Here is a 72,089-nt window from a genome sequence, read left to right on the forward strand (position 1 = left end):
CCACTTCGCCGCTTCGGGCGCACAAACGGGGATCGACCTGCCCGGTCAGGTCGAGGGGGCAGCACCCCCCGTGGGGGCCCGGGGGCAACGCCCCCGAAAGAGAATTTTGATTTCTCTGCATGTATTGAAGGGTATATTTGGCATTTCGAAAACTAATATCGGATGAATGAGAAATTACGAAAAAAGACGAAAATCAGGTCAAAATATTTGACCGTGCGACCGCATGGTTGGTAAACCGCACCGTTGTTCGGTGAATAGACACCTTTTCATAAAGGTGCATTGTTTGGAAAGGGTGCATGGTTTGGCCTCAACCATTTCGTCCACACCCTTTCATGGTCTATAAATAGGACCCTTTGGGTGTCCTATTCCTCACAATTTGATATGCAAAACATCTCTCATCCTCTCTTCTATCCAAAATCAAAATCATTTCATTTATTTTGATTTTCCTTCATTTCATCCTTGGAGTACATAAGCCTAAATTTGGTTCGTTGTATTTGTGTTTTGGAGTGCTACAAATACAAGTGTAGCCGTTGTATCTTGAGAGTCGATTGTCGAAATCTGTAGGCGCCGTTGCGGGGCAAATTCGACTTAAGGACAAAGAGTCCAACTCTTGCCTCGACTTTGTCCCTACTTTCTTCTTCTTGTTTGTGTTTTTTTTATCGTTACTCTGTCCAATTTTCGGCACGGATTTACAAACCATCATTATACTTATTTTGGCGTCACTATTCACAAAATTCCTCCAACATAATTTGTGTATTCACTTTTACGTCATTAATTTGTATATTCACTCAACTAGTTATTTGTTTGTATTTTACATTTGTAAAAAGAAAAAATATTGTAAGATTCATCAACTCTAAAATGTATATATTAATTGATATATATTAGCATAATTTTTCTTTTTAATTTTATAGAATAATCAAATCAATAGAAAAAGTTACAAAACAATTTCTCAAAATTACAAACCAAATGTGATTTTCAGTTTTCTATTTTGAGAAACAATTTTTCAAAATTTCAAATCAAACATATTTTCAATAATCTTAAAACAAACCGTCAAAACAAAAGTTGAATGTAAACTCGAAATTGTAAATTGAAATACAAATAAGATGCTTTCATTTATTTTCTCCATAAATTAACTTATGTCCGGGTCTCTTAACTACATTAATAACATAATTTTTATTTGATCACAAATCTTATATTGTAGTCTCTTCTATCAAGCTTCATTGGAGGGGGAAAAAAAAATCGACAGCGAAAATCCAAGAAATTTATGCACGCTTTTTTGAAAATTTTGAAACTCGAAATACAACATAAATTCATAAGAAATTATTTTGGAACTTGTTATGGTGACTATCTACAGTGTCTTCGGATTAGCTTAAATGACTTCCTTTGTTTTCACTCATATTACTTTCTAGGTTTTTTGGGCTTGTACGTCCACTCATGGTTTTCTGTATCTGATTCTCGCTGACACGATATTTTTACCTCTGAAATCCGATCGACCAGACTCTCAAGAGTTAACTTTCATGTCTACATAAATGTTGCTTGCTTGGAGATTGTTGGAATACACGGGCCATCATTTCAATGAAAGGTATGACAATCGTTTGCATTTAGATGATAAAGTGATTGCAATGAAAGTATAATTTGAGTGTGGAAGAATCGACTAGGGATCGAACGGAGCATACATTTTATTTATATAAATCAAATAACAAACTATCATGTATATGTAATGTAGGATGACTAACAATAATATTCAGTATGAATAACATTACTTAAAAGATAAAGTCAATGGACACGTGTTTACCTTCATTGATTCAGCCATTATTACATACTAATACTGTTTACTTTTAACATTTATTAATTTATACACATGGCAGTGGTCTCCTCACCACGTGGCAACAGGAATTTTCGAATGTTTTTTGTTCCCTTCAAACAAGGCATACTATGCGGCAGGATATACGGAGTCACATAATTCTTATCTATTTGGGAAGATCATGTTGATCCCTACTTTTATTGTCATATATGGGGTAGAGAGAGAAGTTAAAAAGAGAATTTTCTTCAAGTCAAACAGTTTCTCCATTTACTTCAATCTTCGGGTCGAAAATGGTTCAAGCTCATCCATTATCACCTAGCCTGGAGAGGGAACCAATTGTCGACTCCTCTACAATAGATGATACTAATGAGGCTTCATACGCTTAGCATATCAGTCCTAGCTCAAGTTAGATGTTCAAGCACCTTGATGAGGCTACTTGATTCTAGGAACACACTTGTGTTGACTTGCATATGGCACCATGCGTGGCAAAATAAAAACTGATCTTACACTAGTCTGAATGACACTAAATGATATGTTCAGTAAGAAATAAAATTATGTGAGTTATTTAGTTGTACCTCTCATTTAATGTTAGCATCATCTAAATTGATATTATTACTCTAGAAATTATGAGAACCAATTACATAATTTTACATAGACATATTCATTGTTTCAATAGTATAATATTCTGGGTTTTTAGATGTTTAATCATTATTATATCTAATTAATATGGATTAAAATAACTTAAGTTTACATCAAATTGTGTTCGAATTCTTTAGGTCGAAGTTCATCAGCAACCAACAACATTTGACAGAAAAAGGATTTTGTTCACCTTATTAGGTTTACCTATTTTCTAATTCACTTTGTCAATTTCGACTTTTTCTTAGCTTAGCCACGAACAATTAGGTGTACATTCTATAGTGCTAAATGACGTAATGTTACTAATATCACTGTCCCTGCATCCACAACTTATGCCAACCACTTCTGCTTGTGGTCGTGCTTGTGCTCTTACAACATACAACAAAATTAATTTTTTTTTTTTTTTTTTCAAGATTCATGTAAACGGAACATAAAAAGAAAGAAATATATGACACGAATGTACTCAACAAATGTAAACTGATCACTTAACTGTCAGGATAGAGCAATTCATCTTCCCAGTAATGCAACCCGATCCTTTTGTACTTCCCGTGCCAAATTCACGTCAAACAGTTCACAACTAATTGGCATCTCCATCTCATAGAAAAGGTTCTTTAAAACATAATCAGTGTATAACTCGTATATGTGTTTCAGGAGAGCCTCCATATGAAGTGTTCCAGGCTCACACACCACAAAGAATTTGGTGCCTATAAAAAAGGAACGAATAACTTCAGATGTTAGATTTATGTTACGATGTGAGTATTTATATCTATTAACAAATATTGCAAGTTCACTAAACTTGGATCCTCCCGAAGCTAAAGAGAACTATCCAATTCAATACCTGTTTGACAACCATTATTTTCAAACTCTATTTTTTACATACTTATTTTCAATCATACATTCATCCAATAAAATATCCTACACGTAAACTCAATATTTTTCCCATTTTCTGAACACACATTCTCTTAAAAATCACTATTCAAAATTCTGTTTTGTCCTAATAATGGTTGTCAAACATGCAATAGAAATATCATGCAGTACTATTTCAGTTCCAAAAAATGTAATAATTCTATACACTACACAAAAAATGATCATTTAAAACACATAAAAGGCAAATTCGGTAGTTAAGTGTTGCTAAATGGATTTATTGCAACATTTTAATAAGCGAATGTTGCAATTAGTTAATGTAATTAAATTTTGGCTTTTGGCAATGTTTATTTAATAAATGTTGCAAATGTTACTTTTCGCAACTTTTTTGAACATTGCAAAAAGTTTTATTTTTTTGCAACGTTCAAAAAATGTTGCAGAAAGCCATATTTTTGCAACGTTCAAAAGCTCTATTTTGCAGTGTGCCGCGTCCTCCATCTTCCTCTTTGTAATGTGCGGTCTTTCAACGCATAACAAATTAATTCTGCAAATTGGAAGCAAAATTGGTTACATCTTCTCCGCTCACCCCACTTTCCACTAAACTATTTTCTTCCTCTTTTCAGCCTCAACCTTTCTTCACATAAAAAATGAGGAAAATTCAGTTCGAAATTTCTGCAAATATAGGTTTGTAATAGACTTTATTGCATAAATAATATATCTTAATGTTGTTATGTTGTACTGGGTACTATTGGAAATATTTGCATCAACCGAGGAAAATGGAGAAGAAAATTTCAGAAAATATGATCAAGAAGATGAAACAAAGAAGATGAAGAACACAACGAACATGAAGGCTCGAACGCGTAATCACTGTCCTCAAACTATATTTGCCTCCTCTCGGGATTGTTTGAGTTGCTTAAGGATTTTGACAAACGGTTTGTAGGATTATATCAAGTTTTGTAAAGAATCTAGCACTAAAGCATAAAAATGATCCTCCAAAACTTTAAGAACACAAGGAAGAATTGAATATGAATGAGAAATCAAGTTTTGATTTAATGTGGAATAATGTTTGGCTTGCAAGATGTTTTTCTCATGTTTGTAATGGTTTTTCACACCCTTGAAATGATCACAAATCACCTATATATAGCCATGAAACAAGGCTATGCGAAGTGGTGCCAATTCATAATTGAAAAGCCGTCAATTTCAAACCACAACCGCCTCCAACGGTCACTCCGGAACTACCATGCGACCGCATGGTATAACTTCATTCGGTCGCATGGAGTACTCGAAACTGGGCCTCCGTTCTCGGGTGATGGACATGCAACCGCATGGCCAAAGTGCCTTGCGGTCACATGGCACATGTAATGGGCCTCCGGTTGGTTTTCCATTTCGCTTTTGTTCCACTTCCATTCCACTTCGTTTTTCCATTGAATTTTCGAACAACAATTTCAGCAATCCCCCACTTGTTCAAAATTCAATTAAAAAAAAACCTCATATTCAAATCATACGATACTCATGTACAAGGACTAGATATCTTTCGATTTGAATCTAGCCATAGTGTAATCCAAACAAAGTATAGTCGGAATCAAAGGTAGCTGTAGCTTTGAACCAGTTATTCCATGTGATAATACCGGTTTAAACACACACACACACACGAGTACCACGTGTTCTCAAGTTCTTCATAACTCGCTTAGCGCTGTTATGGCCTTGTGCTCATCCTACTCAACAAACTTTTAAGAGAGAAACTCGAACTCTCACTTGAGGCGGCACCACCTCGAAATTTGTTTAGGCGAAGTTCTTCCAATACCTTTGTTACTTTTAGAGGTACTTGTGTTTTAGTACTGAACTTCATTAAGAGCTTTAATGCTCAACCCTCACTTCAGTAACAACTAACATTATTTTACTTAGGATATGGTCAATGCGGATTTCAATAATGCTGAAACCATCCCACATATCGAATGACTTATTTTTTACCCTTTGAGTCCGTAGATTACCTTTTGAGTAATGACAGGTAGGGTTGCCGTCATTGGTGGACCTTTATAGATTAGGAGTTTTAACCCCATCCTACTCGAAGTAGATACCACTAAAGTTTTATTTAGTGGTCTAGTTAAAGGATCCGCTAAATTCTCTTCGAAAATTATTCCACCTTTGATAATTTCCATGTGACGTCACCTTTAAGACTTATATGTTTTTACTTCTCATTTCATGTGATTTAGTATCTTATCAAAATATAGCTAGCCAATGATCGATTCATTTGATAGATACAACTTGTCACCACCAAGAAGCCACATGCTTCTCAATCGCTTTATATAAAAAGCCTTATTGATTTTTAAAACACCGTTGGATGACTTCCATTAATTCATTACACTAGTCAATCACTTCTATTTGTGGATTTTCATACTTGGGTGTTCACATATCATCATTGAATCATTACAATGATCTTCAATGAATATTTTTTAAATATTCCATTAGTTTTGCAAGCGCCACAATCGGTCTTTGCCCATTTAATCCACCTTAGACTTAGTGTGTTTCATCCTTACAAAGTCTTCTCTACCTTTTTCATCATAGATGTATTTCTATGATTAAAAGGTAAAGGATATGGCAACTTTTTAAACTAAGTTACCCCGCAAATTCCTAAAAATAGGAATTCTTCTGCAATCTTGTTATGTTGCATCCATATATCTTTGAACTTCTCATATAAGTTCATAAGATTGATGTTTACCCCCACATTTCGGGTTATACTCGAACTTAGAGTTCCTCACTATGTCAACCCCCACATTTGGGATTGTACTTGAACTTTGAGTATATTAACTCTTTCATAGTTCATTCACTTATCACTTTGATAATACCCGTGAAAGTTTTAAGTATTTCAGATAGTGATTGTTAAGTCACAATGTACTTTTAATTCACTATCTTTAATTTTGATCACACCATTTGATTAAGGTCATCTCATAGACCATTAATGCCTTTTCAAGCATAAATCAACTCAATTAGTTCCACATTTGAAGTCAAATTCAATTAATAAATAAGACCGTGCTTCTTGTTTCATAAGAATTGCACTTTGCCACTTTCACAAGACAAAATTATATCATCTCGAATAATAAGGCATCTATTTACCTTATTCACATTTGGACAAAATCACATTTTGTCATATTTGTATACAAACACGATTTTACATAAGATTCTCTCACTTAATTTTGGCTATCAACATTTCAATAGAACATGAAATCAATCATCAAGTTTATCAAGTGATTCTCATATTCCAATAGAACAAGTAGTCATGAAATTTCATGTACTTCCAACAAATGGTAGGCATCCTTACACATCCTTTAGACCTATTAAAGATTAATAGGCTGGTCTCAAAGCATAAATATGGATGTGCTTTACTTGCACTTCGAAGTCCATAAACCAACATAATGGCAAATACACCGTGCAACAAATGATGCCCTACAGAAACATGTGGGCTACTCAAGTCGGTTCGTGTATTATTCAAGCAAATGTGACAGCCCATATATTGAAATTAATCACCGCCTAACAACCATGATCAAATAGATCTTTAGCCACCACAATTGGTTTAAATTGTATTCTTTAAAATGTCGTGCATAAGCCACTCCCAATTGTCACAGCAAAGTGAGAATAATCAATTAATCAAAATTGATTTCCACAATATCCTTTATACATGAAGGTTAATTAGAGCATATTATAAATTTTGTCATACTAGTATGCAAACACAATTTATGCTCTACAAAATATTTCCATTTCTCAATAAATGTACAAGCATCTTCTGCTTTAAAATAAATTAGGACAAATCACAATTTGTCATGCTTTTATGCAAATATAATTGACATATAATCATCTCACTTAATTCCATAGGATTAAATGAGGCTATCGATTTAACCCAAGTTAATATGAGTTCAACAAGACATGAAATCAATCAAACAAATTTATCATGTCATTTTTAATTTTCTAGTAGAGAAATGGTCATGGAAGTTCACATACTTTTTTTCATAAAATTCTAACACTGTAGAATTTTCTCCTATGTAACATATACAATAAAATGATGAATTTCATTGCAATAATATAGTATGCAATCAAAAACTTCAACCATTTAACCATATGACTGAACGCCATAACATGCATCATTAAGTAAGCAAGTGCTAGTAATATACTCAAATATTCTCCAAAGGAAAGAACACACTTTTTCCTTTATGCACGTACACAAGCACTTGCACACATCAATTAGTGAAATGCTACTCATTATATCAATTTCCAATTTCATGATAAGGTGAAAATAACATATTCATTTCATATTCCATTAAAAGAAATAATGATCAGATTTATCCAATCTAATTCAAACATTTCCTACCAGAGGAACACACCTCTTCCTTCATTGCACCGTTTCAATACCATATGTTAGAAACCAGAATTCAACAATCTTAAATGAAAAGTCATTAATCACTAAAACTGTCATATGCTCTTGTATAAACTATCACGTGCCGTTTCATACACTAGGATAGATAATTCATGCTCATCATTCCAGAAATTAATAAACAGCTTTTGACTTGGAAAGATACATCTCTTCATACAGTATGCATGTTTAAGTTCCATTTCTCTTACTAATACAACATTTTCAAACAGATTATATCAATCAATGTTGTGTAACGCAAGCATACAAATTCAGACTAAAGTTGACTATAACGAAAAGGCACCAAAGGAACCTAATCAAAAAATATGGTCGTTTTTTTGCCTTTCCCCAGATTTCTCACATGCAACCAGTATGCTTAATTTAATTCTCATGCGAAAATTCTAGAAATATGTAATCAGGTTGCAGAGACACCATTCAATTCATGCACGTTTCAAGTTCATAGTAATTTAATTCTTCCAAAACTAAAACCATGTACGATTCCAGATTATAACGCACAACGAACACAAAAAAATTCATCTTAGGGATATAACGCCGATGTTGTGTATATTTTATATTCACATACCGCATGTATGCATAAAATCAAAACGCAATTTGACTTATCGAATTTGGAGAGCAATTTCGACTAAACACAAAATCTGGATTCAAGTTCTTCTACAAGTTGGGCCATTCCATGAAATTAGTGCCATCAACTTGATCGTTGTCGAAGTAATTTTTTTCTCCATCGCCAAAATATAGTTTGAGATTGTTGGAAATATTTCCATCAACCGAGGAAAATGGAGAAGAAAATTCCAGAAAATATAATCAAGAAGATAAAACAAAGAAGATGAAGAACACAACGAACATGAAGGCTCAAACGCATAATCGCTGTCCTCAAACTATATTTGCCTCCTCTCAGGATTGTTTGAGTTGTTTAAGGATTTTGGCAAACGGTTTGTAGGACTATATCAAGCCTTGTAAAGAATCTAGCACTAAAGCATAAGCGCGATCCTCCAAAACTTTAAGAACACAAGGAAGAATTGAATATGAATGAGAAATCAAGTGTTTGATTTAATGTGGAATAATGTTTGGATCACAAGATGTTTTTCTCATGTTTGTAATGGTTTTTCACACCCTTGAAATGATCACAAATCACCTATATATAGCTATGAAACAAGGCTATGCAAAGTGGTGCCAATTCATAATTGAAAAGCCGTCAATTTCAAACCACAACCGCCTCCAACGATCACTCCGGAACTACCATGCGACCGCATGGTATAACTCCATGCGGTCGTATGGAGCACTCGAAATTGGGCTTCCATTCTCGGGTGATGGACATGTGACTGCATGGCCAAAGTGCCTTGCGGTCGCATGGCACATGTAATGGGCCTCCGATTGGTTTTCTATTTCGGTTTTGTTCCACTTCCATTCCACTTCGTTTTTCCATTGAATTTTTGAACAACAATTTCAACAGGTACAACATATAGTATGTACTGAAACACATAATTGCTTTAGGGAGATGGTTTTGGTATTGGTAGGGGAAGGAGAGAATGAGGTCAAGAAAGGAGGGAAGAAGAAATTTATCACCAAAGAAGAGGAACTGGAACAGTTAAGTCCTTTTTTACACTCGTTTTGGTTCATAATTTTTTAGTTTTGAAAGTGAAATAGATTTTTTTTTTAAATTCTTTAACAAAAGTTTAGTTGTTGAAACAAATGTTGTCCTATTATTACTTGGCGTTATTTGAAATATGAAATGCATTACTATCTTTACTATCTGAAAGTTGCTCTTTTTGAACCCATTTTTCTGAAGGAAGAAATCCATTTTCAGCCGGATTTGTTGTCATTCACGAAGGAAAATAAAGAAAGAGTGACTCTTGAAGATTTCTCTTTATTGGTTTGCACAAAAAAGCTGTGCAGTTATTGGTAAATTTAGGGGAAAAAAGGGAGAAAGGAGGCTCTTGAGTTGCCTAATTTTTTTGGTTCTGAATATTGTATGTGAAGTCAAAGGTTAAGTTGAGCAAATATATCATTTAATATTAGTTCTATAGGAAAATGTTCTCTCCAGAGTAATTTTTCAAAATTGTGGAAGTTAAATTAGAACATTGTCGGTGGGCAGTTTATAATTGTACATTTATCCGTGCTTGCTTTTCTACCTTCCAAAAGTTCTATTAAGAATAACCTTGTTTTTTTTTTCCTTTCCCCTTTTCTAACCTGAACAATTGAATAGGATATTTGAGCTTTGTGGAACCCCTGATGAGATTAATTGGCTTGGTGTTTCCAAGATCCCCTAGTAGAGAAAATTTAAATAAGAAAATTTTTCATATTTTTAACAATTTAAGACTAGACGAAAAACTTATCCATATATCATAGCAAACAATGTTATTAAGATTAATCTCAATGTCATTTTCTTTTGTCATTTTGGGAATTTACTTAAACATGCGCAGCGAAAATAAAAACAATTTAATTTCCCACTAGGATTCATCTTTGTACTTAGATAGGAACTGTGATAAAAGTTATACATTTTCTTAAATCTGCAAACTCCTTTGAGTTATCTTTGTTCCAACAACTTGGATCTATCTCTCACAGCTGTCCAATTGTCCAGGTTCCAATGAATTCCACAGAGAACAGTTTTCAGCTGTCAGGGTTTTCTCCTCTTGTGATAGCAAGAAATTATGAGATTCTCTACAAATTGAAAACTCTAATCATATATTTATATAAGTCCAAACGGGCTTGGTTTGATCCGGTCTAATATTTAATTAATCCACTTAATTAAATCCCATTCGTGAATTAATTGATCCAATTAATTAATTTGGACCTATAAATAACGAACCCAATTAATTAATTTATCCAACGATTGTTAAATTAATTAATTGATAAATTGCAATCTTCCAATTCTCTTTTGTGTGCGACCCATTAGGTTCCCGACCACGATACCTAACGACGTTAAATATTATTTTGATCTAATCAAAATTGATAAATTAAAACACCCTCTAGTTTATCACCTATTCACACTCGTCGTCCCAGATTGACATCTAGCAATGTATCAAGGCAATACATGTGACGGAAAATATCACGTGGTATAACAAAACCAAACTTGTTTGTTTACCATGAAACTATAATCCCTTCATCGATATGATCCGATCAATTACGAGATATGGAAGTGTGTCAATCTTGATTATCGATCATATCTTTCATTCTACTATTAAATCAACGTGAGTCGAAACCTCATTTTCAATTTATGAGTATACCTTCGCGAATGATTTCGTTATTGACTTAATTGAAAGAAATACAGATCACAATCTCTTACTATCTAAGATTGACGAATCCTCTATTGGTCATTTACAACCTTCACATGGTTCTTGACATACCCGAATGATACCGTATTAGCAGCCCTTGGCAGTGCAACATCCAACACTGTCAAATTATGACTGTCCTCATACAAGGCACTATGATGACCTCAAGTCAAAAAATCAATTTCACTACCGAACGTTAGAGATTAACCACTGACACTCAGATAGTTATCCATGTGAAATCTCTTAGCGAGTTTGCAATGTTTCGTTCTATAACAAAACATCCACTCGTTCATTTAAGTGTGACCACACTTTAGCTCGTGATATCAGCTATTTACTTCACAAGTAAGAAATGCCACATATGATGGTCTATCCGTAACTCATTATTACTTACGACCATGGATTATTCAAGATCCAATCATATGTAATTTGTATCTCACAATCACAACTCCTTGTGATTGACAAATCACTTAAATTTGAATATTCAAACTCTATTGTTTAATATTATTTATCCGAATATTAATTTAAATAAATAATATATCTTACCAAAAATAAATGCATTAAACATATTAAAAGTGTTTACAACCTAAATCGATTGGATTTAGGGCATAACAGTTACAGCCATATCAAGTATTATAAATCCAAAATGTTAATGTACCTTGTTATGTTTTTGAGTAATTGTCAGGCTTGTAAAATGGCCCTCCTTATGGGTTTATAGAAACTTTAGGCACCTTCCTCTTACGAAGTTTTGGGTATAATGGTTATTGTGATGTTAAGAAATTTCTAGGAGATCCATGCCAATTTCTAAGAACCTGAAATATGCTTAATTGTTATTATAAGCCTACTAAGTTGTTGATAAGTGTATTTTTGCACACTTATTAGGCACTTAATTTGATACAATTATTGATTAAAAGAATGGAATTCTACTCACAATTAAGTATTATTTGCTTTTGTAGGCTAAAAATTACTCAAGTAAAGAGAACAAGGCAAAAGGAGGAAAAATGAGGAAAAAAGACTAAAATTGTACAAAATTGTGAAGTTGGAGGCCAAGGCAAACAAGTCAAAAAGTGGAGGAATTGTGATGAAATTTATGGAGGGCAAAAGTGAAATGAAAGTCAAAATTCGAGGACCAAATTGTACAAGATCAAAAGTTGAGGGACTTGGCTACAGATTACACAAATTCAACTTTTGTGGCTGCTGAAACAGAGACCCAGGCACTGCAGCGCCACTGTTCCTACACTGCAGCACCGTTTTGTAATTATAAAGAAAACTAGGGACCTTTTTGCTAACTTTCCAAAAGTCCAGGGACCAAAGCTGCAATTTTCCTTAGGTTTTAATATAAAAACCAGAAGCTGGGCAGTTTTGGGAGAGCTTCATTTTTTTGGGTTCCGTCTTCTGCTGGGACGATTCTGCTTCTTCTTTCTTTCATTTTTTTTTCTTTTGTTTTGCTTGATATTTTGGAGATTCAATATAGAGCAACAAGGAGATTACATCAAGGATTTGGCAAAACTCTTGGAGAATCAAGTTCATGCTTCAAAAAAGGGTTTTATCTATAAACTTGTATTTTCACAATTATTTTGTCATATTTGTAATGTATTGCTATAAACATTCTCCTTTCCATCATATGTATAAAATGGGCTAAGTATTTCGTTGGGATTTATGGTAGTAGTTTGACCTAGGTTTAATTGATTTTCAATATTTGCTATTTGATATTAAATTGCCTATTTCCATGTGTTTCTACTATTGTATTTATTGTATTTTCATTTATGTGGCCAATGAATGAATATGTTTCGTGAAGTGTACATAGTTCGAGAGAAGATTGTACATTTTAGACCAAATGGTAGAAACCCTAGGTTTGTGTAGAGGATAGACATATACCTCTAGCCTTAGGTGACTGTTCGTGTGAAACCCGCAAGCGTACGGGATCGTTGTACAAGTAATAAAATTTATGAGTTAAGAATATCGTTCCTACGAGGAATAAGGTATAATATTTAGTTAAGTAGCTTTTACTAAATTCGAAGTAATATAAAATCAAAAAAGTTGTGATTTGTATGTTTTCTATGCTAATCTTAAATTAAGAAAGCAAATAAAATATTTATTTAATATGTGAATATTTGTATTGGAATCGTGAATCCCCCTATTGCCATTTAATTCAACTCTTAATTTATAATATAGTAAATTCATGCATTCAAGACAATCGATAATCCACTTTTATTCAATATTCTTTCTCAAGATATATTAAACCTATGTTTAACACGACCCGATCCTATTCCTAGTCCGAATTCATATGAAAAATATGCATTGATTCATAGAATTTATCACACATGATTACACATACCATAGATATTATTCCTAACACCTATTGTCCATATGTTAATTTTACCGCGTTCTAGAGTTATTGTGAGTATTCCTACACTACAACAAGCAACTTACTATCTAATTGGTGATCAAGCAATTAAATAGTTCAATGGGAATGCAAAACCAATCAAGAAAAAAATCATGAAATACTAAATTAATTGTCTTGAATTAAAATAAACAAACGATCAGGTTCATCATTCGTCCAATACAATGAAAAACTAATAAATCATATTAATATATAAATTACAAGAAGAAAAATAGAAAAATATCACCCGGATCATGAAAGATTACAAAAGATGTTGATCTTCATGTCCAAAGTTGAATTCTTCAAAACTTGATGTAATTGAACTTCAATTTCTTGCTATGGCTTGATCATCTTTCTTAAAATATAGCAATTGACCCCTTGTTCTTGATGGATTTGATGAAACTATTGTGTATGAAAAGGCAAGAGAGAGAACCTTTCATTGATGCCCATATCTTGTATTTATTTGATGAAATTAGGTCAAAATTCACGTCCAAATTGTCTTCTAAAGGAGTTTGAATCAAATAAGGAAAGTTGCTTTCGCGCGCACATAATTTTGTCTTTGCACAGCCTTCAGTATTTTGATCATAACTTTCTCTATCGATATCCGAATTGGGTAATTCAAAGTGCATTGGAAAAATAATTAAAATATCTATAATCCTTCTGGAAATATAATGTTTCCAATTCAAACGTTCTCCATCCGAAAAATGGGTCTCAAGTTGACTAAAAATCTTGAAGATATCCTATATGATTGGAAGTCGATTTATGGTAATATTCTAATCATATCCCTTTCCTTTTTTACTCCAATTTGTATTCAATTGACTCCCATCAATCTTCAAAGTATCTTTTATGGACCAAATCAACCATTAAATATTTACACTTTGGTCCCCATACATTGGATTTGCTTCATTTAGCCTTTTTCCATTATTTTTTTCAATTCTTCTTTGAAACGTGAACTTTTCCTAATAAAAGTAATAAATAACAAATCAAGTACTAATACGTTCAAAAAATAACAAAATATAATCATTTAAGATCCCAAATAAGTGTAGAAACTACACTTATCAAACCCCCAAACTTGAATTTTTATTTGTCCTCAAACAAAACTAAAATCCAGCAAACACACAAACACACAGTGCTAATTACTTAATTGGTGGCCAGTCAATCAAGCAATGTAAAATGATTTAGCTAGCTGACCCGACTTTTTATCTCAAGATTGAAATCATAAAATCAAATCTGTGCATAGCTTCAAAATCACAATACAGAAATTAAAATCTACTTTTCCAAATGTAAAATTGACGTGTGTGTGTGTGGAGAATTAAGCATATCATCATGAATTCATAAGTAGTTTCAATTCCCGGCCCTCAATGGTCAAATATGTCATTTCCTCACTTGTAAGACTTACATACCCCCAAACTTATTCTTTTCGTTATTTTCAAGTGTGTGACCTAATGTTGAATTTTTGTACTATCCTCACCTCTCTAGTTTAGGTAAATCTTACTAATTGCAAGTCGATATATCAATAAATAAAGATTCTCCATAGTTTGATTGCTTCAATCTCCCGAACTCAACCAGGCTAATAATCCTTTATCAAAAGTTAATTTTTTTAAACAAGTGTTTGGGACTTAGTCAAGGCATCTAGTGCGTCTTCTGTTTCATGCACCAATTTTTTCCTTCCTTTTTTTGTTTCAATTTTCATTTCAACATTTTTTTTGCATCATTCTCCCCCTTAAGCTTTCTAAATGACCCCTTTAGCGAGGTTTAAGCCGATAACTCCTAAGTTAGTTGATTTTAGGGCACCAGGTTTTAACACCTCTACAGGCTTAATAACTCGAGTCATAAAGGCTACGAGAGCATTTTTCAAATAAAATATATTTTTTTATTTTTTTATACCTTGATTAGTGCAATATCCCTTATTAAACACCCATCCAAGTAAACCAACTTCTAACTTGAGACTTTTACCCAATTTCATTCTATTGACCTTAGACAATCCACACAATATTTTTTTTAATTTTTTTTTTTATTTTTAATTTCACACATGGAATCCTCATTTATCTCAAAATCTTCCTACAATAGTGAAATCCTCCAAATTATTCTAAATTTGGTCTAAGGATGTAACATATAGTCGTTTTGGGTTTAGCATCTATGGTCCGCTATTTCAACCTATCCAATTATAAAATCAACTCATTCTTACACAATGCTTAACTTAATTCATGTGCTCAATATATATCAACTTCACATGGAAAAGCAAAAATCAACTTAAGTATGCAGCTTATTCACCATTCATAGATCAATTCATAATTCAATATATACATTATTACCAGTCAGGCTAACTAACTCACACAAGCACACAAAAAGAAAATATTTTTGAAAATTTTCAATTTTTTTCTTTTGTCTTTTTGTATTTTTAATATTTAAAACAATAAAACACACACAAAAACACACAAAACAAAGGAAAACTCACGTTTTTCAACCCCAAACTTAAATTAGACATTGTCCTCAATGTCTTAAATCCTATGTCCGCATATAAGGGGTGGGGGAAAAAATGAAGAAAAGACTCCCCGATATGGCAATGAAATTCAATGGCTAGCTTTTCCTTGTCTCCCGTTGTTTCCTTGGTAATGGTTGGTTCAAGTGTTTCACAACGTCATGTTCCTGCACAATACAGATAAATAAAGCATTAAGACACAAAAGATCTGGAACAAGTGGTACTTGGCTCAAACATCAATAAACCAACAAGTAACCTAAGGAAAAATGGAATATGGATGATAATTCCCTAATTAAAACCATAAAAATAAACTAAATTATCATATAAGTAGAAAGAAAAATAAATAAAAGGGATAGAAAGATTGGGTTACCTCCCAACAAGCGCTTGTTTATAGTCTTTAGCTTGACTTTATTGTTTCAGCATCATGGAATTTTGAAGAATGCTTTTGATGCCTTGCTTAGTTTGCCCCTTTTAATTTTGCTTCACTTTTCGTTGCTCCTACAAATTTTAGCACTGCCCATTCCAATGTTATATGACTTGTCTATCTCATCCGATTCAAATCCAACTATGTAGACTTCTTCCTCCTCTTCGGGATTACTTACAAATTCAATGAAAGGGCAATCAATTAAGTCGATGGAGTGTGAGTGAACATCTTCTTCATTAATTACCTTCCCTTTATTTTGTTTATTTGTAATTGAACTTTCATCGTCTTCGTTCTCGTCTTCCATAATTGATATCTCCTCGGGTTGAATAGCTGTTTCACAATCTACATCCACGGGCAATGAAAACTCTTTTCTTTTAAACGTCTTGAGTGGATTATATCCCCACCTTTTAAATTCGATCCAAAATATGCCATCTCCCACGCACATTTTATTTTCATCTAATTTGGCAAGATCAGTGTAGTATTTTGCAAGTACCTCTTCGTTCAACATGGAAGGACCAACTCCCACAAGCGTGTCTGAAGGGACACACTCGCCTAAAGGCATGTAGTCTTCATTAGCATTGTCAAATGCTAATCTTCGACATCGCAAGTATTGTTGAAACTGCAGGAGCTTGAGCCTTCCTGGGTCAGTAAATGTATACAAGTAGTAGCCAGTATAATGCACTCCATAGCAGAACTTACAATATATATCTTCTTCCTCATCGTCCATGTCGAGATTAATTATTGCAAAAATAATTCTACTATATTAATGTCAGAATCTTGCATATGCTACTGAACAGCATGTGGAAAGAATATCAAATAAGAGAGATTGGGGTGGGTAGCTAAATTCAACAAAAAAAAAATTAATATAGTGAAAAAAATCGAATCTAATATAAACTACTAAACTAAAATTAAATCCATTATTCCGCGGCAACGGCGCCAAAAACTTGTTCGTGTGAAACCCGCAAGCGTATGAGATTGTTGTACAAGTAATAAAATTTGTGAGTTAAGAGTATCGTTCCCACGAGGAATAATGTCTAATATTTAGTTAAGTAGCTTTTACTAAATTTGAAGTAATATAAAATAAAAAAAGTTGTGATTTGTATATTTTCTATGCTAATCTTAAATTAAGAAAGCAAATAAAATATTTATTTAATATGTGAATATTTGTATTAGAATCGTGAATCCCCCTATTACCATTTAATTCAACTCTTAATTTATAATCTAGTAAATTCATGAATTCAAGACAATCGATAATCCACTTTTATTTAATATTCTTTCCCAAGATATATTAAACATATGTTTAACACGATCCAGTCCTATTCCTAATCCGAATTCATATGAAAAACATGCATTGATTCACATGATTTATCACACATGATTGCACATGCCATAAATATTATTTCTAATATCTATTGTCCATGTGTTGATTTTACCGCGTTCTAGACTTATTGTGAGTATTCCTACACTATAACAAGCAATTTACTATCTAATTGGTGATCAAGCAATTAAATAGTTCAATGGAAATGCAAAACCAATCAAGAAAAAATCATGAAATACTAAATTAATTATCTTGAATTAAAATAAACAAACGATAGGGTTCATCATTCATTCAATATAATGAAAAACTAGCATAGCATATTAATATATAAATTACAAAAAGAATAATAGAAAAATATCACCCAAATCATGAAAGAATACAAAAGATGTCGATCTTCACGTCTAAAGTTGAATTCTTCAAAACTTGATGTAATTGAACTTCAATTCCTTGTTATGGCCTGATCTTCTATCTCAAAATATAGCAATTAGCCCCTTGTTCTTGATGGATTTGATGGAACTATTGTGTATGAAGAGGCAAGAGAGAGACTCTTTCATTGCTGCCCATATCTTGTATTTATTTGATGAAAATAGGTCAAAATTCACGTCCAAATTGTCTTTCAAAGGAGTTTGAATCAAATAAGAAAAGTTGCATTCGCGCGCACATATTTTTGACTCTGCACAGTTTTCAGTATTTTGATCATAACTTTTTCTATCGATATCCGATTCAAGTGATTCAAAGTGCATTGGAAAGCTAATTAAAATATCTACGACTCTTCTAGAAATATAATGTTTCCAATTCAAACGTTCTCCATCCGAAAAATGGGTCTCAAGTTGACCAAAAATCTTGAGGATATCCTATATGATTGGAAGTCGATTTATGGTAATATTCTAATCATATCCCTTTCCTTTTTTACTCCAATTTGTTTTCAATTGACTCCCATCAATCTTCAAAGTATCTTTTATGGTCCAAATCAACCATTAAATGTTTACACTTTGGTCCCCATATATTGGATTTGCTTCATTTAGCCATTTTCTGTTCTTTTTTTCAATTCTTCTTTGAAACCTGAATTTTTCCTAATAAAAGCAATAAATAACAAATTAGGTACTAATACGTTCAAAGAATAACAAAATATAATCATTTAGGATCCCAAATAAGTGTAGAAACTACACTTATCAGTGACCCAATGAGCTATTTTCATAATAATTTAATGCGATTGTTTGGTTGTAATCGACATAGAGATATAGTAGGTTAAACAAATCAATTAGAGTTAATTTCACTCGAGAGAGGTAATTAGTTAAACTGAAAAATTGGGTCTAACATCGTAAATTCATTTACTGGAAATAATATTTAAAGTGTTCTGAAAATAGGATCATTTAATCTTTGGTCGTTTTCTCCCCAGTTCACTAGCCGGCTTTTTTAGTGGATGATACAAACAACCAATAGAAGCAGCAAAAATGACAATAGAAGAACTATCCAATTTGTCTTAGCATACTTCTGTAAATTCCATCCTGGCTCATTTATCTTAATTTGTAGATATTGGATTGTATCCTTTTACCGCTTCGTTGCTATCTATTTCCATGTTTCAATGCATGCTTTATTATTTCATGGGTAAAATATTTCTTTCTCCTGTAAAGCTACCATTTTTACAAAATATTTCTATTATCGTGTACGAACATGTTGTAGACATGCGTGATGAGGCTAAAATTCTATTTTTTTTTTTTTATTGTTTTCTTTATGCAGTAGTATCAACTTTTGGGAAGGAAGAAATGTGTTCTTTCATTCTCTCTCTTTTTTTTTTTGGGAGGGGGAAACGGGTTGGTGATTTGGGTCATAAATTTATTTGTGATAAATAGTCAAGTATGAGTACTGCTTTATCATAGCTTGTTAGTATGCTTTCTATTGTGCAAGTTAGCAATTCTTGTTATTTTGTTGACTACTTGAATGATGATACAATCTGCTAAGATTTCTTTATATCTAAACTGGATGTAAAGTAATTCTATCATTAAATTAATCATGGATTATTCACGACACAGAAACTTTCATCTATAAAAGAAAACATTTTGTCATAAAAAAATAGACATTTCCAAAACTATCTCATGGAATGGGACACAGTAAGCTAAACGACATTGGTGAAGATCTGACAGGAAAGTCCTTTCAACAGATTTTAAGGTAGATTTCTATAGCATCCTGCGACAATGCAATGAACCAAACGATCAAATTTCACCAAACACTTCGAATTTTCAACAAATTTTGGAAAATCTACTATTTCAACGCTAATAAAAATACAATAAATACAAAATTTGTGCAACGCACATGACAACGATTAGTTTTTATAGAAAAAAGAAAAAGGCATGCAACAAAATTTTACGGGACCATAGAGCAACCACACACTCTCCTTATTTTCTTCAACTCCCTCAACCTCCATAAACCAATTTCTAATCCATTTTGTTCTCATACATTTTCAGTATAGTTCTCATCTCGTTTTCTAGTTTCTCAAAGCGTGTCTTCGATTTCATCTTTCTATTTTGGTTCATAAAAATCATTGACCATGGTGCCAATTATTATCAGTAATGAAGTCAAGCCAATAACTTGTTCAACTTACTCAATATGCAACTACAATTATTCCAATACCTAGTATAGATCACTTGAGACAATCAAAATACTCTCCCTAGGACCTACAATTATAAAAAAATGGCACTTTCCTGTACTTTAGTAATCAAATAATTAATATGGGGCATTTGCAAAAATGTCCAATTTTACATATGTCAATTCAAAAAGTCCATTTTTGATAATCTTTGCAAAAAAGGCCAAATTTGATACCAAATTCTCTACTTTACCCTTAATGAAAGAATAAATAATTTTATATTGCACATGTCAAATCACAATTAATGCTAGACACAGAAATGTCGAGAACAACATTTAAAGTGTAGAGAAATGTCATGTTCAGAATGAAATGTTATTCTAGACATTTAATATGTTGAGAACAACGTTTGAAATGTCGAGAACATTTAATATTATGATTTGACATGTGTACTTTTGAAATATAAACAGATTTAATTATCGAGAACGACATTTGAAATGTGAAGAATATCATTTTAATGTAACTTCTCATGGAAGATACTTAGGGATACTCTCGTCCAAATAATTGAAAAATGGACATTTTTTGTAATTTTCCTCAATTAAATATTTTTCTTAAGTTTATGTCAGACAGCCAGGATAGTGACTCATCAAATAATAATAATAATAACAACAACAACAACAGCAATAATAATTCCATAATCCAGCTCCTTGGCACTATACTCTAAAAGCCCAAAAGGAGCATAAATGCCGTCTTGGCACCAGACTTAGGAAACAGTTTCTATTGGAGTCCCAACCATCACCACATGGAGATGTTCATATGAAAACCCAATGTGAAAATCACACATAATAGAGGAGGGATTAGATCTTCACTTGCCCAAAATATAAATGACGGTGATTTTAAACTAATGAAAGATATGCAATCTATCCAACTTACATTAATTACCATAGATGATTGGATCAATAATGGAGTAAGGAGAGAATACAAGATGAGAATGAAAGATCAACTAACACGATGAAACAAAACAAGTCAAAAGCACTAAAAGGGTAGATGAGGATAGAATACAAATTAGTTCAATAGCGTAAAATTTAAAGATTGTAAAAGATTGATCAACTATTATTTCATGTAGTCTAGTTTGACACGTCAAAGATTGATCAACAATTATTTAATGTAGTCTAGTTTGATGATCCCATTGTGTACGATTAAGATGTTATTATCCAAGATTTTCCTCATTTGACCAATAGACTAACAACATGTTATAACCAGCAATTTTCCACATTGTTGTAAGCTTTATGGTGCTACAGTGCTAAATTTTGCAGCGCATTCGAAGGACATATTCCTAGGTTTTGATTATTAGATTGTCACGTATCAAGTTGTCAGAGACTCTTGCTAAATTCTTTATGTCACACAATTCCTTCCACTTTGCAAATTAAGAATTAGCTAAGTAGCTATTTCATGATTGGAAAGATAACTAATTAACCTAACGAGGCCATCAAGTAAATATTTTTCCAGAAGTTCATTATTAGCTTTAATATAAAACAATGATAAAGAGAAGAATATAGCGTGTGAGTTAGCTTTAAATATATTTTTTTGATTTAGATATAAGTTGTTTAGCTTAACAACTGATGAGGAACTGGTTAAAAAATTAGCATTTGGAATTCAATGTGCTATACTTCCCAAGATCAGAAAGACCTTTGTCATTTTCCACCGATCAGTCACGTAGAATTAATTTTTAAAAATCCTATAAATTTCATTGTTCCCACTTTCCTTATAGACCTTTGATTTTCTTCAAATTAAAAAATATACATCACGGTTGCTTATATAAGAAATTATCTTACACTTACTGAGCACATGAGTTTCATCAAAGTTAATTAAGAACTCACAAAAATACAAAAATCATAAACATAATCACGACAAACATTACTAGAAATGTAGAAAAATGTTAATAAAGAAAATAAAAGGCAAATAAAGGAAACTTTAGTACCCGGAAAAACTGAAAACAGTGGAGATCAAAGGTGTCGCTTGGAGGAGCTCGATTCCCAAGTTATTCTTAACATTTATTACAAATATGTTAATTTTGCTGCGTTCTAAACTTATTATGAGTCTCCCAACAATAAACAAGCGACTAATTATTTAGTTGTGGCCAATCTATTAAATAATACAATGGATATACAAAATTAATTAAGAAACACAAGAATATAACTAAACCACTGGTTTTGAATAAACAAATAACCAATAGGTTTTTATCTCATCCAACATTCAAAATTGGATCTATCCTAGCATAGTTTTAAATAAATTATAAGAAGATTAAGGAAAAAATATCACCTGGATCATATAAGAATGCAAAAGATGTTGATCTTTAAGTTCAAAGTATTTATATGGGTTGAATTTAGATCAAGAAATCATCTCAAAGTTGTTATCAATAAGAGTTTGAATCAAGAAAGGAAACTGGCACGTCAACATAAAATTTGGTGAGGGCAATGCGTAGGTATATCTACCACGCACGCATGTTTGTTGAGTTGTTCTAGGTCATGAAATTGTTATCTTGCTCACACACCAAAATAGACAGAGTACGAGCTAATTTGCGTCGTGTTGTGCCTGAATAGCTTTTGGTATTTTGTTCATAACTTTTTCTCTCGGTATCCGATTGAGATAATTCAAAATGCGTTGAAAAGATAACTCCAAGGGCTTCAATTTTTCTAAAAATATGATTTCTCCAATTTGAATGTTTTCTATCTGAAAAAATGGTCACAAGTTGAAGCTAAAAATTCGAAACATAACTTTTTTTGCTGTAAATTAATTTGTGAGAATGCTTCAACTATATTTCCCTCCCTTGACCTCCAATTGTATCCAATTGACTATATGTGATATTCAATAATCATTTTATAGTTTGAATCAATCATTGAATATTTACATTTTGATCCCCGAACCTTGAATTTCTTTCGCTTTTGCTCCTTTTTGTTTCTTTCTTCCAATTCCATTAATTTGTATTGAGTTTTACCTAATAAATAAAATTAACATCTTATTGAGTCATAAAAAATCAAAATTTATTATAATTAATCTCATTTGATAATCAAATAAGTATAAAACATACACTTATCACCTTGCAAGCGTAAGGCAATTGTCTCTTGCGCACATCTCTGAATGCAGTATTTTGGGACCGATTGTCACCTTTAGGGTATTTTTGGTCATTTTTCAGGCAATTTTCATCTCTCATCTTTATTATCGTCCAACTGATCCATATGATCTTCAATCATCATTAATATTTACAATGTGATCCTTAAAGTTTGAATTTTTTTTTTCATTTTTGCCGATTTTCATTCATTTCTTCCAATCCCACTAATCTGTACCGAGTTTTATGTAACAAACAAGATTAACACAAAATTAAGATATAAATTTTTACAATCAATAACAAAAAGTGTAATTTAATGACCCTTCCTCAAACCATCTCAAAAATATTTAGTACCATAGACATGGAGCCATAAAATGATCACGTCCTTCATTTGGGTGTTGCCACTCAAAATTGTTTTAATAATTGAAACGAGCTCGAGTTCGAGGTAGGGTATGTTAGAAATATGAGCTAGGATTTCGGAATAAGTTAACCACATTACCTATTGATATGAAGATATTCAGAAAACACAAAGAGCCTGTTGGGGAGTGATTTTTTCCCCCCAAAAAATTGATTTTTTGATCGTTATTTCACTATTTCAGTCGTCATATTTGACTTCTTATCTCACAGATGGACCTCATTTTTCTCATAACGGTCAAAAAATCAATTTTCAAAATCACTCCCAAACAGGCTCAAAATAACTATCCTACAGTTTTATTTAGAAGCAGTGAAGAGAATCCTAAAGTATTTAAAATAAGTTAATTTTTATAATTTAGTGAACCTCCCAACATTACAACAAGTAATTGATTATCCAAATGGTGCACAAACACTTTAAAAGTACAACGAAACATGCAAGATTAATCGAAGAACACAATAATTATTGGATTGCTTTTCTTTAAATTAAAAATAAATAATCAAAGGATTCGTCTTTATTCAATACAAAGGAAAATTTAGCCTAGCATGTTTTCTATTATATTGTAAGAAGAATAGTTAATAGATATCACCCGAAACATGAACGAATGCAAGAGATCTTTATATCCAATTTCAAGCTTGAAATTTTCAAGTTTTTGAAGTAATTAACCTTAATTTCTTGCTTTGTTGATCTTCTCCCCCCAAAATATATGATGTGGCTTCTTGTTCTTCAATGATATTATGATATGATAATGGATTAAGAGGCAAAAGAGACATCCCTAATGTTTAGCCCTTATTTTGTATTTAATTGTCATAGGATTTAGGTTAGGAAATGACCCCAAAACTTGTTTCAAAAGAGTTCATATCAAAGAAGGAAAATAGTCGGATCTGCGAAAAATGTCCATGTGCACATATCCTCATCCTTATCACGTGCACATGGAGGAAGCATTTTGCTTTCGGATTGTATAAAAAATAGTTCTTTGTGTTCGTGCCAAACTTACAAGTATAGGGGATCATTGATAAGTAATAGATTTAATGAGTTGAGAGTGTCGTCTTACAAGGAATATTAGTGGTGTAAGCAGTTTGGTTTTACTGATTTTTGACAAAATTTTAAACCAAACCATTAAAACCTGTTTGAGAAAAACTCAAACCTAAATCAAACCATTTTGAATGGTTTGAAAGAAAACTCAAACCTAAATCTAACGGTTTGGTCCGATTTTAAACCGTCAATTTCGTAGCATATTTTTTGGTCTGTCTACTTTTATGACGTTAATTCATTGAATTCAATATATATTTATAACTTACAAGCAATAAATCTAAAACAATCTAAGCCCTTGTTTGAACCAAATTTTTGGGGGAAAAATGAAAATTTGGACCATTATTCCATAAGTCCAACCGTATATGTTGACTTGTTGTTTCATACGTGGGATCCAACCTTCTCTCCAATGGTCAATTTTCTCATTATGATAACATGAAAAATATGGCTCGAATAGGGGCTAAATATCTACTATAAATTTGTATATCTAAAATAAAGTGAAATCACAATAAATTAAAATATAATTTTTTTTGTTCACATTTTTTAGGCTAATGATATTATGATAATGTTACAATACATGTCTAATAAATGAGATATAAGGCCCAAAAAACAGATATAAGGCCCAAAAAACATAACGACATCCAATAAGATCTCGTGATCATCATATCTTAAAAAAAGATTACTAATTAGACAAAGAGAATAACCAACCACAATAATAAAATAGTTGTTTATAATATCTAAACATAACAATTATGCAAGCTTAGGTTTGTATGTTGTTATGAAACGCATTTAATTTCAAATTCTTACCTCATTTTGCTCAAAAAAATTATTGATTTGAAACTTTATTCGTAGCAAATATTATCACCGAAGGCCTAGGATCTTTTTATCTTCGATTTGGTGTAATGGACTACAATTCAACTTTGAAGAGGCGTAAAAAATCTGAAGAAATGTGTGTGTGGTGCCGGTGGCTCAAAACTGTGTCGGATGTTGGCTGGAGTTCATCTGAATTCTGAATAGAAAAATGATTTTTGATAGAATATGTTAGTTTTGAGATTATTATATATAAATTAGGATTATTAGATGATAATAATAATATAAATGTATTAGAAAATTAGAAATCGACAAAAATATCTACAAATGACAAAATTAATGAATTTTTTACATATGTGGATGAATTTTCAAGAAAATTCATTTTTTTTTTTTTTTTATATATTTTTTGCCAATCCGGTTTGGTTTTAAACCACAATTAAAATTCTCAAACCTAAACCAAACAATTTTGACCGATTTGGTTTGGTTCAGAACCATTTCATTAATCGGGTCCACGTGGCACCAAACCAACTGTTTCTAAAATGTGGTTTCGATTCGATTTTTCGATTTTACAGTTTTTGAATTATGTAAAACAAAAAGAGATTTTGATTTGATTTTTGCTAAATTAATCTAAGTGAGTAATAAAAGTTTGGTTTTTATCATATTATGGATAATTGATAGGATTTAGAATCCACCTATTTTTATCAATTTCAATTCTTGATTTGTAATCTAATCACGTTCATGTGTTCTTGACAATCGATAAAGTTATTGTATTTAACTTTTTTTTTAAGACAAATTAATTCTATCTTGACCACGACTCGAATTTATTCCTATCCCAAATTTGAATTGTTAAAACGCTTTAAATTTTAGATTACTTATATGATTGCACTAGTAATAAATGTTATTCTTAATATCTATTATAAATATGATAATTTTGTCGCGTTCTAAACTTATTTTGAATCTCCCAATAGTAAACAAGCAACTAATTATTTAATTGTGGCCAATTAATTAAATAATTCAAAAGGTATTCAAAATTAATCAAGAAATGCAAGAATTAAACTAAACTGCTAGTCTTGAATTTCAAATAAATAAACAATATGATTCATCACATCCAATATAAAAAATGGATCTATCCTAGCATAGATTTAAATAAATCACAAGAATAAATGAGAAAATATGACTCAGATCATGAAATGATACAAAAGATGTTGATCTTCAAGTCGAAAGTTGAATTCTTCAATTTCTTGATGTAATTGACCTTTAATTCTTATTAGGGCTTGATTCTCCCAAAAGTAATGAATTGTACTTAATAAATTTGATTATATTATTGTGTATAAAGAGGTGAGAGAGTTCTCTCACGTGTCTCTCAACATCTGTATTTATTAGGATCGAATTTAAATCAAGAAATAGTCCCAAAATTGTTACGAATGAGAGTTTGAATTATGAAAGGCATCTGGGCCATCAGCAGAAAATTTGGCTAGGGCATGTGTAGGTATATCTACTGCGCACACAGGCATGCTGACTTGCTCCAAGGTCAAGAAATTGATGTCTTGCGCTAGTGCGCGTTGGTTTGCTTTGTGTCATCTGTGAGTAACCTTTGGTATTTTGGTCATTACTTTCTCTCTCAAAATCTGATTAAGATGATCTAAAATGCGTTTCAAAGATAACTCCGAGAGCTATAATTCTTATAGCATACAAATTCTCAAATTCGAACTTTTGCTATCTGAAAAATGGATCTCATGTTGATGCTAAAAATTCAGAGCATAGTTTTTTTGTCTAAAAATTGATTTGCAAGAATACTTTGTCTATATTTCACTCATTTAGCCTCTAGTTTCATACAATTAATCATATGTGATATTCAATGATCATTTTATAGTCCAAATCAACAATTGAATATTTACACTTTGATCCTTGAACTTTGAATCTCTTTCACTTTTGCTTTTTGTTTCTTTCTTCCAATTCAATTAGTTTGCCTCAAGTTTAACCATAGAGTTGAAAAGAGCTCAAGTTTGAGTACGGGAATGTTAGAAACATGAACTAGGATTTCGGAAGAAGGTAACCACATAACCCATTGAGATGACGGCATTCAGAAAACTTAAAATAACTTTCGTAACATTTTTATTTAGAAGTGGCGAAGAGAATACTAAGGTATTTAAAATATGTTAATTTTTATTATTTAGTGGACAGAGTGGGAGAGCCTAGGACTTTGATTGATTTATTTACTAATTGTTTAGTCATAGTTCAAAATAATTCTTAATTTGTCGTTTTATTTGATTAATTCGGGGGGCAATATTAAAGTTGTTTAATTATCAAGCTTCTTGTAGCTTTTGGTATTTATTTCTCGGTCGCTTTTGGTTGAATTTGGATAAATTAATAAACAATTTGGGCAATTGTTTTTCAACTTCAAGATACGTTATACGATATCGTAGTTCTACAGAAGAAAAAGACAGATGAAAAACTCATATTAATGAAAAATTAAGCTAAACTATCTATGATTTGGGCTTGTTTGTTTCCCCTTTTTTTAATTGCATTCATCCGACACTAACATGACATTTTATTGTAGCATTTATTGTTTTCTTCTTCACTTTCCCTACCCTGCCTTTCTCTCCAAGAACACTACTTTTTACTACATTCCTCAATATTGGATAAAAGAGTGAGCATAGAAAAAATTACAAAAATGACAACTACAGGTATTCAAACCAATGACGTAAATGGTGGGACCCATAATGTGATGTGAAAATGAAATCCTACAATTTCAGAATTGGAAACAAATGAAGACTTAATTTGATAACCATTAATTACTTTCAGTACTAAACATAATGAAATCATAAAATTCTTTATATTTGATTAATATTCAATTAATACATCTTTTCTCCAAGGCCTTTTTAATTTGATCCTAAACTTACCCCCTCATCAAAATTATCTAGGAACTATCAATGCCCTACACATGTAGTATGCCTTGTGCTGCATAGTCACAAACCAAAAACGATGAAAAACTACGATGAGCTCGAGTTTGAGTTTGGGATATCTCATATAACCACCTTGCCTTTTATGTGTGAATTGGAGACCCCTATTTTCTTGTACTTTTGTCTTTACTTCATTTTCTAACTTGATTTCCAATTATCTCTCATTTTGTTGGTCCACTCTAAAGGAGGTAGACCCCTTCATTTTAACTTTTCATCATTTCTCTTCATTTTCCTCTAACTCTTTTAGCACGAAAGCCTCGATCGAAATTGAGTTATCTAAATCATATTTTTCATTCTCATTTAACCATACATTTTAGGGGACTTGCAAACTTATGATCTTAAAAACTTTTCTGAATTGGACTTATGTAAAACTAAAATTTTATCTTGAACTATGATTTAGATTGTATTAGTCCATTTAGAATTGTAGTAAATTCTATAAAACTAGATAATATTATAAATAATAATTAAGAGTTTATTAGTATATCTTTTCGATTGACACAAATTTGTCACCGAGTCTCACAAAGCTCCTTGTAAATTAAGAGTTGACTGACAAAGATTTTGATGAAAGTTTTAACAAATTTTGATAAATTTAAATAAGACGCGTAATTAAAAATTTGATAAAAATTGTGGATCACTTGAAATTTAATTAATTCAATTTGTAAATGATTACGTACACACGATGCCAACTTCCCAACACTAGGATGGATACATGCAAGCAATTTCCAAGAAACTATAGGGCCGTCGATCTTTCACTCTGAATAACGTCGTCTTAAAATATTCATCTCATCTCGTCTATATATGGAGAAAAATTGACTTCTTTTCGTTCAATATCGTACGTTTGACATCAGAGTCACGGACTCCCGTTACAAAATTATGAAGGAAAATAACCACCTTGTATCTTAATTTTTGTGACTTGAATGGACGAATTTTTCCCATGTCCTTGTGTATATTGTTGTTCAGTAAAATTTCGAGAGCATATGTGATCGTTGACAAATAATATATTTAGTGAGTTGACAGTATCGTTCCATAGAAAATAATTTTGAATTCAAGTTTACTAGTTTTTATAGAATTCGAATTATGTAAACAAAACAGAGATTTTGATTTGATTTTATGTTAAATTATATAAGAACTTGGTAAAAAGTTTTTTGGTATTAAATTATGGATGATTGTGAAGAGCAAGCAGTTGTCGTTGTAGTGTATTTTAAGAAAGGGAAATAAATATTAGAATAAATCTCTCTGTCCCGGGTTGGGGACAGGGTTAAAAACAAGGGCGCCACATGTTTTTAACCTTGTCCCCAACCCGAGACAGGGAGTACGGCTGTAAATATTAAATGTAGTTTAATATTCAAAGTAATACATATTTTATAAAGCTTTATTCCTTCTAAAACTCCATATATCCAACGAAGTATAATTTGATTAATCAGTAGCATAACCATATAGCATGTAACTTTGACGCTATGTCCTTGATCTGCATAGTCGGAACACGAAAATGACGAAAATCTATCATATGCTTAGATTTGAAATCGGGATATCTCCAACACGAAAATTGAATTCTTAAAACAACTTTCTTTTGCTTCTTCTTTACTTCATTTTCCAATATGTCTTTATCAAGGATTTTCCTCTTCTTTTACATATACATACATGACCACCACCAATNTATAAGATTATCAAACTTTATTTTTAATTGTATATTTCACCGGACTCATTTTATCCATACATTTGTTCAAAATTTTATCAAAATTGGCTAAAACTTGTAATGAGTGTTTATAAAATTGATAAAAGTTGTAGGTGTTATAAAATATATTAAAATTGAAATTGGATCTAAATAAAACTTGATAAAATTTGGGCAAACCTTTATGAAACAAACACTAAATAGAATATATGTATGTTTTAAGTTGTCAAGGGGACATATCTTTTCATTCAATTTATGTTTAAGTTGTCAAGGGGACATGTATTTTCATTCTCTATTTCCTAAATTTGTACAAGAGTTTCGTTAAAATTTATACGCAAGCAATTTTCATGAAATTACTGTAAGTATTATGTCCTAGGTCCAATCAACTTTGGACATAAATATTTTTATATATAATTAATGCAATTAAATGGCAGATCTATTATTTAATTAATAGACAATTAAATAAATAATAGAGTCCGTAGATTCAAATATTTGTAATTTGTTAATCACAAGGAGTTGTGATTGTGAGATACAAATTACATCTGATTAAATCTTAAATCATCCGTGGTCGTAAGTAATAACGAAATACGGATATCGTTATTACGGATAGATCATCACGTGTGGCATTTCTTACTTGTGAAGTAAGTAGCTGATCTCACAAGCTAAAGTGTGGTGACACTTAAATGAACACGTGGATGTTTTTGTTATAGAACAAAACATTGGAGACCCGTCGAGAGATTCCACATGGATAACTATCTAAGTGTCAGTAGTTAATCTCTAACGTTCGGTAGTGAAATTGGTCCTTTGACTTAAGGTTGTCATGGTACCTTATATGAGGACAGTCATACTTTGACGGTGTTGGATGTTACTCTGAAAAGGGCCGCTAATACGACATCGTTTGGGTACGTCAAGAATCGCATGAAGGTTGTGATTGATCAATAAAGGATTCGTCACTCTTAGATAGTAGGAGATTATGATCTGCGTTTTATTCAATTAAGTCAATGATGAAATTCTTGGCCAATGTGTACTCATAAGTCGAAAATGAGTTTTCGATTTATATTGACTTAATAGTGGAGTGAAAGATATGATCGATGATCGAGATTGACACAACTTCATATCTCGTAATTGATCGGATCATACTGACGAAGGGATTATAGTTTCACGGTAAACGAACGAGTTTGGTTTTATCATACCACGTGACATTTCCCGTCACATGTATTGCCCTGACACATTGCTAGATGTCAATCAGGGACGGCGAATGTGAATTGACGATAAATTAAAAGGGTGTTTTAATTTATCAATTTTGATTAGATCAAAATAATATTTCACGTCATTGGGTATCGTGGTCGGGAACCTAATGGGTCACACATAAAAGAGAATTGGAAGATTGCAAATTACCAATTGATTAATTTAACAATCGTTGGATAAATTAATTAATTAGATTTGTTATTTATATTTTCGAATTAATTAATTGAATTAATTAATTCACGGACCGGGTTTAATTAATTGGATTAATTAATTATTGGACCGGATCGAGCCGAGCCGAGCCTGTTTGGGTTTATATAAATAACAAACTAGGGTTTGAGGTCCATTAGGTTTTCATTATTCTTGCTGGCGCAAGAGAAAATCCTAGAGGCTGCAATCATATTCTCTCTGTGGATCACCGTTGGAGGCTGGACAATTGGACAGCTGTGGTGGCGAGTCAAGGTTGTGGAACGAAAAGAAAAGCAAAAAGATTGCAGATCTGGAAAAGGTACAATCTTATCACAATTTCTATCTAAACACAAAGGCGATTCTTGGTGGGAATCGAAAATTATTTTAAATTCCGCTGTGCATGTATAAGTAGATTCCCAACAATTACAGGGCTACCGATCTTTCACATTAAATTGTCTTCATACAAATATAAATCTCTCATCTATATATACATTAACATTGGGCCTCTTTTGATTTACACTACCTATTTCTTTCTCAAACTGTCGGAGTGACGAAGGAGTTGATAATCTACCGACATGGAGCAGAATGGGATGGATTACAAGGCCAAGAAGTTGATCAGTTCTGACTACCCCAACACTACATTTTTTGAGAGTAGCAGCAAATTCAAAACATACCTTTTTGTTACTCCGGTTCGATCAGGAGCCGTCAAACGCAGAATCTTTACAGTCATCTTCAGCAAATTAATAAGTTTCTTGCAAATCGCGTTTCCCTGCATGTTTTCTGGATCATGAAAACATGCATGCATACCAGCAAGCTTAGGAAATAATAATCTATTTCTTTGATTTTCTGCAAGTAATTGATCTGTTCAGTTTTGATATGGTTAGTTCTTTGTTGTTGGAGGCTATGTTTTAGCTGATATTTTGTATGCACCGTTGGCAGTTTCAATTTTTAAAATTTAAATAATTCTTTCTCCTCTTTTTTCTTTCTTTGGGCATACTACCATCCATTTGTTTGATTCTTTCTTCAATTTTCAGAAATTATAGAAATTTGTCTTTGCACTAGGCTAAGCTGAGCCAGCTCGTTCCTTAGACGCATGAGCTAGGGTAGAGTTGAATTCGACTCGTGTTCACAATCAAGACTTGGTTCGGCCCTATTGCCGATCATGGGTCGAGTTGAGCAGTCCACAAACCCGTGACCCATCAAATGGAGAACAAGAAACGAATTCCTAAATGTTTATCAAAAGGTTAAAACTCTACTGGTTATCACTAAAATTATGTATTTGTTTCAATTATATCACTATCTACGGAAGTAATGATTCTGTTGATGTATTAAAAGATGAAGCCTTAGGTGGTAAATGATACTCACAAATGCACCCCCCCCCCCCAAAAAAAAAAAAAAATAAAAAAATTGATGAAAAGAAAATCAACCAAAATTGAATAAATTGTCTGAGCACCGGGGTTAAATTGGGGGGGGGGGGGGGGGAAAATGTGGGGGGGGGGGGGGGGGGGGGGGTGAAACGTGCAATTAAATTCACTAGAAAAAGAAATGCATGTTGATGAAGCTTTTCTTTATCTTAGAACAGCTCTAATGCAACAACAAATTACTCATAAATTTTACAGCATAAACAAAAATAAATAGTTTTTAAAAACAATCTCTAAGAAGAAAAAAATGTCTTGATGGACGTCTAGATGTATGGTTATTGTTAGACATGCTTCTCAACAATTTAATTAATTCTGTTTCTATTTTTAGAATATTAGATTTTCTTTCACTTCCGCTTTATTTTATTATCTTTTTCTTAATTTAATGAAAGACATATGTAGGCAAAAATTTTGATGGAACGCATTGGTACGAATTTTACACTTAATCACCTATTCATTAGACATCAATGCTATGTTGATTGAAAACTCTTCTATTTGAATGTCACATAAATTGCAATCCATATAATGCATCATCATTTTGTGTTGTAAGTAGCACTTTCGAAAAGAGTTTGTATGATTCATATATCAAATACTAATATTATATAATAAATTCGATCTTCATAGTCACTACGTTAATGAAAAGAAATGTTCACAAACATTACATGTGACATTGATGTCATCCTGGGATAGAACTATAAAGAAAAATTATCACTTTGCATCTTTACTTTTTGGCTTGAACTATAAAGAAAAATTAACAAGCATGGGTTTCATTCCGGTTGATGGTAGGTTCTTGAGTGCCTTGCTTTTGATTTCACATTTGCACGCACCTTTTGTAAGTGTTATGTCCTAGATTCAATTAACTTTGGACATAAATACTTTTCTTATATAATTGATGCATTGTATAATAGATTTATTTAATTAATATTCAATTAAATTAAATAGAGTCCGTAGATTCAATCTTGATAATTTGCTAATTACAAAGAGTTGTGTTTGTGAGAAACAAATTACATATGATTGAATCTTAAATCGTCCGTGATCGTAAGTAATAATGAGATACAGATATCGCTATTACGGATAGACCATCACGTGTGGCATTTATTACTTGTCAAGTAAGTAGCTGATCTCACAAGCTACAGTGTGGTGACACTTAAATGAACACATGAATGTTTTGTTATAAAATAAAATATTGGAGACCCATCGAGAGATTCCACATGGATAACTATCTGAGTGTCAGTGGTTAATCCATAATGTTCGGTGGTGAGATTGGTCCTTTGACTTGAGGTCGTCATAGTACCTTATATGAGAACAATCTTGTTTTGACGGTATTGGATTTTTTCTGCCAAGGGCCGTTGATATGGCATCGTTCAGGTATGTCTAGAATCATATGAAGGTTGTGAATGATCAATAGAGGATTCGTTACTCTTAAATAGTAAGAGACTATGATTTGTACTTCATTCAATTAAGTCGATAACGAAATCCTTGGTCAAGGTGTACTCATAAGTCAAAAAAGAGTTTTCGCCTTATATTGACTTAATAGTGAAGTGAAAGATATAATGGATAATCGAGATTGACATACTTTCATATTTCGTAATCGATCGGATCATATTGACGAATGGATTATAGCATCACGGTAAACGAACAAGTTTGGTTTTGTCATACCACGTGACATTTCTCATCACATGTATTTCCCTAACACATTGCTAAATGTCAATCTGGAACTGCGAGTGTGAATTGGTGATAAATTAAAAAGGTGCTTTAATTTATCAATTTTGATTAGATCAAAATAATATTTCATGTCATTAAGTATCGTGATCGAGAACATGATGGGGTGCACACTAAATGAGAACTGGAAGATTGTCAATTAATTAATTTAACAAGCGTTGGATAAATTAATTAATTGAGTTATTTATTTATAGGCCTGAATTAATTAATTGGATTAATTAATTCACGAATTGAATTTAATTAAATGAGTTAATTAAATATTGGATCGAGTCAGGCCAAGCCTGTTCGAGCTTATATAAATACGGCTAGAGTTTTCAAAATCTGGAGAAAATTCATTATTCTTGCTAACACAAAAAGAAAACATTAATCCTGTAATCTTGTTCTTTGTGTGGATCACCGTTAGACAACTGAACAACTGTGGGTGACAAATCAAAGTTGTTGGAATGAAAAGAATGGTAAAAGGTTTGCAGAATTTTTCAAAGGTTCATCTTTTATCACAATTTTTATCTAAACAAAAAAACGATTTCTGATGGGAATTAAAATTATTTTATTTTCAGCTGCGCATATTTAAGTAGATTCCCAACAGTGGTATCAGAGCCAACTTTGTATTTGTTAGAAATTGAATTACCTGTTGAAGAAATCAAAAGTTGATTTTGTTCTTCTCTTGTTTCTAGCAATTAGAAGAAAATTAGATTTTCAAATTTTAAAATCTATTTTGACAAGAAAATCAATTTTTTGATCAAAAGTGGATAGGAATTAATAACTTGCTGTGGTGGTGATCGACGGCTGCAACTGTTGCCGACGAAGCACGAGGGCACTGCCGCACGTGAGCACCGTGCTCGCTGTCCAGTGGCGACAGGCGTGCGCTACCGCACACGGCCACCGTGCTTGCTGTCCAGGAGTTGCTTGTTGCCGCTACAGTAGCAATGAGGTAGCAGTGCATATCGCTGTTGCTGCTTGCACTTGCTGTCGAAGGGTGGCGTCGGCGCACGGGCAGGTTGAAAATGAAGGCATCGACACCAATGAAAGAGGAAAGAGAAATAATTTAGGGTTTCAATTACTTGGAACAGGTGGAGAGTTTTGGGTACGGGGGCTTGTCACGCAATTTATGAAATTGCAGGCCCCCGCCTACAATTATGTAAAGAGTCATTTTGCAATTTTAAATGAAGGAGCTATGTTGGAAATTTTTAATAGGGTCAAAATTGCTATTTTAAAATAAAGGGCCTTCTTGCAATTTGAGAAGTTGAGGGGCCTTGTTAATAAATTTTAATTGGGTCAAATTGCAATTTCCAAAATGATTTTGAATTTGAATTTTAAAATTATATTTTAAGTGGGTTCAACCCATAATTTTAATTTTGACCCAAATTAATATTTTTATTTAAAATTGACGCCTTTTCATATTTTAGTTAAAATATGATTTTAACTTAAATATTAAATTTGACCCTAAATTGAATTTTATTTTATTTACGAGTGTTATTCCAGATTAAAATATTAATTCAATTTAAATTAGAGTTGGACTCTAATTTAATACTTAATTAAAATTTGATTTTGATTAATTTTTCTCCCAAATACATTCTTTAAATTAGAATTAGATTCTGATGTGATATTTAACTAAAATTTGATTTTAATTAAATTGTCTTGTCCTAAAATTTTTCTTAAAATTAGAGTTGGACTCTAATATATTGTTTAATTAAAATTTGATTTTAATTAAATAAGTTTGCCCTTAAATCTTGGAGTTAGAGTTGGACTCTAATTTTGCTATTTAATTAAAATTTGATTCTAATTAAATAATCTCGCCCTATAATGTGGAATTAAAGTTGGACTCTAATTCGATATTTAATTAAAATTTGATTTTAATTAAATATGCCCGTCAATTAAATTAATTAATTAATATGATTAATTAATTATTTAACTATTGCGATTGATTTGTCTAAAAGAGTATTGACAACCTTAATTGCTAGAAACTAGAAACATATTTGCATATAATATTAGATATTATATAGGCATACATTTATGTGATGAATGTATTATTAGTGGACGATTATGGATTCGACCATATGGATGTGTTTAATGGTTAATTTTATTCTTGTTGTTTTATGAGCCTGCGAGCTCTTAATTGTTTTGGGCTTACGAGCTCGTTATTATTGTTATTATTATGGGCATGCGGGCTTTTAATCATTTTGAACCTGCGAGTCCGTTATTGTTATTGTTACTATGGGTCTGCGAGTTCAATTTCATTTAGACTTATGTGCCAACTAGTATATGATACATATTGCATTTGGACTAATTGAAGAATCAAGAACAGGAGGAGACCAGAGAGATGGAGCATTGTATGAGTCAATGCAATACCCCCTAGGAATTGACCAATTAGTCTTCCTCATGGCTCGGAGAGACTAGATAGTAAAAATCCATAATCGTCCACACTATTATACTATATTATATATGTTTATTTGTATGGTAGATTATAATAAAATATATATAATTGTTACGATGAGGCTTTTGAATGCAAAATCCCTCCATAAAATATTAAGTCAATTTATTATTCGTCTTCCATCATTATAGTGAAAAATCAGAGTCCCAAATCGTCTCAACTTGTTGAGTACACTCAATGCTGGTCTATTAGAGATATGTTTGACACTATGAAATATTAGATATTTCTAAATGATGGGTTTGATTTAACTAAAATTTATTTTTTGTTGAATACACTCAATAAGATCAATTTTAAAGGCATGTTAAGCTAACACATAAGATGTGTTAAGATAAAGAGTTGTCAGCTTAATGATCTGGGAGTTGTATGTGATACAATTGATAATAGTATCTACCCATATGTTATATTAAGGTTTGTTGAGTACACTCAAGGTCTTGGTATAACAGATGAGATCCCAGCCCACCAGAAGTCAAGTTTATGCTCCATAAATTTATGTGAGGGGGTCATAAATTTGAATTAAACAGTGGGAGCATAATTATTTTAATAAAAGTCCATGTTAAATTAATTAATGCATTTTATATATTATTCTTTTTCCTTTTCATCTTTTATATTTATTGAATTGTGAGTAACCATGTGTATTAGATTGGCATAATGGATCCCAACAACCAAATTGAATCTTCTTGATTGGCACCACAATTTGAGAATTGTTCTCAGGCATGGGAAAGTTGGTTGTCCTTAAGCAGCCCTTTCCAAAGACACCTGGTGATGACTCAATTAAGAAAAATGTTGTTACTATAATAACACAGTGATGACAATAGTACTATAACATGTGTGATGTTTGCATTACGTCACCTGAGTTACGAAAGCAACATGAGAGTATAATTGCTAGCACATGATTTTTCATTTCAAAGAGTTGTGTGATAATAATCATATGTGGAAGAATATGAGACTTCCAAACAACAATACCGATGAAAAATGACAGATGAACCTTTAGTCAGTGCTCGTGTACTGAAGATGATTGACATTGAGAAGTAGTCTCAATTAGGTTCAATCATGAACTATGAACTAAGTATTGACTTAGTTTTGCAATCTCTGTCATATAGTTATTCATACTAATTATGAATTATGATATGAATAAGCTCAAATGCATACTCATTAAGTTAAGCACCTGCTTAAGACTATTAAGCTCGATATCAAAGTTAGTAGTGGGCAAAGCATTGATTCTTCTAAGAGTGTTAAGATGAAATCTAAAGGGGCTTTGGGAAAACATTCAATATGGTTAAGACAGTCTAAGTGAAAGACAATACCAAATCTAATGACCCTTGTTTTCATTATAAAATGAAAGATCATTGGAAGAAATATTGCAAGGCTTACGTCTACTTCATGAATTTCTTAGGTATTTGATACCAGATATGGATCTCATATTCATAGAAATATGGGGAAACTAAATAGAAGTAGACTACTGCAAAAGAAAGAAGTTGATCTACACGTTGAAAATGAGCAAAGGTTGCTGCATTGCCCGTAGGAGCATACTTCTTGCCGTTGCCTTTTGGCTTTGTATTAGAGTTAGAGAAATGTTACTTTGTACCCACCATAGCTGAAATATTAAGATGTATTTCAAGTTCAAACATGAACTATTTGAATGTTAAGGACAATTGTTGTTCCTACTTATCTTAATTAAGATCTTAATGATTATGGTAAGTTACAAAAATAATATTTATATTCTAAACACTAAGTATTCTATAATGAGTATAGAAGTTAAGAGGCATAAAAGTAATAATCTGAATAATGCCCAAAACTGGCATTGTAGATGTGGTCATGTAGATGAAATGCAATTCCAAAATTACATAGAGATGTATACATGGAGTCAATTAATTTGAATCATTTGACAAGTGCAAATCATGCTTGTTAGGCACAATGACCAAATCTCCTTTTACTTGAAAGGGAGAAATATCTGCATGATTACTGGTTTAATGCATAAGTGATGTATGTAGACCCATGTCAATTAATGCTAGATAAAGTTTCTCTTATTTCATCAATGATCATGTATACTTAATGAAACTCAAACATGAAACTCTTGAAAAGTTCAAGAGATTCAAACTAGAAGTAGAGAAACAAATAGGTAAAGATATCTTCACGTCAAGATCCGATCGAGATGGGAATATCTTAAAGATGAAATTCTAGATTATCTAAGAGAAAATGCGATTATCTTGCAGTAGACTCCTCCATATACACTACAGCAGTGGTGTATCTAAAAAGATGAATTGTTAACTATTACATATAGTACGATTAATAATAAGCCATGCAAACTTCTCAAAATCGTTTTGGGGTCATACACTGATTGCAATGTGCTGCACACTAAATCATGTTCCATCTAAATTGGTCAACAAAACTCCATACGAGTTATATAAAAGCAATAGTCCCAATTTATCTCATATGAAAGTTTGGGACTATGACGCTAATTTGAAGCGCCCTGAATCGGATAAGTTTGAGACTGTATTTGATAAAAACATATTTGTGGGATATTCAAAACAAATATTTGGATATCAATTCTATTAACCCCTTGAGAAGAAAGTCTTCGTCTCACGACATATCATTTTCTAAGAGAAAATGTTTACTCTAGGAGAGGACAGTGGGAGCAAAATAGATTTTGAAAGAGTTCAAGAGTTCACAGATATAGTTAACCAAATAGATGAATCCAAGTTTGATCCCATATCTGATATGGGGCATACTCTTGATCAGGAAGTAGAGATTCCTGATGACATGTCAGTTCTGTATGAATCTAGTAGGATCATTCGACCTTCAAGAAGGTTCGAATTCGTGATTACTAATCAGGTATTACTGATCCAGGATGATAAACCTACTAGTTGTACAAAAATAAAGTCAAGTGTTAACTTAAAAGAGATAGCAAAAGGCTATGAAACCCGATAAGAACTCGACGTATGTGAACAAGGTTTGGACCTGAGTCAACCCTCCTGATGGAATAAAACCCATAGGTTGTAAATGATTTACAATAAAATGGTTGACATTGATGGGAATATCCATACATACAAAGTAAGGCTAGTAGCAAAAGGTTAAGTGTTGACCTTGACGAAACCTTTCGCCTGTAGCCATGCTGAAGTTCATTCGAATTTTAGGTGCAATAGTTATATACCATGATTGCTGGTTAAATTAAACCTCTTGGAGTTGAAATCTTCGATTTTATAGAAAAATCAAAATATTTGATTTTATCAAATATAAAGACAATTACAAAAAGATAGTGGGAGTATTATCGTATTCCTAATATTATTCATAAATGATATGGAAGAAGCAACTTAATCTATAAAGATAGATCTAGAATATTGATTTAATCATCCCAATCTGCATAGGTAAAATCTTAAGAAGATTTTATGGAGAAACTGATTTACCCCTAAACGATGTGATGGAAATGTTCTAATCATGAAACAACCGTTGGTTAAATGGCAGAAACCTAATACATGATTGTTTCAAAAGCAACAATGAGTTGCAATGTGGATCAAGATATTCATTAATGAACTTGGAGGAGTTCCTAATATTGTTGATCACGTGCCATTGTATTGTGATAACAATAGAGTCATCACACAATCGAAGGAACTAAGGTCTCATCAATGATCTAAACATGTATTGTGACGGTATAATCTTATTGGAGAGATAATATATAGAAATGACGTGAAGAGAAGAACGAATTTGCACAATTAATTGTAGATCCATTGACAAAGAGTTGTCGTAGTATAAACATGATCGTCGTGTAGACTCTTATGATATTGGATACATAAGTGATTGAATCTAGTACAAATGGGAGTTTGTAAGTGTTATCCTCTAGGTCTAATCAACCTTGGACATAAATATTTTTATTATATAATTGATACATTGTATGACAGATCTATTTAATTAATATTCAATTAAATTATATAGAGTTCGTCGATTTAATCTTGATAATTTGCTAATTACAAGAAGTTGTGATTGTGAGATACAAATTACATATGATTGAATCTTAAATCATCCGTAGTCATAAGTAATAATGAGATACGGATAGACCATCACGTGTGGTATTCTTACTTGTGAAGTAAGTAGCTGATCTCACAAGTTAAAGTGTGGTAATACTTAAATGAACCGTGGGTGTTTTGTTATAGAACAAAACATTGGAGACCCGTTGAGAGATTCCACATGGATAACTATTTGAATATCAATGGTTAATCTCTAACGTTTGGTGGTGGAATTGGTCCTTTGACTTGAGATCGTCATTGTATGAATTGGTGATAAATTAAAAGGGTATATTAATTTATCAATTTTGATTAGATCAAAATAATATTTTACGTCGTTAGGTATAGTGATCGGGAACCTGATGGGTCGCACACAATAGGAGAACTGAAAGATTGTCAATTAATTAATTTAACAAGCGTTGAATAAATTAATTAACCGGGTTGCTTATTTATAGGCCTGAATTAATTAATTGGATTAATTAATTCATGGATTGGATTTAATTAAATGTGTTAATTAAATATTGGACTGGGTTAGGCCAAGCTCGTTCGGGCTTATATAAATATGACTAGGATTTTCAAAATCTGGAGAGAATTCATTATTTTTGTTAGCACAAGAAGAAAATTCTAATCCTGCAATCTTGTTCTCTCTGTGGATCATCGTTAGACGCTGGACAATTGAACAGCTGTGGGTGACAGATCGAAGTTGCTGGAACGAAAAGAATGGCAAAAGATTTATAGAATTTTTCAAGGGTACATCTTTGATCACAATTTCTGTTTAAACATAAAGACTATTCCTGGTGGGAATTAAAATTGTTTTATTTTCGCTGCACATGTTTAAGTAGATTCCCAAAACCTTTGTTGGTTGTTCTTTGAGTTTGATGGATCTCACCTTCCGTGTGCAAGTATAGAATTTGACCTGAAAGAAACCTTGGATTCTATGCTCGAGCAAGGGCATAAGAGTGATATAGACTATCTCCCATCTTCTTGAAGAGAAAAAAGACCACTAACTGTGGGGTTAGTTTCCTTATCGAATGTTATTAATGCTTAGTTTTCCTATCGTCCTTGATACATGCGTGTTGCTCTCTAATGTGTACAATTTAATTTGCTTTCTCTTGCACAACTTTCTCCATTTAATCGCGTATTGATATGTAGAAAAGACATTCGACTGGAGCATGGCTTGGTTCATAGTGGTTAATTGTCGACTGTAGGCCATCGTAGGGTTGATGAGCGTGGGTCGATTGTTTTGTGGTCCACACCCGAGTAATGATTTCGATTTTTATTTATCCATTGCCGATCCTTAATCAATTTTTGGCTCGTTTGCTGGTCGTCGTCTAGCCCTTCGAGGTTATCTCGAATGTAGAGCGTAGGGTCTAGTGGTTTAGGGTCTTAACCAATTTTTGGTTTTGAAAGCTCTCCACTAGGACCATAGAGCTTTGTTGGGTATGTACTCGATCTATTGGTTTTATTGACCTTCGCCTGGCACCTTATGTTGCGTCGAGTGTATTGTGTATTGTCTAATGGTTTTGGGCCTTAGCCATTTTTTGACTCTTTAGGCTCTCTACCGAGATCGTATGACTTTGTTGGGCGTATACCCGATCGATTTCGTTGTCCCTAGCCAACCCTCTTGGGTTGCATTAGACTCAATTTATTGGTTTTGTTGATATCTGCCTCGAGCATAGAGTGTGTTATCGAGTGGTTTAGGGCTTTAGCCATATTTTGGCTTTTTAGGCTCTCCACTGAGATCGTAGGGCACTGTTGGGTTTGTACGGGGAATTTAAAGCCAGACATTGACATATAAAATGTCTGGATTTGGGAGATTAGGAGGCACACTGGGACGTCCCAACTTGGCTGGCCTTTCTTTAGCACCTTCATCATTTGTCACCACCCAAGAACTCATTAAATAAAGTCAATAATTACAGTGGGATGTGCCTTTAGCAGGCATTACATTAGGGAATTTAACAAAACCACCTATCTACTGTATTTACAGGGACTATGACTTATTAGTCTACTTGACAGGGCCTACTTATAGTATTTTTTAAGATGCTCGACGTTCTACGGCCTACTTAGCTGTTTCTCTTTCATGTCCTTCAGACTATAAGCCCATTTTTCATGGTTGCAAATCACTTCATATGGTCTTTCCCAATTTGGCCTGAACTTAGGAGGAGGATGTCCAACTACGCCTGTGTCCCTTAACACAAGGTCTCCCAACTGGAAAACCCTTGGTATTACCTTTCTGTTGAAATACTCAACAGCTCTTGACTTGTAAGTTGCCATCTTTATGATCGCCTGCTCTCTCATCCCTTCAAACAAGTCAAGTTCCACCTTGGTGCTTCGCCAGTCGGTTCCCGAGGGATTGGGTGGTATGCCCATAGCACATTGGGCAATTCGTCTATCGAGAGCCTTTTCTCTTTTTCTAATCTTATATTTAGATCCCACAATATGGTATGATTTGTCACTTCAGCTCGTCCTTTCGACTGTGGATGAGCAAATGAAGTGAGCCTATGTTCGATGTGATAGCTCTCGTAAAAGGCTCTGAAGCTATGATTGTCAAACTACCTGCCATTATCTGTAATAATCACTCTGGGTATACCAAACCTGCATTTAATATTTCTCCCCATAAAACCCCGTATCTTGGCTATCAAGATGGTGAATGATTCCGCCTCCACCCACTTAGTAAAGTAGTCGATGACAACCAGTAAGAATTTTCTCTGTCCTTTAGCCAAAGATTACTGTCTGTTGCTCAGCTAGAACATGAATCAAGTTCCTATAGAGTTGACAAGTATCACACTTTCTTAACAAATCTTTAGTGTCTTCTTTCATAATGGGCTAGTAGTATTATTGTTGTAGAGCTTTGAAGGCAAGGGAGGTCGTCCCTTGACGGTTACCACAAATTTTTGCATGTACCTCGAATAGCAACTCTCATGCTTCTGCCGGTCGTAGACACTTCAAATAGGCATGATGAAACCTTGCTTGTAGAGTTGTCCATCGATGATGGTGAATGAAGTTGTTCTAACCCTCAGCCTCTTTGCCTTGAACCCATCCTCTGGTACTTTGTTCTCTGTGAGATATTCAATCATCAGGTCCATTCAACTTTTTTTGTGCTCTATGTTCGCAACATCAACCATGTGTTGTACTCTAGGTTGCACAGGACTTGCACATTTGCTTTGCGGGGCAAGTTCCTCAGGCTAACAGATGCAAGCTTGGCCAATGCATCTACCCGTTCATTGTCTTTTCGAGGGACCTTAGTTATCTTGAATCTTATAAACCTCATTTACAAATCTTTTACTTTCATCAGGTACGCCACCATCTTTTAGTCCCTTGCTTCGAATTTTCCCATCACCTATCCAACTATCAGTTGTGAGTCGCTGTAAATTTCCACCGAGCATACCCCCAGTCTAGCTACCAAGACTAGGCCTGTGATCACAGTCTCATATTCAGAATCATTCTTTGTAGCCAGGAATTCGAAGCGTAATGAGTATTGAAACTCTTCGGAGTTCGACCCTATCATCATGACCTTTACTCCGAATCCTTCACCACCAGAGGACTCGTCCACAAAAATTATCCAATCTGCCTACTGTCCCATAGGCTATTCTAGTGGGATGGTGAACTAGATGATGAAGTCTACTAGAGCTTATGCTTTTACAGTTGTTCTTGGCTTGAACTCAATGTCAAACTACCTCAACTCAATTTCCCATCTCAACAGTCGCCCTGAAGATTTGGTCGATGTAGGATTTACTTGATAGGCTGGTTAATTATTACCTACACCGTGTGAGATTGAAAGTATGGCCTCAACTTTATAATTGCAACCATCAAAGTGAGCACTAGTTGCTCGGCAAGCTATATATTGTCTTCGTGCTCTTTAGCACTTGGTTTGCTTAGTAAACTGACTTCCGTATTTTCAAGAATTTCGTTTCCATACAACACTGACTGCTTGAGGTAAAATTGCTAGGAAACGACACAGCACGTCCCCTGGGCATGGGTTGGTTAAAACTGGAGGTTGTTGTAGTGATCGCTTGAAGGACTCTAGTGACGCTTCATATTCTTGAGTCCACTCCAAAATTGGTAGATCCCCTAATGGCCTTGAAGAAATGATAGCATTTATCTGCTGCTCAACTCATGAATTATTTCAGCACTGATACATGTCCTACTAGCCGTTGTACCTTCTTTTTACTGGTAGGGCTCTTCATCTCTAGTATCGCCCGTATTTTGTCGGGGTTCACCTTAATGCCTCTTTGCGTGATCATAAAGTCTAGGAACTTTCCACAAATAGTAAAAAAATACATTTTTTTGAGTTGAACTTCAAATTATTCTATTGGGCGATTTCGAACACTTTGTGTAAGCAGGAGACCATGGTAATTTTGACCACAATGTCATCGACGTAAGCCTCTATAACATTTTCAATCAACTCACGAAAGACCCTATTTACCATCCTCTGATAAGTTGCCCTAATATTTTTTAGCCCAAATGGTATGGGCATGTAGCAGTATGTCCCAAAATCCGTAATAAATGATGTCTTCTTCTGGTCGGACTCGTCCATAGAAATTTGGTGATACCTGGAAAATGCGTCCAAAAAATTGAGCCTCTCATGATCTAACGTGGCGGCATCTACGAGGTGGTCTATTTAGGAGAGTGGGTACGAGTCTTTTGGGCAAGCCTTGTTCAACCTAGTGTTATCCATGCACATATACCATTTTCCATTTGACTTCTTCACAAGCACAATGTGTGCCAACCATTCAAGGTATTGCACTTTCGGAATGAAACCAACCTTTTGCAATTTGTCTACCTTTGCTTTCACAATAACTTGCCTTTCCGGGGCAAGATTTCTTTTTTTATATTCCACTGATTTGGCCCCTAGTAGGACGCTGAGATGATGCTGGGCAATTGTCGGGCTGATCTTGGGGATATCGCTAGGACTCCATGCAAAAATATCAAGGTTACCTGCTAGACATCTTACCAATTCTTTCTTTTCATCAAATTTCAAACCTGCCTAGATACTGAACTCTCATCCTTTTGATACAAAGATTTTTTCAATCGTATCAAGTGGCTCGATCTGTCCCATTGGAGGCTATACATCTAATATCATGATTGGTGGTGAACCTTTGGCTTGTATGCTGTTGACATAGCATTTTTTTGATGCCAATTGATCTCTTCGTACGCATCTAAACACTCTGCTAGTTAGGACTTTCATGGCCCGATAATAGGTTGAGGAGATAGCCTCAGCAGCGTTCAGTAATGGTCAACCATAGATGGTATAGTAGACCATGAGGGTCTTGACAACTAGGAAAATTTTCATAATTACAACGATCATCGGTTATGTGACTGAAAATTCTCTACAATTCCCGCCGGTCTCATCGTCGCCCCTCCAAAGCCCTATAAGGGGTGGTCACCATTTTCAACTTCTTGGAGGAGATCTTCAAGCTTAGAAAAATGTTCCAAGTGAGAACACTGTTGCACTTCCTCCGTCAACCAGCACCTTTTTAACATCAAAGTCTGCTATATTGCCTACCACCACCAAGGCATCACCGTGGGAGTGTGCTACGCTAATCAAGTTTTCTTCACCAAAAGTGATGTTCTGACTGAACCTTACCTTTTTTTATAGAGCAAATTTCGACAGAGCGTGTGTAGCTTCTGAGTTTGAGTCTCCGTCGGCTGCCACCCAACCTATGATCATCTTTATCACTCTAATTCTGGGTGGGAAACGATCCTCTACTTTTTGTTTACCTTTGTTATCTTTCACATAATTGCTTAAGAGTCCCCATCTCAGAAGGTGCTTGATCCCTTCCTTTAGCTGCAGGCATTCTTCGGTGTCATGTCCATGATTTTTATGGAAATGGCAATACTTGTCTTGGTTTCTTTTGTTGGCTGGAATCATAATTGGCTTCGGCCATTTGAGCTATTTCATGTCTCGTATCTCTATAGACAACTTTTTGCGTGGGATATTCAAAGTTGTGAAGGCCTTGACCTCCTCTCATCTCTGCCTAATTGATCGATCATGGGTGGTCCCCTTGTTTACACGCTCATTCTTTAATTTTTTTGTCAGTAAATCTTGACTCATCACTTGTCTTTCGCTTGTGACTTTCCATCTCCCATCCTTCTTTGGGACTTTGCGTGACCTTTTCTACTTCCTCAGTATCAATATACTTGTCTCCCTTCTTTAGCAGGTTATGCATCTGGTGCAAGGGTTCTTAGAGAGTGATATCTTACAGGCCTAGTTCCATGTCTCGTTCATTAGTTCAATTACCACCACCGATATCTGAAGGTCCTTTATTCCAAGCGTCGCTTAGATAAACTTGGCCAAGTATTTCAACAAAGATTCGTACTTTTCCTGAACGACCTACATCAGCCCAATAGATGTCTTCCTCTTCCTTTTGCTGCTTACAAAGTAAGCTACAAAACTCTTGGAGAGCTCATCAAATGTTCTAGTAGATCAGGGGGCTAGAGTTGCTACCCGGTCTCTGGCTTCCCTCCTGAGTGCCAGGGAGAAGGTCTGGTACATCACTGCGTCAGGTGCTACATAGAGTCTCATTAATTCAATGAAGGTCCGCACGTGGTTAAGCAAATCCATGACTCCGTCATATGCCTCTATCATAGGCCGTTTGAAGCCCTTAGGTAGAGATACTGCCATGATCTCGAGTGCAAATAGGTCTTCTTCCAAAACTGCTATTTTTGTCCTTCATTCTGGATAGTGCATCATCTACCTTCTGGGTCATTATTTCCTTCATCCTCCGTTCCAAGTGTACCATAGGCCGTGGAGGTTGTAGAACTATTACCCTTGGAGCCCCCGAGTCTATCGTAACCAGTTGGATAACAGTGAAGGCATTTGCAGGTGTCCTTTAAGGCGGCTGCGCAGCCTCCGCCGAGTTCAGAGGTGGGAACGTGGCTCTTTGTGCTTGATTCTGCAAGAGAGTCATCATTGCTGCCAATCGAACCTCCAGAGTTCTAAATTGGTTTTGTGTTACATACTGCGGTTGTGGATCGGGACCCCTTATGACTGACTCCGATTCTGACACCATCTCCACCGTATTCCCAACTAAGCGCTTATATCACTTCATCTTTGTCTTCTTGATGTAGCTTTTCTGTTCAATGGTTTCCTACAGATGACACCAATAAAGTAATAATGAAACAAAACTCCATACCTTTTGGCAGCGTAAGGTGCTTCTGCTACTACAATGAACAAGTGTTACCTATAAAATTAGGCCGATTCTTTCTTCCTCATTTTACCTCGATGTGAAAATTAGTAATGAATTTAGGAGTGTGGGTTAAGGAAAAGTGTGTATTCAGATAGCCAAAGTTTTTTTTCTCTCTCGCCTTAGGGATATTTATAAGTGATTGAAGCCTTGAAACTACTGTATGGTTTTATTGCCATGTCCCACATAGTAAGTCCCATTATCCCATGTTCTAAGTGGAGGACCACTGTTTATCTGGCATTTGGTCGTATCCATGATAACCGTTAAACAAATCTCATCTGATTCAACGATGTTTTCATAGATAAGCATTATGTTGGACTTACAGCGTTGGGTGGCCTCACATGGGTTGACAGCCTATCATGGATGTAAAGGGCCTCTCAGTGGTTGACGGCCTAATGTGGATGTAAAGGGCCTCTCAGTGGTTGACGGCCTAGCATGGGGTGCTCTACATAGAGTGCCCATAGAGTAGCATTTACCTTGTTGATTGTGGTGAGCAGTTATTAGTACTATCCAACATCAACATACATTATTTACACAAAGTTTCAAGCCAAGTTTATTGATTTGATCACAAGATTAAAGGTATTGATTTGACAACTTTCAAGATCCACCACGCTCCGTCTCTATGCTTTTACTCTTTCTCTTGTCCGTTTTCATATTAAATATAGTCATATACTTACACAATCACATAACCCACACGCGACTCAAGGATCTCCCTCCAACAATCACTTCTTTTATCATTTTGAATTATCAAGTGAAATGTAAGTGCTCTGTGACACAGACACTTTAATTAGGATAGCGTGTCTGTGCCGGACAAATGTTGATTCTGACACTTCTCGGACATTCTACGATAAACATTTTTATTCTTTATTAAAAATATTACATATTTTTAACTCCAAGTTAGTAGTAAATAACAAGTAGGTACTCATATTTAAAAGATTTCAACAAAAGAATTAATAACAAATATAAACTAAATTTATACTATATAAATAAATATTTTTAAAGAATTTAATTAACATGACGACGACATGTCGTGTTGGTACTTTTTTGAAAAATCACGTGTCATTGTATCGGACACGTATCGTGTTGTACACACGTGTCTATGTCGGTGTATCATAGGGTAAGTGTAATAGTACGAATTATTCTTTCATTATTTAAATAACGAAAATTTATGTTATGAATATGATGATACGAAAATCCAAGTTATGATTATGATAAGGGTCCTATATGTATAAGTTCAAAAGACCGGATTTTAGTAGCACTATTCACGGGAATTATAGCCACGAAGTTTGGATTTTAATATTTGTGTTTCCATATGTATGTTATGATTTTCATATTTAAATATAAGATGCAAATTCATTATTGATTGAGATTTATGTCTTATACGTATATGTTAAACATTTTACAAGTAAATAAAAAAGCGGGTTTGAGGCAATCAAAGGTGGATTGTGCTTGCGTGGTTGGAAAATGAAGAATAATTTAAGTGGTTAAAGATTTTAATATTTTTTATTGTATTTTTTTAAAAATTAATTTTAATCCTCGCATGTTCAGAAAATATTATGTTTTTTCATTGTTTATGAAAATATTCTTTTGCGGTACATGTATAATGATTTCAAAGGTAAAATTTAGGGTCTTTTTAATTGTATTTTTTTAAAATTAATTTTAATTTCCATAGATGGTGTAAGGAGAGAATACAATATGAGAATGAAAGATCAACTAACACAAAACAAACCAAAAGCATTAAAAGGGTAAATAAGGACAAAGGAGAGAATACAATATGAGAATGAAAGATCAACTAACATAAAACAAATCAAAAGCATTAAAAGGGTAAATAAGGACAGAATGCAAATTAGTTCAATAGCTTAAAATTTAAAAATTGTCAAAGATTGATCAACAATTATTTAATGTAGTATAGTTCAATGATCCCATTGTGTCTGATTAAGATGTTACTATCCATGATTTTTCCTCATTTGACCAATAGACTAACATGTTATCACCAGCAATTTGTGAGCTTTATGGTGCTACGGTATGCTAAAAATTTGCAGCGCATTCGAAGGACATATCCCTAGCCTTTGATTATTAGATTGTGACGTATCAAGTTGTCAAAGCCTCCTGTTAACTTCATTATGTCACACAATTCCTTTCACTTAGCAAATTAAGAATTGGCGAAGTAGCTATTTCATGATAAAAAAGATTACTCATTAACCTAATGAGCCCATAAAGTAAATATATTTCCAGAAGTCCATTATTAGCTTCAACATAAGCAGTGATAAAGACAAGAATATAGTAGCTTTTGAGTTAGCATTAAATATTTTTTTGATTTAGATATAAGTTGTTTAGCTTAACAACTGACGAGGAACCGGTTAAAAAATTAGCATTTGGAAGTCAATGTGCTATACTTCCCAAGATCAGAATGACCTTTGTCATTTTTCAATGATCAGTCACGTAAAACAAATTTGAAAAAATCCTATATAATTTCATTGTCCCTACTTTCCTTATAGACCTTTGATTTTCTTTAAATCAAAAGATCTACATCATGATTTGCTTATATAAGAAATTATCTTACACTTACTGAGCGGGACTTTTATCAAAGTTAATTAAGAACCACAAAAATCATAAACATAATCACGTTAAACATTACTAGAAATGTAGAAAAATGTTAATACAGAAAATAAGAGGCAAATAAAGGAAATTTTAGTACCGGTCAGAGACTGAAAACAGTGAAGATCAAAGGCGTCCGCTTGGAGGAGCTCGATTCCCAAGTTTTTCTTAAGGATAATTAGCACAAAACGTCCCTACCTTTCAATGCTTTTTGTGGAAAACGTCAATACCTTTCGTTTTTTGGTGAATTACACCCTCACCTTTACTTTTTTTATGTGCAAATCGTCATTCTGTCAACTCTCCGTTAAAATGTTGTGTTAAATCAAAAGATAATTAGCACAAAAGGTCCCTACCTTTCAATATTATTGTGCAAAATGTCTCTACATTTCATTTTTTGACATAATTAGTACAAAAGATCCCTACATTTCAATGTTATTGTGCAAAATGTACATACCTTTCATTTTTAGCATTTTCACCCCTACCTTTCACCTTTCATTGTGCAAAAGGTCATTTTTATCCATTTTTTCAATAAAATGACAATTTTACCCTCCTATTCAAATAAAAAAAAAGAAAAGAAAAGAAAAATAAATAATTAATTTCAATCATAGTCCTAAATTTTTCAAAATATTAGAGATAAATCCTAAATTCTCCACTACCGCCACTTTCACAATCTCACCAAGCCACCACTTATAGATCCATATAGCACCATCTTTGGACCACAATACCTACCAGACTCCACCACCACCGCCTCGTCTCACTCTCCCCAACATCCTCCTCCATAATATCGGTCACCAATCTGTCCGAAACAACCACGTTTACGGTGGTGGAGTCCATTGGGCATGGTGGCTGAAAGATGGTGTTATGTTGATTTATAGTTGGTAGCTTGATAGGTTGTGAAAGTTGTGGTGATTGAGAATTTATAATTTTTTAAAAATTTAAGGACTATGGTTGTAGTTGGTAATTCATCATTTTATTTTATTTTTTTTATTTGAATAGAAGGGTAAAATCATCATTTTATTGAAAAAAAATGGATGAGAATGACCTTTTTCGCAATGAAAGGTGAAAGGTAGATGTGAAAATGCTAAAAAATGAAAGGTATGGACGTTTTGTACGATAACATTGAAAGGTAGAGACTTTTTGTGCTAATTATGCAAAAAAATGAAACGTAGGAACGTTTTGCACAATAATATTGAAAGGTAGGGACCTTTTGTGCTAATTATCTTTTGATTTAATGGAGCATTTTAACGGGGAGTTGATAGAAGGATGTTTTGCGCAAAAAAAAGGTAAAGGTGAGGGTATAATCCGCCAAAAAATCAAAGGTATGAACGTTTTCTACAAAATTTTCGAAAAATAGGGACGTTTTGTGCTAATTACTCTTTTCTTAACATCTATTACAAATATGTTAATTTTGCCGCATTCTAAACTTATTGCGAGTCTCTGAACAATAAACAAACAACTAATTATCTAATTGCGGCCAATCAATTAAATAATGCAATGGATATACAAAAATAATCAAGAAACGCAAGAACTAAACTAAACCACTAGTTTTGAATAAACATATAAACATTAGATTTTTATCTCATCCAACATAAAAATGGATCTATACTAGCATAGTTTTAAATAAATTATAATAAAAATAATGAAAGAATATCACCCGAATAATGAAAAAATAAAAAAAGATGTTGATCTTCAAGTCCAAAGTATTTATAAGGTTGAATATAGATCAAGAAATCATTCCAAAGTTGTTACCAGTAAGAGTTTAAATCAAGATACGAAACTGACATGTCAGTAGAAAATTTGGCTAAGGCACATGAGTAGGTATATCTGCCGCGCATACAAGCTTGTTGACTTCTTCTTGGTCATGAAATTGATGTCTTGCGCGAACACCAAAATAGATGGAGCCTGAGCTGATTTGTGTCGTGCCATCCCTAAGTAGCTTTTGGTATTTTGATCATAAATATCTCTCTTAATATCTGATTGAGGTGATTCAAAATGCGTTGAAAAGATGACTCTAAGGGATACAGATTTCTCCAATTCAAATGTTCGCTATCTGAAAAGTGGTCTCAGGTTGAAGCTAGAAAAACAAAACATATCTTTTTTTTTTTTTTTTTTTTCAAAAAATTTTATCTTGTGATTAATTAGGTAGATTTTGAGATTTCATACAAGTATTTTTTGTTTAAAAGTTAGTACCCCAGAGACTTTTATAAAAGTTTTTGGAAGTCATTAAAAATTGAATACCCCAAAATTTATATAAACTTTTAAAAAGTTTGTATTTGATATTCAATAGTCATTTTATAGTTCGAATCAATTATTAAATGTTTACATTTTTGTCCCCGAACTTTGAATTTCTTTCGATTTTGCTCCTTTTTTGTTTCTTTCTTCCGATTCCATTAATTTGTCTCAAGTTTTACCTAATAAATAAAATTAACATCTAATTGAGTCATAAAAAATTAAAATTTATTATAATTACTCTCATTTAATGATCAAATAAGTATATAAAATACACTTATCACCTTGCATGCCCAAGGCAATTTTCTCGTGCACATATCTATGACTGTAGCATTTTGGGATCGACTGCCACCTTTAAGGTTTTTTTGGTCATTTTTCATGCCATTTTCATCCCTCATCTTCTATTATCATCCAACTGAGCCCTATGACCTTCAATCATCATTAATATTTACAATTTGGTCCTCAAACTTTGATTTTTTTTTTTTTTTTGCCGATTTTCATTCATTTCCTCCAATTCCACTATTCTGAATCGAGTTTTATCTAGCAAACAAGATTAACACAAAATTAAGCTATAATTTCTTAAAATCAATAACAAGTACTGTAATTTAATGACCCTTCATCAAATCATCTCAAAAATATTTAGTACCATAAACATGTAGCCATAAAATGACCACGTCATTCATTTGGACAGTTGCTACTCAAAATTGTATTAGTAATTGAAACGAGCTTGAGTTTGAGCCCAAGGATGTTGGAAACACGAACTAGGATTTCAGAAGAAGTTAACCACATTACCTAAAAAAAGGTTGAACCCCAACCTTGAGGGCCCCCATCACCCCGCCTCTAGAGCTTTGTGAGGGAAGTAAATCGTGGGATGTGCCCCAGTAGGCCAGGGAACAAGAGCTGCATGTACACTGTGCCTACAAGGAGTTCAATTCCATATTTCAGGAATCAAACCCCCACACTACGGCTGCCAGCAAGGCGTGAGATAACCTCACTCCTATCCTTTGCACCATTAGGCTATGCCATGGGGGGGCAAGTTAACCACATTACCTATTGATATGAGGACATTCAGAAAGCATAAAATAACTATTTTACAGTTTTATTTAAAAGTGGTGAAGAGAATCCTAAAGTATTTAAAATAAGTCAATTTTTATAATTTAGTGAGCCTCCCAACACTATAATAAGTAAGTATTTATCTAAATGGTGCAAAAACACTTAAAAAGTACAACGAAACATGCAAGATTAATAAAAAAAACACAAGAATTATTTGATTGCTTGTCTTTAAATTAAAAATAAATAATCAAAGGTTTCATCTTTATGAAATACAAAGGAAAATTTAGCCTAGCATGATTTCTATTATATTGTTAGAAGAATATTTAATAGATATCACCCGAAACATGATTGAATGCAAGAGATCTTTATATCCAATTTCAAGCTTGAAATTTTCAAGTTCTCGAAGTAATTAACCTTAATTTCTTGCTTTGTTGTTCTTCGCTCCCCAAAATGTATGATCTGGCTTCTAGTGAAACTCACAAGTGTACGGAATCATTGACAAGTAATATATTTAGCGAGTTGAGAATATCATCCCAAAGAGAATATATTCCAATTCAAGTTTACTATTGATGTATGTGATTCGAATTATGTAAAACAAAAAAAGAGATTTTGATTTGATTTTTGCTAAATTAATCTAAGAAAGTAATAAAAGTTTGGTTTTTATCATATTATGGATGATTGATAGGATTTAGAATCCACCTATTTTTATCTATTTTAATTCTTGATTTGTAATCTAGTCTTGTTCAAGCGTTCTTGACAATCAATATAACTAATATATTTAACTTTCTTTTCTAAAACAAATTAATTCTATCCTAATCACGACTCGAATCTATTCCTATCCAGAATTCGAATTGTTAAAATGCTTTAAATTTTAGATTATTTATATGATAGCACTGGTGATAAATGTTATTTTTAACATTTACTACAAATATGTTAATTTTGTCGCATTCTACTTATTGTGAGTCTCTTAATAGTAAACAAGCAACTAGTTATCTTATTGTGACCAATCAATTAAATAATGGAATGGGTATGCAAACATTAATCAAAAAATGCAAGAATTAAACTAAACTGCTAGTTATGAATTTCAAACAAATAAACAACATGATTCATCTCATCCAATATGAAAAAATGGATCTATCCTAGCATAGATTTAAATAAATTACAAGAACAATAATGAAAAAATATCACTCAAATCATCAAAGAATACAAAAGACGTTGATCTTCAGGTCGAAAGTAGAATTCTTCAATTTCTTGATATAATTGACCTTCAATTCTTACTAGGGCTTCATTCTCCCCCAAAAGTAATGAATTAACATCTTGTACTTAATAAATCTGATGATATTATTATGTATAAAGAGGTAAGAGAGAGTTCTATCATGTGTTCTCACAAGTATTGTATTTATAAGGATTGAATTTAGATAAAGAAATCGTCCTCAAGTTGTTACAAATGAGAGTTTGAGTTAAGAAAGGAATTTGGCCCATTAGCAGAAAATTTGGCCAAGGCACATGCGTAGGTATATCTACTGCGCACATAGGCATGTTGACTTGTTCTAGGGCCACGAAATTGATGTCTTGCACGCACACAAAAATGGCCTATGCGCACTGGTTAGCTTTGCATCGTCTCTGAGTAGCCTTGGGTATTTTGGTCATTACTTTCTCTCTCAGTATCCGATTAAGATGATCCAAAATGTGTTTTAAAGATGACTCCAAGAATTATAGCATACAAATTCTCAAATTCGAACTTTTGCTATCTGAAAAATGGATCTCAACTTGATGCTAAAAATTCGAAACGTAATTTTTTTGGCTGAAAATTGATTTGCGAAAATACTTCAAATATATTTCACTCATTTGGCCTCCAATTACATCCAATTGACCATATGTGATATTCAATTTTGCTCCTCTTTTTTTTTTTTCTGGTTTCTTTCTTCCAATTCCATCAATTTGCCTTGAGTTTTACCTAATAAATAAAATTAACATCTAATTAAGTCATAAGTAATCAAAATTTATACTTTTAACGACCCAAATAAGTCTATAAAATACACTCATCACCTTACATGCACAGGGCAATTAATTGCCTTATGCGCATGCCCCTGGCTTTAGCATTTTGGGACCATTTGCCACCTCTGGGGTGGTTTTGGTCATTTTTCATGTAATTAGCATCCCTCATCTTCTGTATCACCCAACTGATCCCTATGATCTTCAATAATCAATTTATTTTTTTTGTTTTTTGTACAAATCCACATTGAATATTTACAATTTGATCCTCAAACTTTGATTTTTTTTCATTTTTGCCGATTTTCATTCATTTCTTCAAATTCCACTATTTTATATCGAGTTTTATCCAACGAACAAAAATAACACAAAATTAAGTTATAATTTCTTAAAATCAATAAAAAAAAACTGAAATTTGATGAGCCTTCATCAAACCATCGCAAAAAATTCAGTTCCCTACACATGTAGCCATAAAATGACCACGTCCTTCATTTGGGCAGTTACTACTCAAATTGTTTTAGTAATTGAAACGAGCTCAAGTTTGAGGCCGGGGATGTTAGAAATACGAACTAGGATTTTGGAAGAAGTTAACCGCGTTACCTATTGATATGACGACATTCAGAAAACATATAATAACTTTCATTTTTATATAGAAGTGGTGAAGAGAATACTAAGGTATTCAAAATAGGTAATTTTTATTATTTAGTGGACAGAGTGGGAGAGCCTAGGACCTTGATTGATTTTTTTTTTTTTCTAATTGTTTAGTCATAGTTCAAAACAATTCTTAATTTGTCGTTTTATTTAATAAATTCGGGGGCATTAAAGTTGTTTAATTATCAAGCTTCAGTTATTTTTTTTTTCGAGCTTTTGGTATTTATTTCTCGGCCGCCTTATGGTTGAATTTTGATAAATTAATAAACCACTTGGACAAATGTTTTTCAACCTCAAGATTGTTACTTTTAACGAATTATATATGTTATGCAATATCATTGTTGACCTCGCAAAATGGACTTTTATGTGGCCAATCGAGAGTCACTCCACGTATTCCTCCTTACGTACAAAAACGCACGGTCAGGAGCACACGACTAGAACTAGTGGGGGTGGTAGCGGCCGCATACACTTCAACGGTCAAGTCAATGGTCGATGATCGGAACGGTGTCGAAATTATGCAAAAGATGGGGGAGGAGAATATATATTGCTTGACTGTGGAGAGCTTAGTTTAGTATAAGTTTCATTACCTTTGCCTCTTGTCAAACCTTGAGTATTTATAGATGAGGAGCACCGTTGGATGCGGGACACGTGTATGCATCTGACGGCGTGAGATGTCTGCTCGAAAGCGTCAATCAGCCGCGTCTAAGGTGGGCGGGTTATTAATTTTTCTAGATTGAGTTGACATAAAATTGATGTCACATCAACTAGACCCATGGAAAGGTCACATCCATAGGGGATTTTGACATAGATATGGGTCTGAAATAGGCGGCACATGTATTTGCTAAGGGAGCACCTTGGATAGCCTAGCGCTTCGATAACAGGGGCGCTTCAGTCACTTCAGTAGATTTAGTTTACATCTACTCGCCTTGCGGTGTGTTGAGTTGGAGTTCGGCTGAGATGGACACCACTTCGGAACCACGTTGTTGGACACGTGGCACTTCTTAGACAAGAGAGACACTATTGCTGAACTGGATTAGTGCGGGACATAATAGTGGTCCCCCAAGTTTAGGCATAAATATTCATATCATGGGTTGACTTGTTTATATGATTGTGTGAGATTTGCAGTATCTGGTGAAGTGTTAATGTTAAAGCGCGAAGCGAATTGATGCGTCGAAGGCTTTGTGGGTGGAGTGTATTGTTAAAACTGAAGTGACATTGGTAGGGGCTCATCTTGGTTGGTAGTTCGTTCAATCACGAAGGGCAGTAAATTCCCAATGGAGACGTATGAGCCATGATGCTGGGGCTTAAGGAGCTTATCTGTAACCGGTGTGTTGACCCACAGGGGACGACGCGTTAAGAAATGGCTGAAGCTTTGTAAAGCTTGGGGACGTAACGTCTCTAGGCGAAGAACCTCAAGTAAGTCGAAGCGCTGACAAGCTGAGGAAGAAGCGTATCTGCAACCGGTGCATTGACCCACAAGGGACGACGCGTTAGGAGATGGCTTGAACTTTGTAAAGCTTGGGGACGCAGCATCCTGAGGCGAAGAACCTCAGGTGTGTCAAAGCGATAACAAGCTAAGGAAGAAGCATATCTGCAATCGGTACGTTGACCCACAAGGGACGACGCGTTGGGAGATGGCTTGAGCTTTGTAAAGCTTGGAGACGCAGCATCCGAGGCAAAGAACTTCAGGTGCGTTAAAGCTCTGAAAAGCTGAGAAAGAAGCATATCTGTTACCAGTGCATTGAACTACAAGGGACGACGCATTAGAAGATGGCTTAAGCTTTGTAAAGCTTGGAGACGCAGCGTCTGAGGCAAAGAACCTCAGGTGCGTTGAAACTTTGAAAAGCTGAGGAAGAAGGGTATCTGCTACCGGTGCGTTGAGCCACAGGGGACAATGAGTTGGGAGATAGCTTAAGCTTTGTAAAGCTTGGAGACGCAGTGTCCAAAGCGAAGAAACTCAAGTGCATTGAAGCTTTGAAAAGCCGGGGAAGAAGCATATATGCTACTAGTGCATTGACCCACAGGGAGTGACGCGTTGGGAGATGGCTGAAACTTTGTAAAGCTTGGAGACGCAGCGTCCGAGGAGAAGAACCTCAAGTGCATTGAAGCTTTGAAAATCTAAGGAAGTGCTTCATCCAAGGAAAATTGGGACGGTTTGTCTCTGATCTAAAGCATCTTATTATGACTTTAATCGATGTGATAGTTGTCGTGCATTTTCAAGGCGACAGTTGGATGTGATGCTTGTTCCCAAAAAAAGGGTTGCTGCAGCTACTTATTGTTGACGGCTATTGTTGTTCGAGGTGATGCATTTTATACGTACGTGAGGGACATAATTAGATCTCGGACGTTGATTAAATCTGATGTTTCATTTCAATGGTCCAGATTTGTGATGCGACGAACGGCCTAGATCGAACCATTTGAATTCAACGGTGGAGATCGTCTGAGGTCTCCTATAAAGGGGGGCCTTGGTGTCATTCGAAAATTGCTACTATTGCAAACTCAAAACTCTCATTGCTATCAAAACTCGAGCGATTTCCAATGATTTTCTTGCTTTTGTATGATTTTTGGTGACCTTTAAAGCGTTGGTTTGAGCTTCCCGAGATAGGATACTAATTCCGATCGATTTTCGTAAGTATTCTTGAGATTTTCACAGTTTTAATGAAAAAATATGGCCTTTGAGAGTAGTGGGTGTTCTGGAGGGGATCTAGATGTAGTGAGGGTGGACCAGCCTCTATTGGCTACTTCTTCAGAATTGTTCGAGGCGATATTAGGGGGAAAACCTCTGGAAGCGACCTGACAATCTTGTGGACACTTTTATACATTGGGGGACGTCTGACTACCTTTCCAAGTTGAAAACGGCCGACCTGGCTAGATTTAGGACTGAGTATAGAATCCCAAATAGTGTGGGTTTGATACTTCCAGGGTCGGATGAGTGAGCCTGTTACCCAAGGCCCGGGTGCGTGGCTGTTAGCGAGGCCATCTTGAGGGCGGGGCTTAGTTTTCCCATCCACCCCTTCTTTAGATATGTATTAAGGTCCTATGGCCTAGCCCCCACCTAGTTGAATCCGAACTCTTGGAACCAGATGGTGGGTTCGTGGATTCTGTGGAAGGATGCATCCTGTGGAGAAGAGATACCCTTCTCTGTTTTCCAAACAATGTACATACCCAAGGTTGTGGTGGGGGGTGATAAGATGAAGGGGAGCTATTATCTGACTTCCTGGGTGTCTCACACTCCATTCGTGCTCGATCTGCCAAGCTCTATCAAGGAATGAAAGAGTTCGTGGTTCTAGGCTTCCAGGAGATGGGACACGATGGAGGGTAGCCCCCTGGCACCCCTTACCGTTCCCACCAAATACTCCACATTTAGTGCGTACTAGCACTTCATTTATAAAAATATGTTTGCTTGTGTTCGGAATATAACTCATTTGTTCTTACAGGTCCTCTTCCTCAGTGTGAGTTATCCATCGAGGAAATTGACATGATCTGCATCGTGTATCAGCTCCCTCCGAAAATGAGATCTTCCAACGAGTTGATAAGGAAATATATCCACTTCGTTTCACACGAGCTGATGGCCTCCCAAGGTGAGTGTAGAGGTTACATCGTTGTAGTCTACAATTGAAGTGTTCATACTTAACTGATTTTTTATTTTGTTGCAGATGACTTCAATAAGAAGAGACCTATGAAGCCGAACTTCAAGACCATCCAAAGGATGATAGCTTAGGCGAGTGCCCTAAAACATCCTCTTCGACGTACAAAAAATAGATGGAGAACTTGGCTGCTGCCAACAAGAAGCTGCCTCGGACCGAGGAAGAGGATGAGGATGAAGAAGGGCAGCTAGGCCTCCGAGGGCCCCAACTGTGGCAAGGACGGCCACTAGGCAGATGACGATCCCCACAGGGTCATGATTGGAGAGAGGCCTACCGTCTACCTGAGGCGACCCCCGTACTGGTATCTGCCCCAATCGTTGCAGCGCCTCCTGCTCTGACTGCTGAAAAGGAGAGGAAGAAGAGGGCCCGTCCTTCGAAGGAGCAGGATTTCTTGGTCTGCACCTCCGAGGAGGCCGTGAAGGAGGTATTGGAGGCCCTCCCTCCAGAGACTGCTATTGTGGCCCGGGTCTACTACAAATACTGGACTGAGGCCTGGAGGGACCACACACCATCCTACTCAGCCAAGGACCTCATGGTTGCCAGCAGTGCTTGCCTCGCCCGGCATTAAGCACCAGTGTCCAGCTGGAGGGCCTAGTGAAGGACCTTAGGGCAAAAAATATGGACCTAGCCCAACGATTGGAGAAGGCCTCTCTTTATGGAGACAAGGTGGGGTGGCTCGGGCCAAAACAAATGAGGCCCCGGAAGGCAAAAGAGGAGGCAGAGGCGAGGGCGGTGAAAGCTAAGGCCGCGTCAAAATAGCTCAAGAAAGAATTGTATTAGATTGAATGCCAAGTAGTTGTTCTGATGAGGTAGATCGACCGTGCCAGCGATCATCACCACCTCGCAGCGGAGGCCCTTGATGCCTCAAACGAGGAGAAGAATGAGCTGAGGCAGTGGGTAGAGACCCAAGTTGAAGAGATTGACTTTTTGAAGACAGAGGCAAGAATAGTTGGGGAGTCAGTCGTGCAGCACTTTATTGACCATTTTGAAGAGCACGAGCTGTATGACACCTTCGCCAACTATCGGGCCTATTGGAACGCCCAGGCTATGTTGCAGCACCTCAAAGAAGTCTACCCGAACTTGAACATTTTCAGCTTTGGAAGAAGAGCTCGGTGGGCCTATCGAGGGTCGCCCCGACATAGCCGCTGCCAAGGACGCTACTGTTGCTCCCGAGGAGGTTGAGGTGGGGACAGGGGCTATAGTGCCAGTAGAGTAGGATCTCTGTAATAGCTTCAGCCCACCAATTGTAAAGTTTTATATTAATGAATTGAAATTTATCTTCCAAGTGTTGAAGCTTCTTTTCTCATTGCTGAATTATTTGTTCGATTATAACTTGATTGCTGTTTAAGTTAATAATATTAACCATCAGTGAACGGTTGAGGCAAACAATGGCAATCCATAGAATATAACGAATTGAAGATTCGAATAACTTAAATTCAACAATCATACACTAAAGGCAATCTAAGCGCTTAGTCAGATAGGAATAAGTTACAACTTGTAGATCATAATCAGATCGGATCAGAACATGTATTTGTTTATTGGTAGTACTTCATCAAGTGTTCAATGTTCCACTGATGAGGTAACACTTTCCCTGCCATATCTTCAATTTCATAAGTCCTGGGTCGGGATTCGTTGATGATGCGGTACGGACCCTCCCAATTCGGTCCAAACACTCCAAAGCCTATTGGCTTTGATGATAGGAACACCCTTCTGAGTACCAGATCGCCTAAGCGTAGAGTTCGACTTCTGACCCTCGAGTTGTGATAGCGGATCATCTTCCTTTGATACGCAGGTAGTTTGACTTGGGATGAATTTCTTCTTTCTTCCAGGAGGTGAAAGTTCACACACTCTCGCTTCTCATTGAAGTTTATATGACGATGCAAAGAGACTCCTACCTCGACTGGACTCATGGCCTCAGCCCCATAAGTTATGGAGAAAGGCGATTCCCGTGTTGTGGTTCGACTTGTTGTTCGTACGACCCAGAGGACATGGGGAAGTTCATCTACCCATGCTCCCTTCGAGGCGTCAAGCTTCCTTTTTAGAGTGTGCTTGATCGTTTTGTTAACTACCTTGACTTGGCCATTTGCTTGGGGGTGATGAGGTATTGAGAAGTCCTTCCTTATGCTGAGTTTGTCACATAAGTCTCGCATCTTTTTGTTATCGAACTGCCTTTCGTTGTTAAACACTAGGGAGTGGGAAATGCCAAACCTACAAATGATGTTCTTCCAGACGAACTTTGTGATGTTTGCCTCAGTGATTTTTGCTAAAGGTTTAGCTTCGACCACTTAGTGAAGTAATCAATGACGATAACGGCAAAGGTTGTACTTCATCTTCCTTTTAGGAGGGGGCCAATGAAGTCTATACCCCATTTGGTAAAGGGCCATGGATTGGTGACCACGGGAGAGTTCCTAAGAAGGTTATCTCTTAACATTGGCGAATCGCTGGCACTTGTCACATTTTTGAACAAATTGACAGGAATCCATTTTCAGGGTCAGCCAGAAATAGCCTTGCCAAAGTACCTTATGTGCTAGGGCTGCTCCACCAAAGTGGTTAGCACAGACTTCCTCATGAATTTCTCTTAGGATGTATAAGGCCTCTTCCCCTCCAACGCATTTTTATATAACACACCATCTTGGAGTATGAAGTGAGCAGCTCTTCTTCTCAACCTCTTTACTTCATTTTTTGAGGGTGGTAGCAATTGATCTTTGAGATAGGTTATAATGGATTGCATCCAAGGTATGATACCTTCAATTCATATTACTTCTTAACCCCCGGAGATGGAGGGCTTCAGCATACGCTCGATTGGGATAATTCTTAGTAGCTCAGAATCTTTGCTACTGGCAAGCTTGGATAGGGCATTCTTGTGTGTATTTTCGAGGCGTGGGACTTGGACCAATTCGAACCTCTCAAAGTGGAAGACCAAGTTCAAAACTAGTTTTAGATAAGCGGCCATGCCACTGTCTTTGGCTGCGAATTTTCCTTTAACTTGACTCACCATAAGTTGTGAGTCGCTACTGGCTTGTAATCTTTCAACTTGCATTTCTTTAGCCAGCCCGAGGTCTACCAAGAGGGTTTCATACTCTGGGACATTGTTCGAAACTTTGAAGCTGAACCTGCTTTCACAGTTGAGTTTATGGCCCTTAAGGCTCTCCAAGACGACTCCGGCTCCGGAGCCAATTCCTCTTGACAATCTGTCTACAAACAACTTCTAAGTTGGGTGCTCTGTAGGATCCATTGTTGCCTCTATTTCTGGGGCTTTGGCGAACTCGGCAACAAAATTCGCGAGGGCCTGGCCCTTGATGGCACTTCGAGGTCTCAACAAGAGGTCGAACTCACTGAGCTCAATTGCCCACTTTAGTAATTGACCCGAAGCGTCTACTTTTTGTAGCACTTGTTTCAAAAAAAATTGGTGAGCATTTCAATTGAATGAGCCTGAAAGTATGGCCTCAACTTTCTTGACGCGGTAATAAGGGAGAGAGCAAGCTTTTCCATGTCTGGGTAGCGAGTCTCTGCTGGCAGCAAGGCTTTGCTGATGCAGTCACTGGCAACTGGTGTGCCTCTTCTTTCATGGCGAGCGCCGCCCTGACTGTTTGTCTGAAACTACTAAATAAAATAGGAGTGTCTCGCGCGGTTTAGGTTTAGGTAGTAGGGACACCTCTCCAAAGTGCTTCTTCAGCACTTGAAAGGCTACCTCACGCTCTTTGGTCTATTGGAACTTTTTTCCCTGCATCAAAATCTTGAAGAAGAGTAGGCTCTTATCAGTGGCTTTGGAGATGAAGTAGTTGAGTGCAGCAACCCTTCCATTAAAGCTTTGGACCTCTTATGGCTTCTGGGGTGACTTCATCTCTAGCAAGGCTCTTATCTTCTCAGGGTTTGCCTCAATCCCTCGATGGTTCACAATGTATCCCAAAAATTGACCCGATACTATCCTAAAGGTACATTTCAGCGAGTTCAGCTTTATCTTGTATTTCCTTAGAGTTTGAAAAGTGGTGTCCAAGTGACTGGCATTTTTTAATCCGCAGGGCATCACTTTGTAGCTGTACAATCCTCGGTCTGTGATGAAAGATGTGGCCTCTTCATCAAGTCGGAACATGGGTATTTGGTTATACCCTGAATAAGCATCCATGAAGCTCAAGAGTTCATGCCCAGCACTGGAGTCCACAAGTTGGTCTATCCTTGGGAGGGAAAAGTTGTCCTTTGAGCAGGCTCTGTTCAAGTTGGTGAAGTCAACACACACCCTCCACTTCTCGTTGGACTTCTTCATGAGCACTTGGTTGGATATCCACTTTTGATAAATGGCTTCTCTGATGAAGCCATTGCGACTTAGCTTGCCGATCTCTTCCTTCAGCGCTTCATATCTTTCTTGGTTTAGTGCTCACCTCTTCTGCCGATGTAGCGTGCAAGTGAAGTTGATATTTAAGTGATGGCAGCTAACCCTTAGGTCTATTCCCACCATGTCTTCGTGCTTCCATGTGAAGACGTCCAAATTTCTTTTTAGGAAGTTCATCAGTTCTTCTTTCTTCTTAGGGAGCAAAGCTTTCCCTATTCGCCAGACTTGAGTGGGGTCTTGAGGGTTGGTGGGGAAAGTTTTGAGCTCTTCCATTGGAGTTACATTTGGTTCAGACTCGGTGATCCAAGGGTCTAATTCATCAAGAGGGTGCCCTTCTTCAGGGGCCTCGATCATGTCGACGTCTTCGTCTTGTTCAAAGGTCTGCCCTTGTTTAGGGGCGTCAAGCATTTTTACATCTGTGCAGATTTCGTTTGTTGCATAGGTTATTATTGCATTCACAATGCAGGGCTCAAATTTTCGTAGGGAATTGAGGTAACATGATCGGGAGCCCATCTACTGGCCTCGGACCTTCGCGATCCCATGCTCAGTTGGAAACTTCATACATAAGTGATGAATGAAGGTCGTAGCCCTAAGGTCCTTCAGTGCAAGTTGGCCGAGGACCCCGTGGTAAGTTGACCTGTGATCCACCACTAAAAATTCCATGTAGTTGTGAGCCACTAGGGGTGCTGATCCCATCTCCACAGGCAAAGTGATTCGCCCTCATGGGATAATACTATCCCCAGTGAATCCGAATATTGGGTTTGTCATGGGGATCAAGCCATGCTTAATTTGCATCTTGTCAAAAGTTGATCCGAACAATATATTCACCAAGCTCCCATTGTCAACCAACATGCGGTTAAGTCCATTTCGATCCACGACGGTCTTTATTGCTAATGCGTCTTAGTGTGGGTGGTGAAAACCATGTGAATCTTCTTGGGAAAAGGTGATTGGATCCATTCTATTAGTATAGGACTGGTTAACGATGTAAGTGATCGTTGGTGGGTCTTTCGCTTTCCTTGTGTCGTTCTTCTATGCGTTTCTGGTATTTTCCCCGATGATTGTATCGATTTTTTGAATAGTATCCCCTCCGGTGATTGGGGCCTAGTTCCTTTGCCTAGATTCTCCTCGAGATCTATCTTTCATTTCTCTCTTTCGAGGCGATTGATTCCGCTGTCACCTCAACTCCTTGTTTGGACAAGTGGACCTATAGAAATGTTCATGACAATGGTCCCTCTTGGAGTAGCATGAGTTGCCCTGATTTGACGATCGAGGCGCGTCTCTACATTCGTTGATGTCATGGCCATAGAGTTAGTGAAATGTGCAAGACTTTGCCCCTTCCAGGGGCCTGCTTGCCTGCTTCTTCTTCTTCTTGCGTCAGTTGTTTGTTCCCATGGGAAGTCCCACTTCGGTAAGAGTATTTTCGTATGCCAGCATTGGCATTGCATTTAGAGTGGCTGAAGCCAATGCCTATCCAGATGAGGGGATTATTGTGTGACCTGCCTGGGTCCATTGTTGGGTGATGAGGTGTGCTACTGGTCTTTGACCCATCTGCCTCTGAGGTGGAGGAAGTCGCTAAGTTGCATGGTTCTGATGGTCAATCATCTCCTCATTGATGATTTCCACCCTCATCATCTCAACCAGTTCATCATAAGTACCCGGATTCTTGCTTCGTACGTCTCTCCAAAACAATGTGTTCATGTTGAGGCCTCCTTTCAAGGCTGAAAGGGCCTTTCTATTAGTGACTTGTTCACAGTAAATGATTTCATCAGTGAATCTGGCAAGATAGCTTTTCAGCATCTTGCCAGGGGCTTGCCTCATATCTTGTAGGCTTTGCACTGGGGCCACTACTTCCCTTCGTGAGAGGTATTGGTTCAAAAATGAATTCTTCAAATTTAGCCAACTTCTAATGCTTAAAGGTGGTAACCTGCTGTACCATACCTCGATAGCTCCAGTAAGGGTTAGATGGAAGGCCCTGCATCTTAGCACCGGCGAGGCTCCTCTAAGGCTCATTTGCGTTATGTACTTTTTAAGGTGTTTCTATGGGTCTCTCTTTCCTTTATACTTAGGGATTTTATGGGGCATGAAGATCACAGGCATTGGGAAGCTTTGGATTTCTTTGGAGAATGGGTGGTTGTCATCATCGCCATCAATTTCATAGGAACGACATGATCTTTCAGAGCCTTCATCATCTGATGCATTTTAGGGGCAAGGAGGCGCCCTTCCCCGACTATCCCAATCTACTAGGTTTTTCCTCTCCCGCCTATTTCTAGGCGGAGGAGGTACCTCATGTTCTTCTTCTTACTCCTATTCCCGCACATGCTGAGCCGACCTTTGTATAGAGCAAACCCTATTGCTAGGGTTTCACCCTATCTGGTCAAAGACACTGATCGACCTCTAAGGTTCGTAATTTGGGGAGAAGTTTTCTCTCAGCTGTGGTTCTGCTGCATGAGAACCTTAGGTATAGGAAGTAACACCCACTCCCACTTCCTTTTCAGTGGTGTGTTCCCTGTGGTGGCTTGAATGACCCCGGACATGAGATATCTGGTTTTGCCCTTGAGTTGGGTGTAGGCCCTGTGGAATTGGAAAGCCATGCTGACCTTGGGCTTACATGAAGAATTCATGCATCGCCAGATTCTGGGCTACAATGTCTCTCATGTCAGTAGCTATTTGAGTATCCCTTCAGTAAGTACTGCTATCCTGTTGCCTCGGTGACCCCGGTGATGGGTTCTCCGATGCGTGACATTGGTCCTAATCACCTCTTCTTCAGAGGCGTTCTTGTGCCCTTCATGATTTGCATCCTCATTGCTATAAGTCACTTTCTCAATCCTTTTTCACGGGTGTTATGAACTTGAGACAGTTGACTTGGTCCTTTTTCAATTACGTCCCTTTTTTAAGTAGATAGTTTTCCGGTGGTAAATGGGAGATTGGTTGGAATTTTCCCATAGACGACGCCAATCTATTGACCTCGCGAAATAGACCTTTACGTGGCCAATCGAGAGCCACTTCACATATTCCTCCCTACACACAACAACGTACAATCAGGAGCACACGGCTGGAACCAGCGGAGGTGGTGGCGATCGCATACACTCCGACAGTCAAGTCAGTGGTCAATGATCGAAACGGTACAAGAATTATGCAAGAGAGCGGGAAAGAGAATATATATTGCTTGAATGTGGAGAGCTTAGTTTAGTATAAGTTTCATTACTTTTGCCTCTTGCCAAACCTTGAGTATTTATAGATGAAGAGCACCGTTGGATGCGGGACACGTGTATGCATCTGACAGTGTGAAACGTTTGCTCGTAGGCATCAATCAACCGCGTCCAGTGTGGGTGGGTTATTAATTCCCTTAGATTGAGTTGATATAAAGTTGATGTCACATCAATTAGACCCATGAAAAAGTCACATCCATAGGGGATTCTGACATAGATATGCATCTGAAACAGGTGACGGAGGTATCTACTAAGGGAGCACCTCGGATAGCCTAGCGCTTCGGTAACAGGGAGCGCTTTGGTCGCTTTAGTAGATTTAGTTTATTTCGACTCACCTTGCGGTGCGTCGAGTTGGAGTTCGACTGAGAGGGATACCACTTCGAAACCACGTCGTTGGGACACATGGCACTTCGTGGACAAGAGGGACACTATTGTCGAAGTGGATTAGTACGGGGCGTAACAATCATAGTTCTTGCTACACAAGGAAAAGACAACCGACAAATTTCTATTAATGGAAAATTAAGCTAAACTAGCTACGATTTGGGCTTGTTTGTGTCCCCCCCCCCACCCACCCCCTAAGTAGAAGAAATACAACTATAGGGAATTACAAAAATGACAAGTATAGGTATTCAAATCAATGACGTAAATGGTGGGACTATGATGTGATGTAAGAATGAATTCTATAATTTCAGAATGAGAAACAAACAAAGGCTTAATTTGATAACTAATAATTACTTTTCGTACGGAACATAACGAAATCATAAAATTCTTTATATTTGATTAATATTCAAGTAATACATCTTTAGTCAAGGCCTTCTTCTTTATTTTTATTTTTCTTTTGAAGTCCATATATTTTAACTAACAATAATTTGATCCTAAAATTACCCCGTAATCAAAACTATCTAGGAACTATTAATACCCTGCGCATGTAGTATGTAACTTTGATGTGTCGTCTTTGTTCTGAATAGTCACAACCCAAAAACGATGAAAAAATAGTATGAGCTAGAGTTTGTGTTCGGAATATCCCCATCGCGTGGAATATGGAGGACGATAACCACCTTGCCTTTTATGTGTGAATTGGAGACCGCTATTTTCTTGTACTTTTGTCCTCATTTTCTAACTTGATTTCCAATTTTGTTGGTCCACTTAAAAGGAGGTAGACCCTTCATTTTAACTTATCGTCATTTCTCTTCATTTTCCTCTAGCTCTTTTGGCATGATAGCCTCAATTAAAATTGAGTTATCGGATTCATATTTTTTATTTTCTTTTATACATTTAAGGGGACTAACAAACTTATGATCTTAAAAACGTTTCTGAATTGGACTCATATAAAACTAAATTTTATGTTGAAGTACAATTTAGATTGTATTATTCCATTTAAAATTGTAGTGTTCTGGTATATTTTTTCGATTAACACACGTGTCAATGAGTCTCACAAAGTTCCTTGTAAATTAAGGGATTGTCCGACAAAGATCTTGATAAAAGTTAAATAAAAAGTGTGATTTAAAATTTGACAAAAAATTGTGGGTCACATAAAATTTGATTAATTCAATATGAAAAATGATTATTTACGAGAAGCATTACTCATAAAAACAATCAGCCACCTAAATTTGTACATGAGTCTTGTTAAATACACGGTTTTAATTATCGCGTGTTGATTCTGCTGGGAAAAATAAAAAATTGAAAAAAATCGATGCCAACTTCCCAACTCTAGGATGGATACATGCAAGCAATTTCCAAGAAACTATTAGGCCGCCGATCTTTCACACTGAATAATGTCTTCTTGAAATATTCATCTCGTCTCGTCTATATATAGAGGAACATTGACTTCTTTTCATTCAATATAGAAACTTTCTATTTTTTTTTCTCTCTATCTCAAACACACGGTGACTAAGGAGTTGATAAATCCTGATTATAATATCCCCCATAAATATGGAGCAGAATGGGATGAATTACAAGACCAAGGAGTTCATCAATTCTGATCATACCAACACTACATTTTCTCAGATTAGCAGCAAATTCAAAAAAAAACCTTTTCTGACTCCGGTTCGATCGGGAGCCATCAAAAGGAGAATCTTTACGGCTCTCTTCTGCGAATTGATAAATTTCTTGCAAATCACATTTCCCTGCATGTTTTAGGGATCATGAAAACATGCAAACATGCCAGCAAGCATATGAAATTGTAATCTATTTCTTTGTTGTCCGGAAGTAATTGATCTGTTCAGTTTCGATATGGTTAGTACTTTTTCTTGGAGGCTATGGTTTTGTTTTCTAGTTGATGAGTTCAAGTATTTATTGTTTACCCACAAAATGGAAATCAAGAAACGGATTTCCTAAATGTTTATCGAAGTGTCAAAATCCTATTGGTCATCACTAAAATTGTGCATTTGACTTAGTTATATCATTATCTGCGAAATAAATGATTTTGTTTGGTATCTAATGATGAAGCCTTATGTGGCAAAAGATGCCGACAAATACCCCCAAAACATTAGAGAGATACTGGGTGAACAATCCCATGGACGTCCAAGGGAGTCAGGCAAGGGGTGCCAAACAATCCTGTTCAACTTCCTTTCCCTAAAAAATGAAAAGATTAAAGCTACTTTACCGGGGCCACATTGGCCCTAGTAATGCCAGGGGTCCAGCTTCCCCCCACGTATCGGGGGGCCAGTTGGTTCTTGGCACTAGCTAGAAATAGCAAAATATCTTTCCTCGCCCCACCCCTGCGAGGTAGCCCCAAATGGTGTAAAAAATACCAATCCTGATGGGTTGGCGGCGCTTGAGTCCCTGCCCCCTAAAGAAGTAGAAAAAAAAAAAAATTATTGGTTTGAGCATTATTAGCTTTGGATTTTAAAATTTTGAATTTGTATTTTATTCTTTAATAATAGTATAACTCAAAATTTTGAAAATGTAAATAAAAATAGGAACAACAAATGTAGAAAGCCACCGGCCCTCCTCGAACCCGACCCATTGCCATCTCTAGTCAAACAGGGCCACTTTAGTGTGTGTGTATTGAAGTGAAAATCAACCAAATTTGAGTTGAGCGTCCACGCTCGGCTTTAAGTTGATAGGGGTGAAAATTCACTAGAAACAAAATAGTATGTTGATGGGGGCACTTTTTTGTCTCAGTACTGCATTTGCAAGGAAAGTGTAGATTGCTTAAAAACATTCATCACATAAGCAAAAATAGACGATATTTTAAAAAATCTCCCAAGCACTCCATCAAGCTAATGTTAGACAAAAAATAAATAAATAAAGACAATGTCTAGGTGAAAGTCTAGATGTATAGATTTTGTGAGACACGTTGCTCCGCATTTAATTAATTTTGATTCTATTTTTAATGCTTGTTTGGTCCTTTTAAAGTTTTAAATTGTTTGTTATAGTGTCATTCTTCATCACACATTCACGCAATAAAATATTCTACACACAAATCAATAAAGTTTCTTTATTTTTTAACCATATAATCTCCAAAAAATACTATTCAAAACCTTTTAATTTCCCAAATAATGAATGACAAACAAGGGCTTAAAATAATATATTTTCTTTCGCCTTCACTATATTTCATTATCTTTATTCTAATATTATTGACAGACATGCAAACAGAAATTTAGAAGATGTTTGGTGGGGATTAAAATTAATTTTTTTAGTAGATTGTGGTAAAAGTTTTTAAAATGTGTGGTTGAAAAGTTGTGGGATCCATAAAAGATGTAGTTAATATTGACTATTTGACATTGATTAGATTAAATTTAGATTTTAATTCAAACCAAACAGGCACTTAGATGGAACATGTTGAATACCTCTAGACTGATCGTAGAAATTCGTCTGTAAATGCCAAATAGATTGCAATGCACACAATGAAATTGAGTATGTTAATTAACACTTACGAAAAAGGATTTGTATGACCATAAAATTCAAAATTATAATCCTTTTTCATTAGCTGAAAATATTATTGGAGAAAACTGAAAAAGACTAAGAAACTGTTTGATAGACCCAAAAAATAAGCACTATAATTTT

The 72,089-nt window shown here is 35.2% G+C and overlaps 1 protein-coding gene across 1 annotated transcript; it reads right to left on the reverse strand.

The window, feature by feature from the left end:
* Positions 1-2,947: 2,947 nt before the first annotated feature.
* LOC111378775 lies at positions 2,948-53,594 on the reverse strand. Its single transcript, XM_023002011.1, has 4 exons — positions 53,481-53,594; positions 51,697-51,813; positions 51,068-51,134; positions 2,948-3,144 (listed from the first exon to the last, which is right to left on the reverse strand). Exons 1-4 carry the CDS (start codon positions 53,592-53,594, stop codon positions 2,948-2,950), a joined length of 495 nt encoding a protein of 164 aa, XP_022857779.1.
* Positions 53,595-72,089: the final 18,495 nt, after the last annotated feature.

Source organism: Olea europaea, unplaced genomic scaffold, assembly GCF_002742605.1.
Source record: "Olea europaea var. sylvestris unplaced genomic scaffold, O_europaea_v1 scaffold187, whole genome shotgun sequence".
Taxonomy (NCBI): Eukaryota; Viridiplantae; Streptophyta; class Magnoliopsida; order Lamiales; family Oleaceae; genus Olea; species Olea europaea.

Excerpts from the sequence above, each read along its gene's own strand:
- LOC111378775 (XM_023002011.1), bottom strand. The coding sequence starts at position 53,594 with ATGAGGGATGAAAATGGCATGAAAAATGACCAAAAAAACCTTAAAGGT. Across the intron at positions 51,135-51,696 it reads GGCGGTGGTGGTGGAGTCTG|AAAAACTTGGGAATCGAGCT; the intron begins GTAGGTATTGTG and ends ATTATCCTTAAG. Across the intron at positions 3,145-51,067 it reads CTGTTTTCAGTCTCTGACCG|GCACCAAATTCTTTGTGGTG; the intron begins GTACTAAAATTT and ends CCTTTTTTATAG.